The following is a 72,089-nucleotide window of genomic DNA, read 5'->3' on the forward strand; positions in this document are numbered from 1 at the left end:
GTAAGAATTAAATTAAGAAGTTTCTCACGAGATCTGTGGCGCCCTCTTGGTCGTTTGGTGGAAGGTGATCATGAAATTCAATCCAAACTGTTTTAAGGCAGTCTTTCTCGTATCTTGGGGTTGTAATGTAGAGTGTAGAAGTGTAGAGGAGAAAAAATTCTCACAAACCTCCAGCAAAAATAACTAGTCGTTCCTCAGATGTTTTTAACTGGCAAATTTTACCATGAATTCATTGTCATTACAAGGAAACTTTCTTGCAGTCGGTAGTGAAATAGATTACGACCTAAGGATTCATCTTAAGCTGGCCATAGACACAGGGAGAAAGTCTTGCATAATGCATCTCCTATAAAACAGTAAATATTCCAATAATGGCAAAAAAAAAAAGCCCTTTTGTAATTATTGGGGGACCTCGTGTGGGGTCTTTTAGTTTTGGACCTTTGTGCAAAATTGTCCAGCGCAATTGGATTTGACCAAAAAAATCTATTTGTATGTCAAAGTATGGCTGCATCATCGTTTTGATGGTGCTCCTCTGGTTTATTAGCTGAGACTTTCACCACCACCTAGTGAGTAGAGATTTTATTGGGCAAATGCTTTCAACAGGTGACCCCTGGATGATCGACAGTCTGAGGTCAGAGGTTAGAAAGGGCATGCAGAAGAGTCATCCAGGTGTGAGAGGGTCAAGGCTGAAGGCCAGAGATAAGGCCATCAGTGGGGACACCTGCAATGGTGTCATGATTACAGCATGGATAGCTTTGACATGAGGAAAATGTAACAGATTTGAGAGGGGAAATATGGTGTCTTCGCCCATATAGACTTCTTTTGAAGCCTAAAACCAGCCTGTTTAAGCATATGGTGTCAGAGAGTTCCATACTATAAAACAACAGGAGTTTAGTTTAATTAATTGTTCTTTTTTTTCTCATTCTCCTGATTTACGATGTACAGTCATGTAGTAAGGAAAGTAGTCCCTGAATAAAATCTAAGGTTTTACATAGTTTTCATTAAACATTCAATTTTACATTGAAAATCAAATTATTTTGACATGATTTTTTACTAATCAGATCAAACTTATGAGGGTTCAGCTGTGAGTTTGCCTGCAGCTTCCCTGATCTTCTACATTCTGAAAGTGTGGATTTGTTGATACTGCTTTGTCCAATTTTTGTTGAACCATTTTACTTTTTCAGAACTTGTAAGATGACTTTTAACTAATTATTCAACATAAATTTGCTTAATCTACTATGAGGGCATAAGGCAGCATTGGATGTTTTTAGCTTAAAAATGTTGATGTAATTCTGACGATTTAAATTAAAAAACAAAACAAATTAAAATTAAGTCCTGCAAGTGTGTATTCAGTTTGTAAATAGATTTGTGCCAGACGGATATTGCATAACTGGAGGATGTGCTTCCAGCTTTCCATCCATTTTCTTCACTCACTTTATCCTGTTCAGTTGACATTGGGTGAGAGGCGGGGTACACCCAGGTCAGGTCGCCAGTTCATTGCAGGCCTCAAAGCAGAGACGGGCAAATATCCACGCTCGGACGGACATCCAATTTAAAATAACCAGTTAACAAAACACACTTGTCTCTGAGCTGGCACAGAAAACATGCAAACTCCTCTCGGAAAGGCCAAAGCCACACTTCAAACAGGTAAATTTCAGTGAGGCGTCAGTGCTAATAACTTTATCATCGTGTTGCACACAAGGTTTCACACTATGGCTTAACTGCATTCATGTTGGCCAAGAGTTTTTGTTCATTAAGTGTTGAAGTTACTAAAAATACGTCTCTATGGGTTGGATTTTAAATGAATATGTAAAGATAATGGCTTTTTCCAAAAGCCTTTACTATTTCAAATCAATCAAAATGATGCTGTACAGGATTCGGACTGAAATGATTAAGAATTGTATTCAGATTTTGTGTGTGATGGAACTGGAGCCTGAGCCTGTTCTACACAAAGCTAAACAGCAGCACGAGATGCATATGATTAAGCAATGCAACCAAAAGTCATCTGCATAATACCAAAGAAGCAGCTTGGCCGCTGTGTACTCACATGACATGCAGAGCACATACTTTTCCTCCCACATGCCTGCAGGGGGAGCACAGAAATTCAGAATAAGGCGGCTTTAAAACATTATGTTTCCAATTCTTTAGTTTAAACAGTAATAGCCATTCAGATCATTGGTTAATTTTTCCGATGTATTTACAAAACATTACAGACAAATTTAACCAAACTGAAACATAAAAGGGTTGCACAAACCAGGCAATTTGTAATTTGGGTGGGCATTCCTCTCTACTTTTTATTTTGAGGTTAGATATTCAGTGTAAATGATCAGCATCTGCAGTGCTGAACAAAAAGGTGACCAAACCATCATGACTGGTCTGACTAAGATGACTAAAAGCTAAAAGATTCTTTATGCTGGGAAAGGGAAATTTATCATAATCAGCTTTCTCCAGATAAAAGTTAACATCTTCCATGACTTTCAAAAACCAATATACCTCAAATGAATTTATAATTGAGAAAACTAAAGAAAAAAATAGTTTAGATAATTGTGAGATTAAACCTTTAACTCTTTTCTTCCTCTCCAGTCTATTTGTGTAACAACCTCTTCCCGTCACCACTTTGTCATGTGTTAGGCTGCAGCTAAACTGAAGGTACACAGTGTACAGAGAGGCAATGCAGCCATTAGACACAGAGCTTTGGAGAGATTAGGATGCACACAGCACAGCACCACCACAGGCAGTCTATGTACCAAAACGAGGATTAAAGCTTTGGCAATGTTGAGACAGCGCCACCAAAAAACCCTTAGACATGCAAAAGACACCAGAGATTTGCCAAAAGAATATACACTCAATTTGTGTTTTTACCTTACGTGGCACTGGCAGACAATAATTGCTGATATTTTTTAAATAGGAATAGGCCATATTTCTTCTTCAGTGCAGTATTTCACCGACAAAAGTCCTTAATCCTCCATTGCTGGAATAACACTCACTTGATTTATTTATTTCATTTTGTAGAGTGTGTTCTGATGCTGGAGTTGGCATTATGGGAGTGCATTTGTGTGATTGTGTGTGGGTTTGACAGAGGCTGAGTACTGTTGCAATAGGCTCTGATTGCTGAGCAGTATTTTTTGTTTACCAAGCCTCTCTTTGCCTTTTTAATGGTACAATAAACGTTGATTCATTAGTCAAGTTACGAGATTTTTCTTTTCATTATTATTTTGAATGCTGATACATGAAAATGTTTTACTTTGATACATCAAACCATGAAAGAAAAGTTGGCCATTTTTGGGAATGATTATTTAATTTCATTTGAAGCGTGCCTCAGCAGTTTATCTGCAGAAAATACACAACTATATCAAAGCCTGCACAGTGTGCAACTGATTCAAACATTTCCTTTTCGTATACTGCACCCACTGTGTGGAAATTGTCTGAAGACTTTGAGAGATGAAGAGCATGCATTTTCCCAAAGACTGGAAAAGCTTGTGGATGAAAATACAGGTACCAGCATCCATACCATGCTTGCAATGTCTAAAAATACAATGCATCTTGTTTGTTTGATCTAGAAATGTAAAAACAGAAACAAGGTTTGTTGTTTTACAGGAAGTTAGGAGCTGGACTTCATGTTGAACAATGGCGAGATGCAATGAGTTCCTCGGTTCTTGCACACACCATGAAATTGACTGAGGAGTCTGTTGATACAAAGATGAAATGCACATTATTGACCAAATGTTTTGTTAGACATTAATGTCTGAGCATTGATCCAAACCTTCACCTTCATCCGAGCCAGAATTATATTAAAACTATCTAATTAACCTAAGTACTGCCAGCTGCATGACAATGCAGAGGTGTGCATTTGTATGCAAGATTTAATTTATTTTCTTACTCAACAAGCAACACGTAAATGTGTTTTTTGTGTGTGCGTTTGTGCAAGACCTCCACAAACGCACACACTTCCTCACAACGTGTGAAAAACTGTTTGGCACACGTAGCACACCAGAACGAGTCATGCCTGTTCAGATAATAAGGCGACAGGCATCTAGCGTAGTTCTCTGGCGTGGACTGACAAAAACACGGACAGGCTGATGCAAGCTGGTCTCACTGCTGCCACAGGAAACCACATCTTTGCAAGCACAAAGAGAAAATGCCCTCCTTTCTTTTCCTTTTGCTGTTCCCCTTTCTCAGTCTTGAGGGGAAGGGAATTTCTGGAGGGAGGTCAGTGTTTGAAGAGCAAATATGTGTGAACGCATGGCTACCAGGAAATGCATAGTGTTTACATATGGCGAGGAAACTGTTCCAGGCAATCTTCTTTGGGAGGTCGTGCTGCAGTGGTCAGGTGCCCGTGAACATCAGCAGATACTTTTAGCTAACTTGCTGACCTTTTTTGGCTCTGCTTGGTCTTTTTGGTTGAAACTCACTCAGACACATAGACTCAAACAAATAGTCACACACACACACACACACACACATACACGCCCACACAGAAACACACAGACCATTTGACCCCAGTGTTAGCTCTTGTGTTAGCAGTGAGACTGAGGCGGACGTCGCTCTGTTGACTCTTAGTGATGTAAGCTTGAGATGAGCGCTGCAGATTAAGACTGAAGACAAACAAAGGCTCCTGCCAAGATGAGCCACAGTGTATACAGATTAATATAACAATACAGCCACACGAGCGCTGTCGTAAACCATTTGCATAACTTCTGTTTATGTGTTTCGGAAAATTTCCCTGCTTTGCTTAGAGGATATACCCCCACATGGAAACTTATACTTAGGTGGTCCACTCCAGCCGACATCAGTTGTTTACCTTGCAGGACTGAGGATCAGAGAAGGGAAGCAGACCAAGAATGACATGTTGTCTTTCACAGCCACGCACATGTTCATATGGATCAGATGCATGCAAATGGAAATATGAATACAGACTTGTTCATGAGCACTATACAGATGTTGATGCTATTGCACATTGATTCACAGCAGCACATGTCACTGACATAATGTACATTATATCAAGGTAATATGAAGCAAAAAAAAATGTGTTTTGTGGTTTGCATTAATATTGATATTCAATATAGCAAAGTTTATTTAGAAAGCATAATGAAATACATTATGTATATGGAACCATTACAAACTGCATATAAAGCATATTGCAAAACAAGTCTCACCTGAGAGTGCTACTTTGGTTCGTTAGTATAAAATCATATATATACACACAATTGCCCCCCCCTCACACACACACACACTCACGCACATATCTATATATATCTTTGTAAAGTGCCCAAAAAAGTCTCATCCAATAATGAACTTTAAAAATAATGTTTTAAACTGTGTCCAGGAACCAGGAATCTACATATGATCAAAACTTTTCACCTTTCTCCAGCTGAGACAGTGCTACACCAACATAAAACACATTCACAAGCACACAGCTGTTGTTTTTCTCACAGACGCCTCTACTCTCAATGCAGCTTGGTATCACAGTTTCTTACGAATTTTCTCTGTAAAATTAGCAGTAAATACATATATATTACCAACACCCCTCCTCTTGGTGAGTCTTACCTGTCACCTCAACACTGGGCACTGCTCTTGGCATTCTGTGGTGGTTCAGCATGCGTTAACATGACAGATTGAGCCCCAGTAGGAACCTTAATTGCATCATTTCATGGATGCGAGTCAGTGCTGTGGTCTGGGAGAGTAAACAAGCTCTGAATCCAGGAGCAGAGAGGGAGGAAGGAGAAACAGAGAGCAGAAGCGATGGAATGAAGAAACATTTGAGGGGAGGGTGAAGATGAATATTTGAGCTGATGTAAAGAATGGGAAATTGGAGATAAGTAAGTTGGTCAAGGAAGAGTGAAATGTAATATGCATGAAAGCAAGATCAATAAAATGAAAAAAAAAACAAAAACAAACTCAGCATCTAAAAAGAACAAAGATCAAGATATTTACCCTGACCTCTTCCAAGGTATTTGGCAAGCGGTCTTTGTTGTATTATGTGATGAACGGAGCGTGTGATGGTGGAGTAGAAAAGGCAGCATCACACTGGTGAGGAAGCTTGTCTTCATTAGTAAATTTTCAGATTTCAGTTGCCACTGACATATGTCAGGTATCAGTGATACCAGAGTAAACACATGAAGTCAGTGAATACACTGCACAATTAGAGGTGTGAAAAAACAGATATACAACTGGGAAACTGACACGAAGCCCGATGAATGCATGCACATGCAGAAAACATTACAGCCACAAACATACAGGCGCTTAGCCATCATCAGATCCAATAAGCTAAGATCAATCAATTTGTTGGAACCAGGAGTCACAACAATTTATTTTCCCCAGTTACCCACGCACAGTGTGGACAAAATGTACTCCCCCTGCAAAGGAGCTTTCCTCAACAAGACATCATGACTTCATATGTTGACACATGACATCAAATTTAGCTAGATGTACAACACGCTGCACATTTACCAGAGATTTCCACTATTTTGTGGTATTGTGGTGAAGTGGTTTGGTTGAGTTACAGCACAGTGGAAATAGTTACTCATGCAGCAAGAAGAATCCAACAGGGCTTCAAGAACCCTCCTCTGGAGTCCTGCGCATGCTCAGCCATACGAGTGAATTTGCTGAACCTAATACATATTAACATATTTTAGTTGTTTTATTTTAGTAATCAACCACAGCTTCAAGCCCCTTTGATTTAAAACCTATGGAGGGTTGAGGGAGAAAAGATGGGAGAAAAGAGATTATAAACCCTCATTTCAAGAGCAGGAGAGTTAATCATATGACTTACCAACAGTAACCACAAAGCTAAGTCTGCATCTATCTGTTACTATCTGTTACTATTCTGTTACTCGTGTTGCACTGAGGACAGACTGGATGCTACAATGACTCACTATATAACATGTGGGCTTGGGCTTAAACCAGCTGATTAACATGCAAACATCCGTAGATAACTTTGTAACAGAATACAACGATGTCTGTGACATAATAAAGCAGACTTTTCCACATTTAGAAAAATGCGTTTGAAATTTATCATCAAAGTGCAAAATTCTGTGAGAAGAATATTGAAATGAGTCATGCAGACTTATGGTTATGACTGCGGTTGTTGCGGTGTGAAGATACACAGATATTGCTCAAAAGAGGAGAGTGTGGAGGAAAGATGTCTGCAGAAGTGACGCAGTGTCAGTATTCGCGATATAGCGTTAGCTTGAACCACTGTGAAATTTTCTAGGTCTGAGTTGTTTTAAATAATGAAAAGTTCTCTTTCTAACTTTAGCTTAGCCCATCAGGAAACCTTCTGATTCTCCAAACTGGGAGGTAAGACATCTATAATTCTTTAGACTTTGCACAACCCCAGGCTAAGACAGAAATAGACAGAGAATGGTTATCTGCTTTCACCATTCTAAATGAGAGGAGAGTGAAGAAAGGAAGAAGAATATAGGGGAAAAAAGTATTAATGACTAACATATGTTTATCCTGCCTCGATTTTTGAGTTCAGTGGCCGGTATGACCACATGAGGGTACCTTTGCGAAGGTTATAAAGCATTTTGATGCTCCAAACACATTGTAGAAATCCCTGTTATCACAAAACAAATTGAAATTACATTTTCAGTTAAATCATCACCTCCAAATATACACACAGCAACGTATAACATGCTCGCCTCAGGTGTGGGGAGAGAGTCTCCAGTGGAGAATGTCAGGAAGCTGAGCTGTAAGGCAAAGCTCTGAAACGATCAGTGGATCTATATCCTTACTCATACCACTGCCCATAAACTTTACTGATTAAAATGGTAAATAGTCTGTACTTACATGACACTTTTCTAGTCTAATTGAGCGCTCAAAGGTTGTTTTTTTTTACACTACAAGTCACATTCACCCACACAAACAGCACACAGTAAAGTGTTACAGGCAAGGAAGTGATTTTCTATCACACACATTTACACACATTGGGGTTCAGTTTTCTCTGTGTTTTGGTAATCAGGGCCTCAAAAAACTACAATCAGCATTCAATATCAGCTAAATTGATAAACTGGTTTAACTGTTAATCTGTTTCAAACAGCAAGCAGTAAAAGAGCAAACAGCTTACTCTCCGGCTGATTTGCAGGGGCTGTGCTGTTCCCCCACGTTTAAAGAAGCCAGTTGAAGTGATCTGTGCACCTGATAAGCTAACCTCCTGGGCACCTCCCCTCATAAATCTACCAGGGACAGCCAGCTAGGTTAAGGCCCCAGGGCTGACCCAGGACTTGTAGGGGGAGCTACATTTCTCAGCTGATTTGGGTGTGGCTAGGGATTCTCCACCTGGAGGAAGTTACTTGAGACAAAGAGGCTTAGGTGGCCCTGAAATTAACTGACCTGCTTGATGAATGAGTGGAAAAAGGACATGTGGACCATGGCTTTCCAGACAACTGCAATCAGGCTCCTCTGGCAGATTGGAAAGAAGCTAGATAAATACACACCAAGGCAGTATCTACACACCATGACAGGCTGAGCATTGGTTGTCACAGTAGACTAAAAGACAGCAATTAGCTCAGCAGTTCCAGTCTTATCTGTTAATATTTTTGATCTGAAACTCAGATTTTCTTCTGATTTAAAGTTGGATCAGTTATTTAATCCAACCGATGTTAAATACTGATTGTAGTTCCCAGAGGCTCTCATTACCAAAAAAATTGAAACACCGGTGAAAGCAGTAAAGTGATTGTTCACTGTGTTCTGCATGAGAAACCAATGTGTCTTGTTTTCATCACTGGGCTATTGTTTTCCTGCTCCGCAGTTCTCCTCCTGTTACCCTATAAGTATTGCTTGTGCTGACGCTCAGTCATGTATACAATATTATAGCATGCACTTCCAGTCATCTCAGTCCTACAAATATTTGGTATACAGACTTCTCATGTTTATGCAAAGTACTGAGTTACACTGTTTGGGAAAGATAGCCAGACAAAGGCCCTTTGGCGGGGGGGTGGGGTGGTGGGGGATCGGCTATTCCAAATGAAAAGTAATGATTCATGTCACTGATAGTGTATAAACTGAAATATATGCTGGACCTGGCAGTACTATTGGACAGTTCCACTTTATGCAATTTTGATTGGATCTGAACATTGCATAGACAACTTAGTATCACATTACTCTAAATATGGCAGTGTGCGCACTTTACTGTGAGTGTGTGCGTTTGTGTGACTGAGACCAGAGAGAGGTGGGTGGTCTCCACTCACTTATCATTATACAACCCAAAAGCCTCGTTGGTATTTTGAGAAGGAAATTAATATTGCCATCAGCATTGGGCTCTTGCACGTGTGCCTCCCTGTTCCTCTGTGCACCTCTGAAAAACAGAGGGAGGAATTTGAACCTGGAACGATGGCATGACGGCATCGCAGACCATCAATCGGCTCCCTCTTTGCGGTCGGTATTTCCATTTAAAGAAGGAATGACAAGAAAACTCTGGATGTGCAGCCACACTGGCTCTAGTTTAAATGAAAATATTTTCCCCAAATCCTTCTTGTTAGTCTGTTTACCCGGCAGGAGGACATAAACAATAAAGGAAATGCAGAAGCTAACTGAACAGATATTACTGACAACAAGGACGATTCCAAAATGAAAAAAAAAACAAACTGAATTCAATCATGAGCAAATCTTACAAACCAATATTTCATTCATGGAAAATGAAACACTGCATGGGCTCAGAGACACTTCCAGAGATGATTGCTTCCTAACACAGTTCACTGTGCCATGCACAAACGCAGGTTAAAGCTCAGTCATGCAAAGAAGAAGCCATATGTGAACGTGGTCCAGAAACGCTGCTGTGAGGCAAAGGGAAAAACTGTTCTGTGATGAGATGAATCAAAATTTAGACCTTTTTTTTGGGAAATCATTAACGCCAAAACTTCTGGATTAAAGCAGAGAGGCACCCTTTGGTTAATTATCATTGCTCAGTTCAAAAGCTTGCATCATGATGTGGGGGTTCAAAAGAGCTCATGATACTTTAAATAGTTGCTTTTAGAGCAACGCATATTTCCATCTCGGTGACATATGTTTCAGGGACAACCTTTTATATTTCAGCAAGGCAATGAAAGGCAACCTTTCACCAACTGAAAACATTTGGCAAATCAGGAAATGCAAAACAAACAAAACCCAGGACTGTTGAGCAGCTGGAATCCTATATCACACAATAACGGGACAACGATTCTCCCCTAAAGATCCAACAGCTGGTCTCCTCAGTTCACAGATTGTCCTTTAAAGCAGAGGGGATGCTGCACGGTGGTAAACACTGGCCACATCCCAACTTTCTTAAGACATGTTGCTGCTATCAAATTCAAGATGAGCTACCGTTTTCAACAAAATAGTAAAATGTCCTACTTTCAACATTCCATATGTTTTGTGCGTTCTACTGTGAATAGAGCATTGGTTTGAGATGCTGCAACTCATTGCTCTCTTATTTACGTTTTACACAGTTTCACAACTTTTTGGAATCGGGATAGAACACAGTTTCATCTGTAGTGCAGTATGGTGAAGTAAAATGGACAAACCTTAGTGTATTAAAAAGCTAGTGGTGACCAGACCTTTATGGCCAGTGATGAGCAGGTGCTGGTAACCGATAGGCTGCTGGAGGGAAATGAGAAGGTGACTTTACCTTAAACCTAAACGACAGCTTGTGTCTTACCCAGCAACCTTGTTCTGAAGCTCCTGTTGCTGCAGGTCGGCAGTGTGACTGCTTTTGAGTGTGTTATACTCACACCTTTATGGTGAACGCACTGAAATAGTGCAGTTCGGGGTCTGAGCCAAGTGACTTGGCACATTCTCATTTAACAGCGCCGGTTCAACATTGGCCAAATCAGTAGCTGGCTTGAAAAATTATGCAGAGTTCCTTTTGTCTTAAGGGGAATAAAATGTATGTTTTTTTTATTCAATAATTCAATAATGACTTGATAGTCACTACTAAATGTAGCTGTGGCTTTCCTTTTAGATATGTTTTATGTTAAAGTTCATATCCATTTACAGACTTTTCTTCTGAGTAACTACAGAAAGAAAATTGTTGCTGAAAAGAAACAGCAACACCAAAATCAAAGAGACGACTAATTCAGACATGCTATAAATTTTAATAGACATATTGATATTTTTGAAGAGAAACAAAGTTATCCCTAGTTTTATTTACAATACAGGCATAAAAAATGGTCACATACAGTACAATGGTAAAAACAACACAGAGAACTTAAATAATTATTTTATTTGTGTAACTACTTAAATAATGAAAATGGTTATTCTATTCACACCACGCCATCTCAGCAGCTACAATGCAACTTTCACATTAAGTGCTAAAAAAAAAATAGGATTTTTCATTTTACAGCATGAATTCCGTTTTGATGTAGTAAAACCAGGTAGAGTTCATCTATTTCAGCAAACACCAACGAAGCAGGAGATGAACGACAAACACATAACTTATGGATGCTGAACTTCAATTTACCAATGATACGTGAAACTTGCTTCCTGAAGTGAATGTAGGAGAGAAAATATTTGCCTTCCAAACTTTTAAGCAGGCTCTGTCGAGGCTCCTTTGGGGGTGGATTTAAAATGGAAAACAAGATGAGCTATTTGTTAATAGAATACGGGTGTGCATGCATGTGCGTTGTCTGTATGAACCTCAGTCTGGCACCTGAAAACACAGACACACACCAATGTGGTTTAAAGACAATCCCAGCATGTGTTTAACTGTTTTCTGACTGCGTATAGGAGTCAGATGCTCATTAGAGGGTTCAGTCTTGGCATTTTTCTCCTCAGGTTAATCTGAAATCTGCTCCCCATGGATAAGATCTGCCTCTGACTGTGAGCCGTTTCTACAGTGACTTTGAGGCCCCGACCGGATCTTTGATCATCTCACAATAAAGACACACTTTTGACAGTAGTAATACAACCATATGTCAGGGGGGGAAAGAGTTTAGATGGACTCAGCCAACTGCTCTGAATTACACTATGCAGGCACAGACCTGCATCGCTTTTACACCGACAGAAAAAAGAAGTAAAAAGAAGAAAGAAATCCTCACGTGTATTTCATAAAAGCTGCAATATGTATAAGTACGACATGAAATGACATGAGCTGACAAGCTTAGTGTAAAACTGCCTTCTATAAACATCATATTCTCCCATATATTATTACGCTTAAAAAAATAAACCCTCCTCTATGATAACAATAGTAATGCTATAGCTTTTTTTGCAATGCTAAGTAGTACTTAGGTAAGCTCTATTGGAAATATACATCACCGCGCTCTGTCTTCCCTTTGTAGTTTTGAGTTCAGGTTTCAGTTTCAGTGTGTAAAACAATGAAAACAGTTTGTTAGACCCCACCTGTGTGTGATGTGGTATGAGTGTGCGTGTGTGAGTGTTTCTGTGTGAACTACATCTTTGAATTCATTTTGAATAATAAAATGAATGACACAAAAATGAATACAGTGCATGAAAGCCAAAATTTCCATTCAGGTTGTATGAAATTGGATTTGACTTTGTTTCTCACTCAGTTTCTCCTACTTCTGTGTATCTAACCGTCCTCTGTTGAAGATGACCCACTCTCTACTCTGACAGCAAGTAAGTTTACGGCTTTAGTTTTTGTGACTAAATACAACATGACAGATGAGACAACACAGTCTTCCTTTTAGTGCTTTTAGAATGATACAGCACAAAGCACTGCAGGCTCTATGTGATCCGTGATTCTTGTTTCTTTAAAGTCTGTGACTGTAGACATATATTTTGCTGGATTTTTAATGGATCATAAGCACATATTAGCTCCTGCGCCATGCCACTCCTTATAGTTTTGATGAGCTCCTGAACAATCCACTGTCTCCACTGAGATGCCTCAAACTCCATTTTTTGGGGGGAGGGGGTCAACAGAAAAGATCCAGAGTCTTGGGTTCCTGTGGAGTTGCTGTTCCTGTGCAGCCAGCCGTGGGCAGGTGTGGAAATGTCTTAGTGGAGCTTCCATAACTTGGTCATGCTTGTCAATCAACTCACTGCTGTCTGCAGGCCTCTGAAATGTGAACACGGCTTGGATGCCAGGCCTGGTGCTCAAGAGCAAATAGCTTATATGTGAGAAAAGAGTTTGGTCTGGTGATGCGGATCCAAACAGTCTGATGGGGATCCCGTACATATTTGGGTGTAGGTGTGTGTGTGCATGCCTGTGTGGGGGTGAGGGAAATTAAGAGGCCACGTTAACGGCACCTCTTTAAGAGTCTGCTGGTGGTGATAGGTAGATTTGTGTCAACGTGAGGATGCAGTGGGTAGCAGCCCCCCTCTGCGCACCCCTATACGATGTAGCTGGTTAGGTCTAAGAGATACGAGGTCATGTCAATGATGTGGTCCAGTATGCCGTCTTTCTCCTGGTCGTTGGGCATACCCCGCTCACTCTTCTCACACTGAGCGCCAGAGTAGCCGCTCTTACAGAGGCACTTGTTAGGCTCTATACACACTCCTCCGTTGCGGCAGGCTGGTTCACATTTAGCTAGGAAGACAGAGTGGTGAAACACAAGAAGGTAAGTTCAATTCACAAAACACCAAACAGGTCTTTAATGATTTATTAGAAAACGTGGGACATTTCAGAACCTCTTTACACATCTGGAGTCATTTTGAATGAGACTCAAATGATACTGACCAATTCGACAGAGGGGTCCCTCCCAGCCTGGGCTGCAGCAGCACTTGCCAGTAGGAGTGCAGTATCCGTTCTTGCAGTGTCTGGAACAAGCTGTCATCAGCAGCTCTGGTGGCTCCACCTGACGCTGGCACTCCTTGGGGGCATAAGGCCTGCAACAGTTGTTAAGAAGAACGAGCGAAAGTCAGCATGTGGGAAATACAAGAGCCACATGGCATGGTAAGGAATCTTAGGGGGCAGAACTAGGCTCTCATTTGATATTATCAATGAATGTCTTCATTTGAACATGTCACTCAGCAATTCCCAGCACAAGTGAGTGTAACCCCCAATACCGGTATATTACTGAAAATATCTAGCTGTGAATGAATTAAAAAAAAGGGAACTTTGACTCCATGCTCATGAGTATTTCCAAAAATAATGACTTATATACAGACGTCTTACTGATTTCATCTGTAATCGCTGGTGGTCATGGCAGCTGTTTTGTACAGTAACGGTGTAGCTGGAGATGTTGTACTGTTTATGTCATTAATCTTTTAGAATAGAAAATCAAATATATCATTCATTGTAATTTGTCAAGGGGCTGCACACTGGTGTGGTGCTCAGCACTAACATCTCACAGCAAAAAGGGTTCTGCTTGCATGTCCTGCCCAAGCCAGTGTGACCTCGAACCGGGAACAATATCCACAATGGTCATGACTCAGCCAATCAGTCACAAGACATCTCGTAGATAAACTTCTGAGATAAAAAAATTAGGACGCCCATCCCTGCATATTTTGAATGTTACCGTGCTTATTTGAATCAGCTGTGTTGGAGCAGGGTAACATCTAAAACATGCAAGGCAGAAGGCTCCAAGGCCTGGTAATTTGAACCACTGCTGTAGGAAATACATTCCGATTCAACTCTTAACACTTAATTTCAACGTATTTTGAGTGCTGCATTTGTTTCCTGTTATGATGGTACGACCAAAGCGCCAACAAAAATCTGCAGTGCTATGTTGTGTCCATGATCGATGATTCTGTTGTACAATCTAGCACTTAAAAAGATGCACATAGATGTAGACTTTACATATATCTAGTTCAAATTGTTTCCCTGTCATATTCTAATATTCAATTAACTGTACAGCTGCCACAGCAACCAAGTCAAGGTGAGGTATTTTAATTGTTTGTATTATTTTAATTCTCTCCACGTGGGGAACAAAACAGTGTATTGGGTCAACACAAGGCTTCCACAAATATCAAACACGATTTGGAAAATGCACACAAACACAAACAGCTCCACACCATATGTGTCAAGTATGAACACCAAAGAGACATATTGTGATCATTCCATATTCAGACAAACATTCAGACACACGCACATTGGCAAATGGGAGGAAACTGATGTATTTCATATCACGCTCTACAAGTCTGGAATTAATACAGCAAGTGAGTAATCAAGTTCAAATGTGAAGCGTCTGTCAGTTCCTCTACACGCACACATACACCCATCAACGTGTGCGTTTGTGAAAGAGTGAGAGACAGAGGAAGAAAAATCAGTACAATAAGTAAACATTTTCTGTTGTACTGAGGCAAACACTGTAGGGCGACGCTAACACGTGCGCACGTATAGATACGTAGGCTGAATAACGGCACTCCTGTGGACCGATGCTGTTAAGAGAGCTGAGGAGCATTAGGAGTGAGGTCAATGTGAGTGTGTTTGTGTGTAATGTTTAGGCCATGAGAGAACAGGCCTCATCAATCATGGCCGAAGAGCAAATGGTCCTTCAACTGTAGAAGCCAAACCTAAATGCAATTCAGGACCAGTGTTGGAACTTTTTTTCCCAAGAGCCACTGGGCCTGGCGACCATTTTATAGTCTCACTTTCATTTGTTACGGCCTATTTTTTTGTGCGCTGTTGGCCTTGTTATGAGAAAGTAAAAGTTAAATCTTTCAACACCAAAGTTTAACACCCACAGACAACAAACACACACACACACACATCCTCTCTTACTCTATCAGCTCTCTTGTTACACCTACAAAGTAGTTTTGGGCAACTCAGATTCATCTTGGGTGCAAGCACCAACTGCATTGTGGCCACCTACAACAGATGAGTTCTAAAACACTGTGAATTACATCCATCTAAGCACATGCCATATGTGTAGAACCATATGCATTTTGGTGAAAAGAGCGCAAAATTTCAACATGACCATTTACCTCCCAGTGTGGAAAACTGCGCTCCAAAGGACACGGTGACTAAGGCAGTGACAATAATGTGACCGTACGCGTGTTAAAGTGGCTTTAAATCTGAAGGATGCAAGGTAGTGGGGGTTGATTCCCATGCTCCCATCAGCACCCAACTCCAGACTCCATCCCTGCTAGCTTTTGTTGTTGCAGGCTGCATGTAGTTAAAAAAAGAGCGAAAGAAGGAAGAAAACAGAAAGAGAAGGAAAGAGAGAAAGAGTAAGAGTCCCTGGAGAATTGGGGGGTCTGTAGCTAACACTGTTAATAGCAGGCAAGGGTCAGCAGCGCTACTAAACAGTCTGTACGACTGCCAGGGTGGCTGTGAAAACAGCACCTGCTGGTAGCGCCACTTGACAAAGGCAGCTGGGTCAACAGCCACTGTGGGAATTTATCAACTTTGGAAAGGGTGATGTATGTGAGAGAGTGAGGGAGTGGGAGAAGGCGACGGTGCTCGCTCATGACTTAGATACATGGACAGAGAAAGATGATGAGATCAAATGGTTTCATTGGAATTAGAATAGCGTATAATGTTCAGGACCGGCTGCACAGCTGATAAGACAAAGAAAAAAAGGAAGACAAACGCAGATGAGGACGATTATACTGCTTCAAAGGCCCTCCCTCTTCCCTTACGTCAACTAAATATTCACACGTTCAAACACTGTCATCCATACAAGTCTCCTGTGACAGAGTAGAGTGGATTCTCATGCTCAAATGTCTTCCTGATCTGTTAGGTTATAATATTTGTCAGTGTGTACGTGTGTTTAGCTTGTTAGCCTGCAATGCTAGTTTGATTGACATGAGGTATATGTGAGAAAAGGGCTGTCGAGAGGTGTACATTGTGCACCCTAACAATGGCATAATCAAACGGCCCAGTGTGGTCTCCTTTGCTGTTTTGTCATCTAACTCCATTGTTTGGGGGCTCCTTTTGTAGCTTCATTCCTTGTTTTAATTGTGCAAGAAATTTACTGTGCATTGTAGGAGCCAGGGCTATTCAGTGGGACTGGCAAGCAGCTTTGTCAGGGGGAGGACCACAGCAGAGATCTAGGAAGATTTAGGAGGGATAGGAAAATAAAGAAAAGCTTTTTTTTTTTTCCGGCAATGTGCTGGGAGCTAGTGCAACACACGCTCACACGGGCCCACAGATGTGAATGTGCGCGTGTACCCACCACCCACAAGGTTTATATCCGTACACACAACACACAGAGAAGCACAAATACAGATAAAAATATCCACAAACAAGCACCCGCGGTCTGCTTTCCAAGCTCATCCAGTGATTTGTGACTTCCATGGGTTATGCCGTTCATAAAGGCGGTCCCAGGACCCTACTTGAATTTAACTGTCTTTTTAAATTTTCTGCTCACTGAAATTCAATCAGTGCAGCCAGCAGCTGACAAAATGTAAACGTGTGAAAAGTCCCTCTTAATATTGCTTCGCCTTGTTCTCAAAGCAAGGGGCAGCGCCCAGTAGAAAAGGGAAATTGCATTTTACACCAGAAAGCATCGGGAGGTCTTGGTCTGTGCTTTATATAAGGCCCAAGGATCGACTGTAAGAGCAAGGCAGATTCCATCTGACTGTGAGGCGACATGGACCTTTTTATAATTTTTCCTGTGTTAGTATGATCTCTTATATAACACAAGGTATTTTCCTAGCAAAACTACAGTACTGTCACAGTATAAATAATAAAGTCATGCTGACTTAGTGGCTAAACTTGCCAGTGAATACCTGCCTCCTATACAATGTATTCACATAGTAAGGCACAGTCAAAACGCACTTTCAATCAGGTTGAGGACTACAGCTTTGCTCCGTTACTCTCTAATTTAGTCTACTACAGGAAGTAAAATTGATGAGCAAGAAAGCTATGAACTCACTAGTGGGACAAAAACAGCCCTGTGCTTGCATGTCTTCACTGACTCCCTGTGAGATTTCATACTGATTCAGAAGTCTCAGTCTGTCACACAGGAGAGGCAGGCTTTTGCTGTAAGAGCCCCAAATGTTTTTAATTCTCTGCCAACTGAGCACAGTGTCTACTGTTTAAATTTATGTTTAATAAGTTTAAAATTTGAGAGTGTCACACTCGTTGTCTGACCCTATCCCATCAAACAACTGCCTCTGGATTTGTTTCTTTACCCTTTTTTGTAACTCACCTTGTTTAAAACAGTACGAACATTTTTATAAATTCATATTGAGCATCGTACTTCTCAGTTAGAAACGACATAAGCAAAGAATTTAACTCTTGAAATTGTGTTTTAGTATGGCTGGTGTTCCTCCTCTGAAGCACTTTGATGCAACAAAACACTTTAATGCAAGGATGTCTGTTCTTAACCTTTTGATATAGTTCAGTGAATCTAAGCACTAATGGGCACTTATTAATAATTAAGAGATATCACTCGATCTTATGATCACCATATAAAGATTATATAATTCAAAATGTTTTTATCTCATTGCTCTACTTCAAATAAGCCCCCCCCCCACCCTGCATTCTGTCTCTCGCTCAAAATACGCCCTCAATCACACCACACACGTTCAGCATGTTTCAAAATGCATGGTGGCCTATTTATTATTGAAGGGGCACTCCAACTGACAAACAAATACCTAGAAATGAAGTAATCTGGCCAGGACATGTTTACACAAACACTTCTGAGCGATTTTATGGCAGATCTTTCCCTGTTAGCCTTTACCACGCTCCCTAACAGTTCCTCTTTCGCCCATTCTATGTTCCCAAACACACAACTGATCAAAACACACCACTAGATGCTATACTAGACCACAGAAACCGCGATACTCTAAAACAAACCTCTGCATGACAAAAGCTTTAGGGTCCAGATGTCCTTGCAGTGCGGAAGAGAAAAGAGGGGAGGACCACCAGACTTGATAACGTGCGGAGGTCAGACACGTTAGCTACCCCATTTACGCCCCCTGTCAAACACTCTACATCGTCCTTGTAATAAGATCCTAATAACGAAGCCAGAGTGTATTAAGAGTCAGGACTCCAACACCGCAGGGTCCACACAGACTAAACACGTCCAGTTGATGGTGGAAAGAATTGTTCTGTGGGAGAAATGCGTCAAGCGGCCATGCCAGAAAACATAAATACAAAGCAAGCCACCAGGGCCCCTTTGAAACATCTGTGGTATAATTAATTGTGCTAATGCCTGGGTGGCACTGGCGTCACCCAGGAATAATCAGCTACGGATATGTTTCTTTTGTGATTCTGAGGCATGCAAATTCTCTTTCTGAGAGTCTGCTTCTCTTTTTTTGATCCGTCTCTTGCGATCAAATCCGACATTGTGTATTCCATGCATCTAAACCTGGCACATTCAGTGATTTGCGCACCGAGGCCCAACCCTACAGGATCCGCTCATGCCTTTCTACAAAAATGGAGACAATAAGAGAACGATCAGAGAGGGTTTAGCTTGACACTTCATACGAAGCTGGTTTATATAACAAAGAGTGTTTATGTTTGAAGAGAATTTTCTTCGCTTCAAACATATCAGAAACAACTTCTTATGCACCCCTCCTGCATTGGGAGAGAGACAAACACTTTTCACATGCAGTTCACGGATCCCTCGTTATCAGAATCATTTCTAATATGAGAATGCATGTGGTAAGGATTATGATCTAGTGACACGTGCACTTATTTGAATTATGAACTTGCACTCTGGCATATTCTCCTCACGTTCCAGTCATTTAACATCAACTACTTGAGTATTAGACTGCACATACAGAGAGTGGATTTCATCACCCACACTTAAGGAGATGTGTGTGTGTGCTGAAGTCTACTTGAACTTCATCCACTTGATGATGAATAAAATGTGCCTCACATTATGTGTATAGACTTGTGCAAGTGTTTCTACGTAGGCTTATAAGAAGAGAAGGTTTCTCTGCTTGGCACCAGGTGAACACATGTCTTTTTTTTTCTTGAACTAAGCGAAATTAAACACATTGTCAAATGTTCTGCAAATAACCAGCAAGCAAGAGAAGACGAGTTGCACGCGGCCAACTAATTGGAGTTGCTACTAGCAATTCTTTATAATAACATTTTGTAATGTTATCCTCAAATTATTTCTCAGCATTTGTTTTGGCCGAGGCAGGTGGTCATGTGACAACTTGTTGAAGGGCATTAAAGTTCTAGTCACAGCAATGTGTGTCAGCAGTGAAGACTTGAGAGGGAAAGTGAGTGTGAAAATAGGTCTCTGTTGCTGAATGTGATTAACTATGATCCGTGGTTTCATGCGAGTCAGTTGCAGAAAAGAGTGCCAGATCTTAAATGATATACCACAAAACCAAGACAGCATGAAATCCGGAGGGTTGGGAGGCTAGTTTGCTGCTCTGTAACAGGAAGTTCTGAGGCGTCGCTTTCTCTCTGAACAAAGAGTCAGCGACATGAACCACAATTTGCAAAAGAATCTCTTGAACGTACCTTTTAGGATCTACCAGCTTGTAGAGTTTCCCGCTGTGTGACTGCGCGATGCTTTTACTGCTTGCTATTATATAGACTTCACCTGCAAAGGACGAACAGTCATACAGAAATGTGTGGTCAGCATCATTTGAATTGAATACTATTTAATTCAATAAGTAATTGAATTAAAAGAAATTAGAAATGACTAGACAAGCAGACAAGTGGATGAAAGGAGAGGATATGAGGGGATGAAAAGAATGAATGCAGCTGAAAGCTTCTGCAATGCTGCACTTGCCATGGGACTTCATCTGCCTGTTCCTCATGACTGGATAACAGGCAGATAATTTAATGAGGAACAAGCCTGCAAGAAAATTCCATAAGGAGACCAATTGTAAACATATGTCGGTGAGGCCCCCTCTTTGGGACATACAATTCTTGCACTGCTTGCAAATCATGATCAAATGCAGGAATCTTTAAATACCTCATCAAATAATAACTCCAAGACCTGGCAATAACTGTGATCAAACATTTCTAATGGCTGTATGAGTGATAAACATCATGTGCTCATTTTAATAAGAAACACCAGAGCTGACAGCGTATGGTGGAGGTCCAACTGGTAAAAACGTTGTGAATCATATCAATCCTTTCACCTCAGCTTACCCTAAATGCCTTTCCTTAAAGCTGTAGTTCCCCAGATAAATTGCAATCAATTCAACTATCAGTGCCGAGCACTGCCTCGTAGCTAGTTTACTACTATAAGTGCATCTTTTGTGGATCAGTGCTATACGATGGAAATAAAAATTAAACTAGAACCTATGCACCGTTTAATAAACTGTTGGGAATGCGGGACAGACCTCACATCCGTCCCAGATTAGTGTTAGTTTTGGAATTTGATAGGCCCTGATTATTAATTACAACCCCACCCCCCAAGATTTTCAAAGATAATGTTATAGCTCACCCTCTGTCACAGTAAAACTTTGCTCTCATACCCGTCATTTGAAATATTCCAACGTTTAAGGGTCCATATAGTGAAGCGCTTTAATAGCTTCAGGAAATAACGCTTACAAATGTTGATAAAGGATGAAATGGAACAAGGCAAGTGAGAGAATGCACAAAAAAGCTAAATTGGGTTTCTTACTAACTGCATACTAACCTAGTTCATCCTCTCCAAAGCCCAAGATGTGTCCATCAAGGATGGAGCTGCAGAAACCAGCTGTGCCCAGACTTAGAGATTTCTCCTGCCACTGTTCACCACTTGCTGATGGTGAAAACGCAGACTTCTGAAGGATCCGCAGGTTACTAAAGGTAAACAGACACACAGAGTAGGTCATTATGGTAACTGTCAACTAAACAGTATGATTCTATGTAGGTCGTACCGTAATGAACGTTTCACACAACATGGTGACTTTTTTGCACAAACAAATCATTGGGAAAGTGACAAATACAATATAATTGAACCGTAGCAGTACCACCCAAGTAACAGTTGATATCTGGAAACAAGGACAACTTCTACTTCTCATAATATGGTTCAATGACCCATCTTCCTTTTCCACTCCATGGCCCACATGGTGTTATTTAAGACCTCAGTTTTTAGTTTCAAAATAAACACCATGCCGGAGCCTTTAGTTAGCCACAACAATACGCTCCCAAATTGTAATGAGACACAGAATTTACCGACCACACATTGTTTCAAACACAGTGCCAACTCCTGATAGTGCGCCCCCGCACTATTTACTTCCTTTGCTTACTCAAGCGTCAGTGTTTGACATCAGCAAAGTAGGATGAATTACAAACCAAAGAAAAGTGTGAACAGCACAGGGCAGGATGTCTAATCTCCATTTACACTCAATGGGCCATGCTGTAGTGGTGACAGTAACACAAAACTTATTTTCCCCCACGTGGATGGAACTCTGTGTTTACAGTGGCATGTGTCCAGGCAAGGAACAAATTTTTCACTATGAGAAGATAAGGAAGAGCCATGTTGTGCGCAATAAGTCATAAATCAACTGTACATCATGCCAAGAGGATGAAGCCAATGGAATTTTTGGTCCTCCGAGATAATGTATGCAGAAACACTATTGAGATTTCACAACACCTTAGATTTAGGTTATCCCACAAAACAATCAATTAGTCATTCTTTATTTGCACTTACCCATTCCTGTCACCAAACACATAACTGCCATAGAGTCTCCTAGACTGGCAGCCCCTGTAGATGAAGCCCCCCACAGGTGGTGCTCCTCCACTGGACTGAAGGTCATACACAGAGGGCTCATTTTCTAGAAAGGGACAAGGAAGCGGAGGTCTTGCTTTAGGTGCCGCTGACTGTCATTCATCTCGAACACTATCGCTGTCAGCATGACCAGTGAAATGTTCAAGGGTTAAGACAGTCCATTCCATCTCAGCCAACATGTATTGAAGGGAATTTGCGTGTAATCTACAGTTTTACTGAAGCGTTTATCGTGATTTATTCGTGTAATAAGTGTTTTTGTCTGTTTTGGAATAAAAACATAAACAACGTTAACTCCATTTTCATCATGTTGAGCAATATGGCACATTATCTGGATTACAGTTGTACTGGCAAAGGCTAATATCAATGGAACTTGACTACACCTAAAATTTATGAACCAACATGTGGTGCGCTCATTTCCAACTGCAATCACTTTAGAGTTTGTGTAACAGAGGTAGTCAAGGGCGAGAAATTGTTTTGGAATGAGAGGTCGTGGTTGAAAATATCTGTCAATGCGTCAAAGATCACCTTCCTGGTGTAACATGGAACTAATAGCAGCTATTGACTTTTTGTGAAACGTAGTAAGTTGAGCACAGCAAAAGAACACTGCTGTTATTGATTATTTTCTCAATATGAGAAGAACTAGACTCTCTCAGCTGTGCTTTCAACAGCACTAACCCATCATCTAGACAGTTACTGTTGTTGACAGCTCTAAATCTTACGTGTGGACACAATCTCACATTCCCTTGGAAAATCTACACTCCACAAGGGGAGAATATTTCTGGATCGCATCATTTTTACATTTAACCTTCACTGTCTCGGCACTCAACCTGGTGTGTTTCTAAATTTGTTGCCAAAACACTGTGTTCTTTCAAAATGAAAGACATTAATAAAAACAGATGTCATTTTCAGAGGAATAAATATGAAAGGCTATCCAAGAGGTTAATGTCTTTTCATTTCGTACTCACGATGTAATGCCGTCAAACAAAACTCAGTCAGACCTTGTGCTAATTTATTGTTATCATGGGCTATATTAACATTGCAAAACAATGAACTCTCTCCAAACAGAAAAAAGGTAAATATTATGGCCACTTCCTTTTAAAAATCTCATGGAAATAATGACTCACCGTAATCCTTCCCCTTAGTAATTTCCAATATTCTTCCTGCCGATGTGTTTTTGCCACTGGCATCTGTACAGAGGATAACAAGACTCCCATTGTCTGTCTGAAGTCGATCCACTGCACACCTACAGAACACAGGAAGCCAGGAATTAATGTAAAAGAAGCAAGAAATGACTTTACACCAACCCACTACAAGACAGCATTTCTGAAACTCTTTTTCAAAAACACCAACAGTAAAAGCACATATGGTTTGTGTACAAGTGTAAAAATTGCAGTCAGTTGTAGTAGCCTCAGCTTAACTCTTCCTTAGGATCAATAAACACTCTGCTAAGTTACTTTGTGCGATGCCGTTCAAAATGTTCACTCAGATATCTTACTGACCTGCCTGGGTCATGTAATCCATGGGCAAAAATTTCAGGCGGTTGATTAGTGCTGTTGAAGTAGGGATTGTTCCGGGGTATGGAGTAGGGTGACGCGCACGAGTCCGTGTCCACGTCCACCCGTAGGACGGACCCTGTAAAATCACTGCATTCAAAAAAAAAAAAAAAAAAAAAAAAAACTATTGTAGAAGCTACGACAGGATTTAATCTTTGGTTAAGCAACAGTATCCAATCTTGACATTTAACCTCACCTGAGTCCGTCCATTTCCTCCATATCGTCAAGAGTGATCATGCCATCTCCCAGAATGATGTGCAACAGACCGTCGGGGCTGAACAGAAGTTGACCCCCGAGGTGTTTCCTGTGGAGCTCTGCCACTTCCATAAGCACACGGACTGTCCTGGTGTCTACCTGGTTTGGATTTTTCCTGAGGAAATCATCAATTGTTTTTATTATCACTGTGGAGCAAAAGGCACTTTATGGCTACTGCACAAAAAAAAGAAAAACATAACAATCTACAACATTTCTAAAGTCAAATGCTTTAGTACAGTCCCATATAAAGTACGGTCTTCCCACAGTTGGCCTGAAACTGTATTCTGTTCAGAAACGCAGCACGATGTTTTAGAATATGAGGACACAGCTCTTTAAATGAGGACACGCTCATTATGGTCTCCAGATACTTTAAAGAATAATTGCACTGGTTGGTGAAATTGCACTAAACCATGGATAAGAAATGCTGACAAACCAAACTAAATCAAACATCAAATAAGTTTAAATACTTTGTTGTCTGGAGATATTTAGTCTAAATCTAATGTAATGCCTCATCAGGGCAAAGATGGTGGGTGGAGATGTAACACAGGCTTTAAAGAGTTGCACAATTTCTTGTGAAAAATTCAAATTTGGATTCACAGTATCAGCAGCAAATATGTAATGATGTGTTATTTTGGGGAGTCTCGAAATTTTTAAAAAGCAGCTCGCTAGAGATTAAAAAATGTTAAAAAAAATCTCCGAAACTATCATGCAATACGTTTGACTGTCAGTTCTCTGTTGGATCCTCTAATTAAAGACTATGCTGCAGTCACTGAGACTGCATGCCAAGACTATAATTGAGATTAGCTCATTAAGAAAAAACATACTACTGTGATTATGTAAATTGAAATGTTAACACTTTAAAACACCTGCGTGAGAAAACATTGTTTTCTTAAACATAGGCCATATGAGAGGAGTCACCGACACGGGAAAAGTCAAAGCACTGCTATTATCTTAAGAGTGTTGCAAATACTCAGCTAACCGAGTCTTACATTAGTTTGCTTCAAGGTCCGACCCACATTCTAAATCCCCATAAGACAAAAATTCTTGTTTTATTTCTTTCTCTCACTGCACCACAAAGACAATTACTGCGTATGCCCCTGAAGTCTTTGTTGCCATGGTTGCTGGTGAGAATCAGGGTTCGTGGGGCAGAATTGTCAGTGATTAATACATGGATCCAAGGTTCTGTGTTCACAAAGTTTCGGTTTTTCTCCCAGCAACAAAGTAATAAATTAAAGTATGAATCAAAAATCTGATTTTCACCAGATTTTACTCATCACTGCTGATGACCAGTAACAGAACTGAAAATCTGCTTTGTGCTGTGTTCACATACTGAAGATTTTTAGTTAAATATAAGAAAGATTTACGTGTCCAGCTTATATCAGTCAAAAACTGATAACGAGTGACTGTGAGGCAGCTGAGCTTTTGGTTTTCTGTCAAGCAGCGGCGAACATTTAAAGGTAGATTTGGCACACACTTTTCTCATTACCTTGAAACGGTGTATTCAACCACACGGAGAATGTGGTCGTGTGGTCCAATGGCCCAGCGCTCTTGGTTGGTGGTGTAGGAGACATAGAGCTTGCCATTCTTCTTGTAATTGGGGTGGAATGCCAGGCTTAGTAGGCCCCTTTCATCTCCACCCTGCAGTCAGATGAGAAACACAAAAGATCCAGGAGTTAATCATGTCCCTGCTTGGCTTCTGCTCAGCTGTGTGAGGCTAGAATCACCCCCCTTGGTCATCTTCACCATCACTAACATGCAGCCTCTGCACACCCATCACCCCCTACCTTATTTTATTCTTCAACTTCTTTAATCCCCTTTCATATTTGTCTGTCACATTCCCTTTGACAGCCCTGCCACCTCAGTCCCTCTTTTCGTCCCCTCTGTTGTTTCTCACCTTCACCAGCCTTCTTGAATCTACCATCACAAGCCATTATAAAACATTTGACTCTGAGTAGAGCTGCACCTTCTCTAAAAAAAAAAAAACCCCAGCATTGCACAGCCTTTCCTGCGGCCTGGTTATGTGCGCTTGTCCTCAGGGTCGAGGGGCCCTGTGACGCCCAGACCTACCCGGTGGCCTCCATTGTGTGATGATTTGTGTGTGTGTAATCTTTGGGGGATATACGTGAATGCTACGCTGAGTGGTTGAAAGAATTTATTAGCTCACTCACAGTTCATAGAGAGCACAAAAGTGCAGAGTGCTTCAGTCCCTGCTTTTTGCTCCCTGTCCCCTCATCTTATCCTGATTAAATCCAAGCAAATTTCAAGGCTTGGATGAAAAGGGGGGTTGTTGGGAAGGTTGGGGGCAGATGGGGGGGGGCAGGATAGAGTCGAGTTAAAGGAGAAAAAAAAAAAAAAGAAAACCTAAACAAGGAGTGAGCTGCCAACTCCCACTGTCTTGGCAACATGTTTAGAAAACATCTAAATTGCTTGTGTAATATGTAAACCTTTGTCTCACCCCGGAGGCAGCTACATCAGTTGTCACTACCCTGGTGGTCTACCCATCATAGTTAGTTGTAATAATCAGCTATAGCATTTCATTCCCCAGGCAAGGCAAGCCAGGTCAACCCTTTTCTATGTTGTATTCTCCCTCACTATTTCTTCTTGACAAAAGAATGAACAGAATCCTAAGCTTAGGTGTGAGGAATGTTGACACAGTGGTCCCTGTGTGAGCGCGTCCCTTCAAAACAGCTCGATTCTTGTACCTCCACGAGTGATTTCATTTATTATTTTTTCTGCCATTGAGTAACACACAGGTACTGGTACAGCTGACTGAGCTTGGAGATATTCCCCATCACAACAATAAATAAAAAGCAAGTTTTTGGACAGCCTCTAAGCAGGTGTAGTCTCTGTCACAGGGCAAGAAACACATTAAAACAAACTGGTGTGCTGGATCTCCTTGTTCTCTTTGGACTACTTTAGGCTCTGCTCAAACACGGCAGTGACACAAGCCACATGTGAACAAAAAAAGGGAAGCACTGTACATACCAGTGAGCAACAACAGAAACAAGGGGCCTTGGGATGCTCCATCAGTACCAATATGTAGTAAAGTACTCATAAAGTTGACAATGAAAGCCACACCCCGAAGACAAAGCACCTGCAAAAATGTATGAATACTACTAAATATCAGATGAATTAAGTCAAATGACAACGTGGTATGTGGGAGTTGATGCAGCACAATGCACTACTGGAGGTTAGTTAGAGCCCCTTCAGCCAAAGAATGTCAAAAGGTTTTTATCTTGGTTGGAGAAAATTGGAAACTCACCTTGAAATGCTGGATCCTGAAATGGAAATGGATATGCAGTGACCTACATCTCCAAAATAAACGTCCGATAGGGAGTGGGCCAAAGAGGCCAAAGGCAGACCACCAGGATACAAAGTGGCTTTAATAGGCTGAAATATTAGCTACCTTGCTAATGAGTAACTCCTTCAGCAGCAGGCGAACAGCAGAGCTGGCACCAGCACCATGAGAAACAAACACTGCATCTGTGAGTCTTTACTGCAGAGCCAAACTGAGGAGACGGTTTGATTAAAAGAAGACAAGTGCTGACTGTTATGAGCACTGACTTTGTTAAAACTGCTCCCAAAGCTGCAGTAGGTAAGATTTTCTTGGCATGGCTCAAAAACTAACATGGTGTATCAACAAGCTCATTTCGAGAATGTACAAATATCTGGTTTCTCACAGGGACAGATGCAAAATTCATTTTCAGCAGTTTCAGGTTCTGGTCTGCTCTGTCATTTAAACGTTTTGTTTAGCCAAGTGTCATAGTACGTTTCAACAGCCACTACCATGTGTGCACCTGAGCGTGATGTTACCCCACAAATTTATACCGTTTCTCATCCACACGTTTGGAGTTAGCGTAAGAGTCTCTCCTTAATCATAAACACTGCAGCTGCACATAGCCCTATTGTCATGTTGACTACATTTTTTTTTTCAGCAGTAAATGTCAATGGAGGGAAAACCGCAGTCAAACTATACAAATAGCGAGGGAGTTTCATCTTTAAACACCCTTTTCCCCTTAAACATCTTTGTTTTACAGTATCATGACAGCCATCAGTCTTTCAGGCAGGGTGTTGTGATTGAATTTCTCACGAGGTATTATCTCTTCATTTTTTCCCAAACACTTGCCTCTACATTCTTCTATTCCCTCCGACTCTGTTCTCTGAGGCTACGGTTTTGGCTCCGTCAAACTTATGGCATTATTCCACAGAAAGATGAGAAGGTGAGCGCAGGGCTGAGGAGCGGTCGTTGTCTCACGGTATATCACAAGGAAGACTGACCATGTCAAAATGACAGTGATGCATACAACAAGGTCATTTCCACTTCTACAGGGGCTCTTGTGACACCTCTATTAGCGCACGCATTATTAACCTGGACCTCTCAGTTCTTCCCAACTGGCTCATAGGCATTACTCCACCAAAAGAAATTAGGCTGACAACAGCAAAACAATGTCTACACCCCAATTCTAAAACGACCTGAAGCATGTCGGCAAACACTTCCTTTAAACGCAGATAACGATCACTGCTTTAACGAGATTCAACTTTTTCTGGTGCACATGCAGTCACAGAGTGAAACCTGAACCGCAGTCATCAGTCTTGGTGATAGCCTACTTAAATATCTTGGACCAGTTAAAATCTCCCCACCATCTAAGAACAATGAGCAATTCACAATCTGAGCCATGACATTTATAGATGGACAAATGTTCTGCCTGCTCTGTTTATAGAAGGTCTTCAGCTTTCAGTAGCAGTTAACCCACCGTCAAAGTGAGATCAGCATGAGTATAACCCCACCCTGCTTCAAGGCAGAGTAAATAGTGAAGATGAGTAAGGACACTTATTTTGTTCCTGCAGCCTCGAGCTTCTGACAGCGCAGACAGAAAGAAAAACACGCTCCAACTTATTTGTTTGAACAGTGAAATACTTTATAGGAGGCCAACTCACCCCTATTACACGGGGTAATTTATGTGAGCACACTGTCAGCTCTGGGGTGCTGCTCGCAAATGTCATCATTTACAAATTTGTGTTTCTTTTACAGTATTTTTGTAAGGTGGATATGCTGCAGAGAATAGAGGGAAGAGCTGCATGTATATCAACATCAGTTCTTGGGTTGCTGTTTTGAAATAGTTGCCTTGAGATCAATTCCAAAACAACCTCAATGGCATTTGTAGATGCCACCATGTTTAACTGTGTTAGAGTGTTTCTTTATGTCCACTAATGTCTCCCTCAAATGAAATTAAAGTCTTTAATGCTGAGCTTTTTTTTGTGATAACATATATATATATATATATATATATATATATATATATATATATATATATATATATATGTGTGGAGAAAGAAAGGACAGAATTATGACCCAGTAGAAGTGGGTGGCAGTGTATTTATCTGCATCTACTTTCTCAGTTTCTTCTTATTTTGCTGACATGGAACAAAGCAAAAATGGGCAGTGGGTGCATAGACAGACACATGCCATTATCAGGCACAGGTGTGACTGAGAACTATAATAATGTAGCAATAAAATAACTTTTTTTTTTTCATTTGTCTTTGTACACATCCAAGTCTGACCGAGCCAGGCTAATCTGGTGGAAAGCACGTTCCTGTGGAGGTGTGCTGAGGTGTGGCTGTGTTTGTTTGGGCTCTAAAACATTCACACTCTGAAGCAGATGGTAAATAAGGTTTTATTTCTCAGATTTACTGCTCTGTTCTGCAAGCACAGCCTGTCTTGTGCTTTTATGTTGTCTCAGCCGTTTGATCACTGCTGCTTGCTACTTAGAACAGAATTTTAAAAAGTCTGTCCCGTGGGCATGTGCTGACTTTTTCTTTGTCATTTCTGCAACAATTAAGTAGATGGAAGCTGTTGCTGTGAACATACAACTTCTAAATAAAAAAGAGCTCTTAATGCAATTTAAACTGGCCATTCTTAGGCTGCAAAAACATAACAAATCCATCAGAAGTAGCAGGAAAACACCAGAAGTGGCCAGTTTGGTACATTCTGGGAAAAGAAGATGACAGGTGACCTCTGCCACATGAAATGGCTCGGATGTCCATGGAGGACCATAGTGGTGGATCGCCTCAGCCCTTCCATTTTAAAGCTAAGCCCCTTCGCAACATCCAACCCAGTGAGGACCACTCTGCAAGAGGTGCTTTTTTTACCAAAAGACAAAAATGCAGAGGGTTCATCAGTGTAAACCCTTCATAAGCGAGAACAGAAAGGCCAAGTTACACTTGCAAAAAAAACATCCCAAAAATCCATACCAGTACTGGAACATCTTTCCTTGTAGAGATAAAAGTATGATCATCCCAGACAAATATGATGGTCATAAAAAAGCATAGAGAAGATTTGGAGCAGTTTGTGATCCAAAGCATGCAACATTTGGCATACAGAAAGATTAAAATACTATCAAACCTGCAGATTTCATAAGATTCCTCAAACATGAAATTTTACTCTAGCATATTTACTCTTTATAGATACATGCAACCACGTTCCACTGAATTTGAACTGTTAATTTGTTGGAGACAGAAGTGTATGACTTCAATGTGTGATCGACTGTATTTTTGTGTGTTTATCAAACCAGCAAATGAACCGACTCACTGTGTGAACAACACTAAATGAATTACAAACTATCAGATAATTATCATCATTGTGATTGTTTTACTTTGATGTTAAAATAATTCGTTTTGATGTTTGGTTTAGAAACCCAGTTTCAGTCGGGCTCTAATAAAAACAGTGAAAAAAATGATACACTCACAAAATCTGACCAGTGTGATAACTTGGTGGGCAGTGTGGGTAGCATGTGAGAGAGAGAAGGTGGAGTGTTGTGACTGAATTTTAGGAGAACACCCACAATGCAGTCAGGAGCCCACACCACTTCAGCACAGTATTGTGTCTGTGCAGTTTGACTTAATTGGCACCGGGGGATCCATGGAAGGGGGGGGGGCGGATAGAAAAGCAAGCGGAAACACAGAACATTACAATCAAAGCATGTGCATGGTGCTGTTGATAAACCCCCTATCTGCCCCGTCTCTTGGGTGCCTGGGTTCCTCTCTCTGTATAAAGGCAGCTCCATCCTGTTGATGCTCCCAGTAAACACCTAAGCCCTCCCCTAGTTCTTTCCACCCTGAACGACAGGGAGCCCATTCCAGCAGCCAACATCACAAAATAGGACTCCTGGGGCCAGCAGGGGATTGAGCCACATTTAATAGTCACTTTTTCTACAACCAGCTTAGACTGAATTATGATAAGCGAGCTGAGAAGAGCAGGAAGTGCATCCCGTGAGGGGTAGTTGCATATTCAATGCTGTGCTCCGTTTGACTCCTTGTAAGCAAAACGTCTTGTCAGTGGAGGGGCACGGGGCATGCAAGATAGATAAACTTCCCGTCTAGGAGTGTGCCCCCCAAGCATCCCAACTATCCCATCTCCTCGTGCAATCTAAAACATCTCTGAACCATTTTCAAATTCAAATTCAAGATGCTTCCCTGAGGATTAATGACTTTGCATCTAAGACATCCATCGTGTATCATTTTTAAATAATGTACCTCTCTAGGAATAGCTGCATACCATAAGGCACATTTATTTTGTGACAAACAACACAACAATGATAATAATTTAGACAAAGATTGTTGAAGTTCCTCATCTTTTTTTTTTCAGGCTCTGTGCCCTATCAGTTCAAAAATAAAAACACAGGCAAATAGAACTCTAAAACAAGTTTGGTTGCCCTCTGACAATCCAGTAACCTATTATGCTCCATCTCTAGGCAGGTCAGCTTTCACAATGGAAGGTAGGTTGTAAATCCAACATAAGTGCTAAATCCTGTCAAAAACACAGATATATCAGTTGTCCATACTGCGTGTGTTACTAATCCTTCATTGCTATATTAAGCTAGCAGGAGAGACCAATATTGGCATCACAAACATCCAATAAAAAGAACTACAGGGACATATTAAGTAAAAATCACTTTGTCTGTACTTCAGAGGGACCATAAGGGTTTCTGAAGTCACCATCAACTCAACAACACAGAAAAACTATGAATCTTTGTTTTGGTAACCAACAATATCTGAAATGTCACATTTAGTGAGACATTCAGTTTTTAAGGGGAAATATATATGACTCTACAAGGTCAGCCAACCTCTTCCCTCCCTACTGCAGCTTAACTTCAGATGATGCAGTGTTTGTTGTACCTTGGAAGTGGGAACTTTTGCTCCAACGTTTTTGCTTGGCTAATAACGTCCAATCTCATGACAAGGTCTAAAGTTAATTTAACACAAGAAAAAGATTAGCTAATAATGCTCTACCAGTACTTTGTTTAATGTTCTATACCCCAACTATTTTTACCAGCTGATAGCTAGAAATACAGATTTTCCATTTTTCATTGAATGAACCATCAGCATCAGCACTTCTTAACACTAGCCACTAAAAAGTTAAACAAAACAGAGGAATGGACCAACGGTGAAGTTCATAGTTTATGGAGCCAATATGTGACAGAGGAATTACGACGCGAGTTCTCAGTGGTGTTATTAACAGGCCAGCGACCGTTAGGCTCAGCAGTGCCTGTTTTAACAACTTTGGGCCGGTTCAACACAAGATTTGTGACGAGATTGTAAAAGAGGGATCAGTAGCCTACCAGCTGTCCACACTCAAACTACTGACAAGGGTAATTTATGTATTTGAAAATAAAGTTGCCAGTCAAGTAATTTGGTGTGTGGTCTGAGCTCTCAGGCTATTTACCGTTTGCTCTCTCACACTATAATAATGTGCTCCAAGGCTTATTAAGTACTATAGGTCTCAGAAGAGGTAGAACCTGAGGAAGAGAGGGGCAGAGTGGAGTCGAGTGGGTCACTCCAGTCCCTTGCAGAGAGTTGTAAATTAACAGCTGAAAAAAGACATGCTGTACTGTATGTCTCTGTGTTATTTTCACCAAAGCATTTCAATAGAACATCAGCAAATTGTGTCAGCTTGTGAAAAAAAAGGACGTAACATGTCTCCTTCAAGTCAACGTTACTATTAAAACCTTACAGACAGTTCTGTTGTCACATAGGATGTGTTATGTTATGTTAACTATCAGGTGAGATGCTAGTACGTGACGAGAATTTGCACTTTGCTCTATGTGTATATGTGCTCTATGGTATGTATAGTTAAATAGCGAGTAATAGTGTGACTACATGTTTAGTCTAACAGAACGAAATACTAATAGTGAGCAGGCATCCGTTTCAAGGGATTTATCTCGGCTGGACACATCTGCGTTTTATAAACTTACATTAAGGCTTTACCACATCTCTTAATTCACCTTCAGTGTTCAAAGTTTATTTTCATTTTCTATTGTTCACATCTGTGTTGAAATTACACCCATGCTCACACATTACAGTAAATCTCCGAGCAGACTTGACACCCTGAAGGCTAACGTTTTCTTACCTTCAGGCCGCTTTGCACCAGTTTGTGGATGTCCAAGAAGGGCTCCTTGATTAGCTCGAGGTTATGGGTGAGTATCCTGACAGTTCCCTCCCTCTCCAGAACAAAAAGCCGCTGAGAGCCATCGCCGCAGTGCACCACAGCAACCGGGTGCCTCAGACCGCTCAAAACCTCCTGAGCACAGTAGCAATTGTGTTTGTGTTTCCTGGGTAACAAAGAAATACAAAAGGTCAAAGAATGATAGTGGCACTCAATGAGTGAGGTAGACTTTCAGGTAGTAGAATTTGAAAGGAGACATAAATAATAAGCAATGAAACCTTTTATGAATATACACTATGGTTCTCCCTGAGGAGCTATCGGATTCATTCATAAATCTGGAATCCTTTGATAGCCCTTTACCAAAACGTGATCTCTGCAGCATTGCCTGAGAAACTCTTTAAACGACGCCAGTGTTTCTGCTATCAGAGTCCCTTTGATTTACCGAGGAGCAAAACAGGGTAAATATGAGATGCACGTGAGTAAACCATGAGAATGATCTCCAAGAACGAGAAAAAGCTATGAACGTACATTTGAGCATTTATACGTTTTTGCCAAAAACCTCAGAGTCAAACAAAAAAGAAAAACTTTGGGAAGAAGTGGAAGATGTGAAAGGCAGAAGTAAGAGGAGCCGATATAATTAAGTTGATCAATTCTCTCTGAAGCCATCTGTGACCAGAGTACAATGATTTTAATTTGGTGTGCCTAGTTTGTATGAACAAGTCTGAGCATGTGTCAACACAGTGACTGAAATTTGTACAATGGTTTCTACTTTTGCACTATACAGACAGATTTTATACAATATTATAGGAAAACTGAACTCTCTGCTTTATATTGCTGATCTCAATCACGACCACCTCTTTCCTCCTGCTCTCCATCTCCGTATTTCTTTTAAATGCCTCTAACACAACAGAATAACATCAGCTGTGCATTTTCTCCCAGCCCTGCTCACTGTCATTTTTGTAAGTACAACTCTCAGAGGCTAAAAAGCAGGGGAAATAAATGTGCTCCTGTCTCTAAATGTCGGAAGTTATTTGAGCAAATGCTGGTTGCTGCTATTCAGGTGTACGTGCTTCCTGGCCTTTTTGCCTCGGGGCAACCGGAGATGAAAGGCATCCCCCAATGACAAAAAGGGCAGGGACCTCTGTGATGTATAGACCTTTGCAATGAGTGAGACAAACAGAATGATGCAGGGTACTGCATCGTTATTTTAGCAAAACTGAGCAAAAGCAGTCTGAACAAACTTTAGGATTAGAAGAAAAATGGCAGAGCATTTCTTGTGAAAGTACTGACCAGCTCAAAATGGACCAGTAAACCTAGAACATATTGCAGAATCGACATCTGCTTCAATAATGGCATAATAAAATCACAGTTTAAGGTCTTGAACCTGAACTTACAGTTACTCATGAAACCTTAAACATCCAGTTGATCAAAACACATCAAGTGAACATATGAAGCTAAAGTTTGTCTAAAATTGTACAATCATCTTTCACAGAGAAAAAAAATCCATTCTCAGATGGAATAAAACATGATGAAAGTCAGACAACAAACCTGCTCATATCTTTCAAAGAGTTGGAATCTTGCCCAAAAGGCTGCCTTCGTTGAAAATCTGGAAAGCATAAACTGGCACTTCTTCTCCCATAGTATTGGCAGAACTCATCCACGTCGGCTTGGAACAGTTCTAGCAAACACAACAGACACAGACTCAGACTCTTACTGTTGATGCTGTATAGTTAAATAACTTCATACACTTGGCTCATGTTGCTGGCTCAATCAAGAACATCCAATGAATGTAAAATCATTTATATGGTACTTATTTGTGCATGCCTCCAGTGTATTGTGGCTGGACTACTTGCATGTGCAAGAACAGACATACAGGCAGAGGAAGAGAAAAATAATGTGAAATGATGTGATTTGCTTGTGTGGGGAAACCAATCCTAAGCAGAAGAGGCTGAAAAGAATAAGTGAAGGGAAAGTGGGCCAAACCAAATGGATCACAGATTAGACAGGGATCTGCGATACGCTAGGAATCTTCCAGGGAGCAAAACAACTGCATTCACAATTCAAATTTACCTGCTCGTCATTTTGATTTAAGACATAGTGCTTGTGCAGAAGCCTTCGTGGATCTTTATGGACAAGACTCTGATCTTGGTTCTGGAGAATATCTTTATTCATGTTAACTTTCAATGGTTAAATCAGTGCATTATGTGCAGGATCAAGTCATTTCCTCAGTTTGGCATCGAAAGGATTGTACAGAAAGTGTTTAATTTTAGGACTGACAAAGGTGATAGACCCAGCAGAATTCTTAAGAAAGCACACAAATATACAGGGAGATGAAACCATGTCAAGACATCAGAGCACTGTAGCCTCTTCTTTCAGTTCTGCAAAACTGCATAAACATAACAGGTTTATCTGCCATTGGTGGAATATTATAAAATAACTTACTTTTAACACTACACTTCCACACCATTTACCACAATTAACTCTCAAAATCAGCTCCTCAAAAATGTGGTGTTGCTCCCAAAACTGCAATCTTTCAATCTATGTCAAATAAGAAATATCATTCTCTTTATCAGTGAATATTATTGATATTTTGCAATTTCTTTGCATCCACAGATTGAGTTAAGCTGCTCGCACACAAAAAAAAAAACCTTTGCTGTTTTGCATCAATGAGTCGCAAAAGTGTGAAATCGAGTAATCCACCTCCTGCGTATGTCTCGTCATTCTGAAGCAACAAAACTGTTTTCAGTGTAAGATGTACTCACTACTTAACCTGTTAAACAAAGACAAGATGTTTCCAAAATGCTGACAAAGGGTGATCCACATGAACACGGCTACACCTCCGGCCTACACAGTCACAACATTATTCCAAATAAAAAAAAAAATTAAAAAAAGAGTAAAGAAACAAGAAAAGAAAAGCGTTCAGCGGGTCTCAGAGGCACTTTGCGACCTAAAAACAAACTCGACAATATTGTTTCCTCAAGTTAATCCCTCAGTGGACAGAGGAGAGCAAATACGCCAGAGATAAAAACACAAACAGGACTCTCCCTGTCCAGCCTTTCATCTCTCTTCTCCTACCACACACCACAAGGGCTGACCACACCAAATACTAGAGGTGATAGGATATCCCCTCAAACATCTAAACACAACATGAAGATCAAACACTTGTAGAAACACACACATAGCTCTGGCTATACCACCCACACTCATGTGTCTGCAGTTATCTTAACCATGCTGGTTGGGGACCTTGATGCATGATGAGCGACGGAGTGAAGGAAGATATGAGAGGAGCACGGAGAAGGTGGGAGGCCCCCTTGGTAGAAGTGAGAGTCAAGGTAGTAAATATCTTTATGGAGAAACAGGGGCCAAGTACACGGCCTAATCAAGGGGCAGCGGGAACTTTCATGGGAGTGGAGCGACAGTTATGGATGCAGTAAAGGCTACTGTTTCAATTAAAAACCTTTGGCCAGAGCTTTTGAGTTAGCAAAGGTTAAACAATTGTCAAGCTGTCTGTTGATGTTTGGGGTCATTTCACTGTTACTGCCTCCCAGGACAACATTCAAACACTCAAATTTGAAAAAATTCTAACAGAAACGGTGCATACAACTCTAAAAGAGATTCGGTACACAACTGGGAGATTCAGTCAAACTAATCTGTATGTAGTCTGTATGACATGGCTTTTAAAAAAATGCCCCACCCTTATTGTGATATGTGCGCAAACAAAAAAGATAGGAGAAAAGTAGCATGTAAAAGAAAAAAGAAAAAGAAAAAGACAGCAGACAAAGAGAGAGGGCAGAGAATGGGTGTAAGAGAAACAGAGACAGAACTCTGTCCATATTTCTGGCTCCACGGTGCTAAAGTTATACTTCCATCTGGTTATCTTCCAAGGCAACCTGGGTGGCCCACCCAAAGTACTTGACATCTTGATGCACTTCAGCAGTTTTACATACACACAACCTTTGTAGAAAAATAAATGTGTCATTCGTCACCACATATGCTGATCTGTGGTGGGCTGAGGGGGGTGAGCAAGAAGGAGCATATCAGGGAACAGAGGTGGGGGGCGGGGGATCCTACTCTGGATTCCTCTCTTGAGCGTTTTTGGTTCGACTCTCTGAGCGCATATGTCCGTCAGTTCACGAGAAAGTAATGGAACTTCAGAAAAATCTTCTGCTTCCACCCGCCTCCTCGAATCTGTGGCGTCCCAGTTGCCACGCTCAATTGTAGTTTACGTGTTGTACATTTTATGCGAGCGGGCTATTAGATGCAGGCGAGGATGTACTTGTATGGAATGTATGTGATTGATATTTGACTTTGATTTGCAGCACACCATGTGGGTGGGTTGCAGACAAGTGTGTTTGAAACTGTTCTCTTTGCAAATCTCAGCAGATCTTATCAGCTTGTGGTGACAGAGATTGGAAGACTCGGCTAGAAGAGAAAATGCAGCCAGAGAGTGTTTGATCGTGCTTGGTATGCACACTAAAGATACAGGTACCTGTGATCTCACATCCCGTCAAAGGAAATTCTTCTCGAGACCAAATGCTTTCAGGGTTGCAACAACAGTTCCTATGTAAGAGGAAAACGGATGCGTCGCTAACTTTTTCCCCTCTTCAGTGGATGGAGTCATCTCAGTGTGGAACTCTTCAACTACAGCATGCTTACAATTTGTTTTCACACCTTCTTGTGCAAATCCAATCATTTTCATTCACATCTCAGGATATGTCAATGTTACCATCCTCGTGGTTTTCATAACAAGCTGAATTGTAGCCACTTTTGATCATTAAGAGAGACTTGAAAAATCTACAACAAAACGGAATACTGTGTAATAAGAAGAACAAATATCCCTCTGCTCTTTGCTAGATAAAAATGTGCTGTCAGTCTGCAGTCTAATCAGAAGCTGCGTCTGCATAGGCGAAGTGTTTCAGATGATTGAACCAATGTACTAAAATGCAACAGTGAGTTATGGGGCTAAGGCAATGAGTGAGAAGTAAGACAGGCTCAGCAACAAATGGAGGTGAGGTCAGATGAGGTAAGAGCTGGATAAATAAATATTCACAGACTAGACTACTGACGCACCACTTCTTGCATAAGTTCAGAGCTCTGCCAAGTTTACATGTTCAAGCTGAGTCTCAATAAAAAATTAGGCCTGCTGTGAATTTCTACTAATCATAATCAGACACGTTACTGTCATTTCAAATGCGTCACAAGAGTAAAATACAGTGCTTAGTTTCACTTACTCTGTTCCTGTGTATATATTTGCTTGCATACCACCAGGTAACCACACAGGCAACGGTTAAAGTTACATTTACCACAATTATTATGGGTGTAATTACCTGGTATGTGCCCCCTGCAGGTGTAATAGAACTCGCGGCAGAAGTCCTGGCAGAGCCGTGGCAGGTCTGGCTCCCTGTGTGGCATCCTATCCATGTCCAAGGAGTGGAACAACACCTGGGCATTGGGGGAGCAGTGAGCACACTTGATCTCCTCCAGGAGAAGTCCACATTCTGTATTGTTGGTGGAGAAAATCTGGAGACCACACGCAAAAAAAAGGACCAATGCCTTATTAAAATCGCAGACTGTCAACTTTAACTCCTTACTTCACGTTGTTTATGTAAACCAACGAGTTGTTCGGGATTAACAGACATTTGGTGACGTGACTATCAGAGGTGGATGCTGTGACATGAGGGAGGCGTATATTCTAAGCTCAAGTTTTAAACGTTAGCCTCATAAATACCTGGCAGTTTAAAACACTGCTTGATGAATAAAGCTATGAAAACAGAGCTCCTCCAAAATTTTCCATGCAAAATCGAAATACCTTTTAAAAACAACTAATAATAAAAAGTCTAATAACTGTATTAGACTTGTATATACCAGCCTGTGAAATGTGTCAAATAAATAGTTTAGTTGCATACCTAAATTGTTTCATTGATAAAACACAGAGATGCCTGAGATGCCTCCCCAAACTTGTCCATCAGAAAGCTACTGATCTCTATCTTCAAATACAACAGCGTGTTCATGTAGCACCTATGTGCCGACAAACCCCGACTCTCACGAGGCACATGCAAAGAGAGATACCCTCTCGATGATTCATAGATGTGTTTTACGTTTGGATAATCATAGTTAGGCTTGGTATTGTGATGAAGACTTGTCAGAACTATGAAAAATAAAAGACAGTTTAAATGTCACTTTCTTATCATAACAAAGTGATGCGATTTACATTTTGTGGCTTTAATACTCTGACATTTTCACACTTTCTATGGAATTTCTAACGGCATTCCCCACTCTTCATCCTTTGATACCAACTGTATATGTACTGAGGTCGGACCTCCCTTTATGTTGGGTGAAATACACGAAGAAATATTCTCATTAGCTGACAACTCACTCGAGTTCATAAACGGTTGAAAAAGAAATGACAAACCCTGTGTCTGACAGAACTCAGAGCATGAAATAAATTAAGTCAAATACAGGCCTGGTTCTCTAACTCGGGGTCATTACGCAAAAGTACACATAGAGTTAATCCAAAAGAAATTAGCAGGATTATTTATATAACAAATTAGCTATAGTAAAACACAATGTAATCTGTTTCAGGTCAAGAGCGGTGCTGCTTGGGCAGGCCAACAGGCAGGCTGGTAGTGTTTTGCTCTGTGTGAGGTCCATGTGTAAACACCAATTTAGAGATAGACAGGCACATCATTCCCACTCTGGTATCAACAAATTAGCAGTCTGTCGAAGTCAATTAAGCTGGGGGACCCAAGGCTAACATATGGACACTTTACACTCTGGTTGCAGAACAAACTGAAACCGAGGAAAATACTTTCTGTTTGGAAGTGGGATGGAGCTGTGTTTATCCAACAGGTGGCAGAGCCCCTGACAAAAACCTGACGTTCTACCTGAAAAACATACTGACATACACAGAGTAAATCTCTCAGACCGGGAAGTCTGAAGGACTAAAAGAGGAGGGACAAGTGCATATGAGTTTCCACATACAAACGCAGTCTGAATGACGTGTTTGCGATTAAGATTTACCAAACCGTCAATGTTTTACTCAAGACTGGAGCTCCATGCTGGCTATGAACCTGTATGTGTGGTATGTCCCCCTGTCTCGGTGCCCTCTGCTCTGATTCCATGTAGTGCCGTGGGCATGCCTGCTCTCCTGCTCTAAATTGCCCATTGATTCTCGGTGCCATGGGCTGGCACAGGGTCCACAGAGAGTAGCATTTGTGTGCTCTCAGCCATGCCCTGTGTCCATATGTTGCTGGGATGGGTTCCAACATTGCCATCATCCAAATAGAACAAGTGGACCTTTGTATGTTGTGCTTTACTGAATCTCTCTGGGCATGTTCCCCAAAAGCAGAGACAACACAGTAGTGAGGCTTAAAAATTGTCATTCACTTACATTCAGGCTTTTGGAGACGATTACAGTGAATTTCATCAAACAGGATCAGCAATAAAAATGCTAAGCTTTAAGTGGGAGAACAGCTGTTACAAGATTGATCCCATCTGTATAACGGCTTCACAGCAAAATTGCCAGTTCAGAGGTATCAGAGGCATCCATTTAAGCCAAGCTGTGGTTTTTACTAAACCTAACCATGTTGCTTAGATGGCCGAACCTAAGTGACTGTGACAATAAAGAGTGAACGAAAACAAAAGCAAGTGTGAAGTTTAAAGGATGATGATCCCTAACATGAAAAACTGAGGTCGTCATCATATCTTCAGCTCCCCAGTATTGACTTTAATGTTCCTTAAAAGTGTAGACAGTGTAACACATTTGTACACAAGTTGTTTTCATGTTAATGTGCATTAACAGTCCGCTCTAGAGCACAAATCAAAGGATTCCATGTTGTGACTTTTTGAAAAGATTGCGCTGTAATACTTCCCAATGAAAATAACTTTAGAAAAGGAGAAGAAGAAAAAAAGTGCTTGTCATTTAGATGCAAACGATCTGCAACAATTTATAACCCTCACATGATCAGAGAGAGAGGAAGAGAGGGGGTGGGGGGCACTGAGGTAGGAAACACTAAGCTTTAACAAAACACTTGTCCTCGGGGAATAGGTGTAAGTTTGCTGGCAGGGGGATGTAGTGAAGAACACACACCCTCTCAAAGGCATTAACACTTGGACAGGGCTGATGACTGGGGGGGGGAGTGATGTTCTCCAGCTTCTCCTATTAGTGAAACTAACAAACACAATGGTGTTGTTGTTATTCTTTTGCCATAATCAGAAAGGGCTCCGTGTGTGGGCAGTGTAGTGGGGAGGAGGAGAAGTCGAGTTCGTCTTATTCACTTCTCCCCCTCTTATTTGCATGACTTGAGCAAATTAAATGATGCAATATGGCTTTTTGTCGCAGCACAAAGTGAGATACCACCCAGTCACTGAATTATTCCAGGAGTGCTTTACATGAGAATGGTCCGGTGAGGTTTCAACGGAATCCGTCACAGGTTTAGCGCATACAGTTGTGTCTTTTTGTATTTCCGCAAAGAGGTTTAAAACCCCAGGCTTGTGACATGACGTCTTACAATAATTCCTTTATTATTTCTGTAGATGATAAACGTCAAAACTGTTTTCGCAAGAGCGCGAGCCCCGTTCTTTATACGAGACACATATCCTTCAACGTTATAAAACAGAGCATTTTCACCCTAGAAGTCATCAAGAATGGATTTTTTTAAGGAACTGACAACAAAAACATGACAAAGCTCCCAGCGGCGATAAGAAAAAAAATAAAAATCGACGACAGGACTCCTAACTTTCTGAGTAAAACGGCTCAATGGTTTAGCTAGTAGCCCTCTCCCCTGACAGTTGTAACCGACAGTAGCTGAACGTAACGTAAATCGGCGATTGATTGCCATGGTAACGCTGAAGCGCATTGGACACGCTGAATTAGAGTTGCACCAGTTTGTGCAGAGCACCTGGTAAACAAAATGTAGATTCACCCAGCAACCCTCTAAGTCCTTTCAATTCCATGCTAGGTAAATCCAAAACAAATATGTTAACCTTTTCGGGGAAAAAAACACAGGAAAACCGTATACGAGCCAAGTTGGTCTCATCATAAGTGAATATTACAGCTGTAGCTACCAAACAAACACAGAAACACAAACTATGTTAACCTGTGTAGACTTATTGTAGCTTATATGTCACAAATGGATATCTGTCAAAGGCGATCATGCATATTATGGTAAAACAAGTTCTCCAAGAAAGACTATTTACGATTAACAGTATGAACGTCAGAATTTTTGCAAATTGGGAGCATAGCCCGGGGTAACTTCCCCATCCCCAAATTTAGCTGTCGGTAATAATAAGCACAACGACAATACGCAAAGATTGAGCGGCGCCTGGGGCGCCTCAAGTGTAAAACCCATTCCCTTCATTGAAGAAAGTACAACGGGGTGGATGGACGTCAACCTACCCTGGCATCCCTGCGGTGCAGGATCTGATAGGCGGCTCTCCTGGTGGGACAGCAGGACACACGAGGGTACAACCTGTGGCAAACCTCCCCGCTGCTGCTGCCGTCAAGTAACACTTTTCGTTCCCTCTTCTTCAGCCGCTTGGGCAAGCTTCCGTCGTAACATCTTCTCCTCCTGGGGCTTATTTCTCCCCTCTCTCCGAACTTTGCGTCCCCACATTCCCACACGTTGACCGCGATGGCAAGGACGAGTACAAATTGCAAATGCTTCATAGTTTAAAAAATACTCAGTCAGAAAATCAGAAGAAGAAATGAGGAAAACAAAGCGCAGGAAAAAAGAAAAAAAAAGAAAAAAAAAGAAAAACAAAACAAAAAAATAAACACAAGGCAAGCCTCCCTTCTCGAAAAACAACTGTCAACCTGCAGTGCAGTTTGTATATTTATTGAGCTATATTTCTCCAAGCAGCTGAAACCGTTTAGGAAAATTACAAATATATTGTTTGTAAACGCAGGTGTCCTCAATTTACATCTGCTGCTATGAGGACAAGTGTTGGGATAAATTAAGCTAATGTTTCTCCTGGTTATATGGTTGAACTTGAAAGTAAAAAAATAAAATAAAATGAAAAAAGAATAGAAAAGGAAAACAATACAATTTATCCTGATGAAAACAAAAAGTTAAAACCCAAAGAGCCTGACGTTCCTTTCCAATGTTATTCCTTTTGAGCGCAGCAAGGCAGTTTGTTCATGCTCGGGACAAAACAACATAAGAAAATAAAAGTTGTCTCTCACTAAAGTCCTCAGAGCGCTCACATGTTTTCCCGTGCGCATTCCTCCTTCTTTTTAACCAGCGCGCGAGAAGAGGGGCGAGCGCGGTGACGTATGACTTCGCGGGAACGCGCCTGTGGCCGCAGTCGCGTCCACGTCGAGGTAAGTGGTTACCTGACAGAGCTGTGGGCAGAGACGGGAGGCAGTGGTTGTACCGCCACCGATAACTCATTCGACTGGAAGAGCAAATAAAATGAATATTGCCCACTGTGGCTAAATGCTCTACCAACGTGTGACGTAGGCAGCATATCATGACATATCAGACTAATGGCACAGAGGGAAATAAGATTACTAGGATTCCTCTCGCTCCGGGTTAACAGGCATCGAAACATCGCCAAATTCCTCCTTGTTTATCTCTGTGGCATTTCAAAATGTCATCCATATTAGAAGGATGGAATTTGACTTGGCTTGTTTTAAAAACTGTTCCTCAGCACAACACTGGGTACATTATACGCTTATATGAAATATTCAACATAGTTTCACTTTTAATGAAAGGCTAGAAGTTTTCATGCGCTCCTACTATACTATGCTTAACATGTGAATAATTCCAACAAGTGTAGAGTTCTGAAATATATTTCGTAACTTATGCTATATTAGATCAACTTCTGAGCTTTGTTCTCATCTTAAATTTTGAATACATTGTAGTATTTTTACATTGTGCTAAAGGTACTTTTACCAAATTAAAGAACTGCCTAATGGTAAGGTATGTGAGCCAAGTCTATTGAATATATAATGTACACACTATATGTATAAATACAAATATATAAAGAAACAAATACAGGCTTATGTCTTAGTTCAAGAGGGACTACACTCTGGACATTCTGGAAATCAGGGAACATCGTGTTACGAGCTTTTTTCTCAATCTTGTCTGCAAGGTTTATTCTGGCAGAAGAATTGCATGTGCTGCAGGCAATGGAAAACTGGCCACAATGCTAATCAGTCACTGATCACCTGATGCCAAGCCATTTGTTGCCATACATAACATTTTGAAAGGCATCTTAATTCGCCTAGTTTCTTGATAATACCAAATGTGGAGCAATTCTTTTTTCATTCCGTTCTTCAGAGGAGTTACATGATAGCAATCCAAATGAGAATGTCCAAGCATGGCAATTACCGGAGAAACAACAGTCTGCCCCTTTTTTTGGACACACTGAGAACCTGAAATCAGTTACATTAGCGGCACCTGTTCTTACTTGGGGGTCCACGGCACTCACTAGATTCCCGGCTCAGCTTATCTCTAGGAATCTGGAGCGGTTGGAATCCAGGAGGGGCTGGTTTGATTGTGGGCAATTATGGAAATGACTCTGTGTGTGCTATGAAGCTGTGGCAGACCCTGCCAGATCTGACCCCCCACCCTCCACATTCTTTACGTTACCCAACTGGAGACATTTCAGGACCAAGTATAGCCAAAATGCTGCTGCTGTATTTTGTATATTTAAAGGAGGGAAGGACCAGATCCCTATGAAGCGAGGGAATCTGCCACCAACACCACGAAGATTAGAGCTCCCAAGTACAGAAAAGAAGACAACTGCATTGTCGAACAGTGTGAAAACATATGGAATGCAGCTGTGGACCAGAGAGGGGTACATCTGCTGAGAGAGATAGAGCAAGAGAATCATAGTTCGACAGGCTGCTGCTCTAATCTGATGTAGTGAGGCACCAACTCAGAACAGACTTCGGCACACACATGCTTGCATACATTAAGAAATAATCAGACATCTTTATAAAATGTCTCACCCAGCAATTGCAGTCTTTTTACATTATATCTTTATTGCAATTTGGATATGAAGATGGGCCTTTTTTGTATTGATTTGGCTAATTAAAATTCAAAATTGATGAATAAGTAAAAATATTGGTGAACGAAGAGTTGAGACATTCCTGACTAGATACCACCTGTTTTGCCCTTTTATACTTGCAGGGTCAGTGGGGGAATTCTCATGCACTCAGAGTCTAAGCCTCTGAAAGAATATCCCCAGGGATGATGGTTTGGTTTGCCTACGACCACATAAGCATCAACAATATGACTATGGAGCTCCATAAGCTCTGGTCGCTGCCTCTGCTATTTCCTAGACTCAAAAAATGTTGAAAGTTTCCTCTGTCTTCTCTGCCCATTCTGTCACTGCATTGTTTGCTTCATAACTCAACATCATAATCATAAGCACATTTAACAGCAGTAATAACAAAGCTTATTCTGTGAGTTCCATGCCAGGCAATAAATGGATGGATTCTTATGAATATTAGGTGAGATATCTATGGTATTCACCGGACCAACCTCAATGAAGCTGAAGCACTGGCTCTTTTCTAATTGTACCTGACCAACCAGTATGGCACAAAGACGTTATTTTACTAATTTACAGACATTGTTAGACACTGACACTCACAGATGTAAGAAGGGGGGTATACTTACAGATAAATACTGTACTTATCTGTAAGTATCACAAGATACTCCATAAATTCACTTCATGGTCTACAGGGCTGAAATCGCATCTCATTTATCAATTTTGCTCAACTCCACCTCTAACATGAAATCATTAATGTCAGCCCACTGCTAACAGTCCTTAAACCATGTGTGTACTTTTCTTTCATGGCAGCCATCCCTCACCTTGCAACACACAGCAGCATTGTATTACTCTCACACCTTCTTTAACGGCCAGGCTTTGGCAGTCGTATGCAATAAGGCATACAGACCTCTGAAAGTGTTCACAATGTCATTAATAGTCCTGACAACAGCTTAATGAGCCTCTGCCATCTGTTTGTGAAGGCTTCAGGGAACAGCAAGAGAGAAACAAGGAAATCAGATCCAGTAGCCATTTCCAGCTGTGTGAGTGCGGCTGATTTCCACTTGAACAAATCTAAACCCATGAGGACATTTTAAGTGTAGTGACTTATGCAGCGTCATCCACGGTGAGTCAGTGACTGAGCTTGGTTTGTCTGCCCGATATCAACAGCCTCTAAATCACATGCTTCAGCCATCAGACCACACCACCTCGCCTTTAGCTTCCTTACCCTTCCTTACTCTGAACCACCCTGAAGTGTCCTTGGGCCTTCTTTGACTTAGGTGTACACATGGCATAAGTAATTAAAGCTCCTTCGTGTGGTGGCATGAGAGACAGGGTTGCACAAGGCGGAGTGTCCTCTAACTGTTGAAGCCTGATGCCTGGTGTGTACATTGAGATAAGTACAGCATTGTTGTCTTCCACTGCTTCACCCTAGAAATATAGAGATCAGTCACAAAGAGGTGAATTTGCAGATGTTTCAGTGCAGTGACTTTTAGATTTAAACTTAGGGAGCTTTGAAGGAGTCACTGTACCTCCCACAGATTTCAAATCTTTAACTTGACTTTGATCAATTCTTTTTTTATGTTTTGCTTTTAAACCGTAAAGCAGAAGGGACACAATGATTGGACTGACCATAGCACCGTCCTGTTAGTACTTGGCTAATTGCCCCTCTACTTGGCTTTGAAAGCAACTCTTTCCATTTCCTCCCTGTTTGAGTTTCTTTGGTCCTCTCTGAACCCTATAATAGAGAATAGCACAATCCCCTAAAGGCAAGTAAGAGGTCAACGTGCAGATTGATGACTCTTTGTGGTCACTTGTTTGTAAATGGTTCCATCATGGTTAAACAGATTGCAAAGTAGTACCGTGTTTGGCACCATACATATGTGTGCAAATTGCAGATTTATTACAGTCAAGAATCACTGCACTGAAAATGATTTTGGTGAGATGAGATGGGGGCGGGCAGCTGGTGGTAAATGTAGTCTGCTGCGGGCAACAGGGATGGTGGTCTCTGACTGTCGATGTTCTCCCTCTCTTCTCTCCCTCCCTTTACTCCCTTGTTCCCAGTACCCCACTGTCCTCAACCCATCTGTTCCTGCTTGGCCTCTCAAGCTCCCGCTCAGGTAGGCCTGAGCAACTGAGAGCTCCTTCAACTCATGGCATCTGAGCAAGTCTGGCAGAGGAGAGTGTACAAGTATGTCTGCGCTTGTGCACCTACAGTTATTTTTAATGTATATTTTGATTAATCAATGTCATTAGCAAGCAATCACCTTGCAAATCCATTCAAAAGAAAATATTCAGCAGTGTGTTTTACAGCCTATTCTTTTAGATAAAAACAGATAAGTTCACGGGATATCAAATGACATGACACATTTTTTCAGTTACATATTTTCTCAGTAAGAGCTATCTTTATTGTAGCAGACCGGCCAACCATATTGATCAGTTCCAACATTACTTTGATTAATGAAGCCGTGAAGCTGGTTTTCAGCATGGGTTTGATTGGTCTGATGTAAAACATTACATAAGTGGACAAGACCCGGTTTCAGGGCTCAAAATGAATTGGGAATTCTTTGTCTGTACTATTCTCTTTGCATAACTGGGATCATTTTACAACATAAAGGGGAAGAGGTGACTGGAACAGTCATTCCAAAGAAGGTCGTTAGGTGTGGAATCAGTTTGAGATATTTTTCCTTTCATCCCCCCAATACAAAGGTCACTGTTTGGGAACTTAGTGTGATTTATTACCCAAGGGAATTGTTTTGAGGTCTCATTTCAGAGTAATGTTTCCTTGACTGGTCCTTTTTCTTTTATATCAAAAAGCTGAAGTGAAAACTTCCCCATTGTCTGGGATCTGATTACCAGCCATGAGTCATTTTTAAAAAGTGGTAGCTTCTCTTGTCAGGTTGTTTTTGTTCTAATTCTATTCAGTAAGTCCACGGTATGTCTGCTTGAGAACACTGGCCAGTTGTTACAGTATATATTTTCATACTTTCCTATTTTGGCTCATACTAACCAGAACATATTTGATGGTAGCTTTGAAGCACTGTCTACAATACTGTAAAGAGCTAGATTTGCCGCCTCTTTTGTTAGCCTCAGTTGCTCTAAACTCAGTGTGACATTAATATGTTTTGTTATTTATGTCCAGGTGCATTACCACCCTGCCCCTGCTACTTTTCTTTATTTATCACCCAATACTTTAATAGCTACAAAGTCTCTGAATTGGTCATGCACAACTGCATGTTAGTCAGATGTGTTTTACCTCTTCATGGCCTTAAGGTTTTCATTAGCAGCTGCGTGAGCTTCATGTCAGAAGGTGGTCTCCATGCTGGCCTCAATCATGGCAGTTTTGAGTCAGTCACCACAAGCACGAAAAAATTAATTACTTGGAAATATAAAATTCAATAGATATGAACATAAATTCCCTTCAGTAAATCTGGTGAAGTAAAAAACAGATGTGTTAATCGCAACTTTTCATACCATAGAAAAACAGTAAGTGAGAACAAAAGTTGAAAAAAGAAAGTGGTCTCACTTTGGTCTCAGCAGAGAAAGAAAGTGTAATATCAACAGCAAAGCATAGTGGAAACAAACCAATAAAAAAAAGCAGTGTTCACAAAGTTGAGTTTCACTATGTGTCCAGGACAACCTGTACTTTAGTACTCTTTGAGCCTCTCATAGTAGGCTTGGCTGCTGATTTAAGAAGCATTTGTCTCTTTGGTTGTCTTCCGTTTGCTTTAAGAAATGTTGACAAAAATATGATAAAAACAGTGTTTTACTCTACCAAGTAGATGATAGATGAGGGGATTGCAATTAAACATGGAATCTGACATGTTTAGACTCATCTGTTTTGGTGTTAACTTCAGTTTTTGTTGGATTTAATTGTTTTATTGGCGATAAGGATGTGCAGTCTTTGGAAACAACTGCTGAGGTGTCACATAATGATCAACATAATGATCTCATTCACGTCAGCATGTATGAAAACCTGATTATACACACAAATAGATGTGCACGCAAACCGAGTAATCCATTGCATTTCTTTTGTGGGACTTGCCATTTTATCCACAAGAACAAAATCCTCATTTGGCATGACTTTAAAAAAAAAAAAATCTTATCTTTATGCAGAAATGTGACAATAACCCAGTAATGAAAGCGCACGTAAACACACTGAGTGTGATTGAGCACTAGTGTCCCATCCTCAGACTTCTCTCAGCAGGGTTCATCTCAGACTAATGGGGTCACTGCCCTGTCTGCCACTGTATGCCCCCTGCCATTCTTCAAACCCTCCATCCCACTGACACATGCACAGACAGGCTGTCTCATATGGTGTCAACCTCACAGATGTCTTCCATACATGTGCAAAGACCAATCTACACAAGAAAACAAAATACGCAAGCAGTTGCAGTTGCAGACCTATTACCACTAAGAACTCAAAAACATAAACATTGCTTCATTATCATGCTCTTATGTTCTCACAGTCATTTAAAGCAGACATGAAATTAACACAAGTCAGTGACCATAAACACAGGCTAGATGTTTGTACTTTCTTGTGGGAAAGATCGGTTTGTGAATAATTCAAGAAACAAAGGGTGGATCAGGACAGTGTAAAACCCAGATTTATCTTCAGCTAATTGCAAAGATACAGAGCAGAACTTTTTGGGTGCAGTCCCCACTGTGTTACATTCCAGATGCTGATAGCAGCGTTGGACCACCAAGGATTTTAAGCATACTTACTCGAGTTTATATGTACAAAGTCTCCGATAAAACATTTGCCTCTGCTACATATCCATCCTCTCCTCATCATACATGCAGTGATGCGTCTGTCAGATGGCTCATATTACTTATATGACCAGTATGATCAGTTTGAGTCTGAGGGCCTTCTTTTCTGAAATATTTCACAGAACAAGCAAACAATTATCTTAAACTAAAAAGAACTGAACGTTTGACAAACAAGGTGTCAGATGCTTAGACATGCAAGAACCAGCTACAACGTCCATATTTGGAGGTTGGTGAGGGTGGAATAAGTTGCAGGAACTTCATTATAATGACAACATTTTGACTGTTGAAGCTGATAGGTTGAATTTCAGTCACAAATGAGACCAATATGTGTTTGGAGGTTCTTATTTATGCACCGTTTGGCGTGGTTTTGGCACCAGAAAATTTGGTTAGAGTTTGGAAAAGATCATAGTTTGGCTTTGGCTTTCAGCCTTTCAGGGTGCTGCATGTTCCTGATAAAGCATGGGATTATGAAGAGTTGGGGAGTAAGAACAATTGTAAGAGCAGGCTCTTTCACATCAGAAACATTCAGACATGTACAAAGAAGAGTTAAGCTTAGTCAGTTTTTCATCAACACCTGCCGACAAAATGCAAAAACTTTTGATACTTTGGAGGAAAAATTCAACAGCAGTTTACAAATTCAATTCAATTCACCTTTTGTATGTTCACCTATATTATGACATCTGTCAAACAGCACAAATAAGACCAAAACTATCTTAATGCTAAACACCACCAAGGGTGAGGGAGCAAAATCTTTTCTTTTTTTGTTTTTCATTTTGGTGAGCCATTACTCTGATTTAAGGATTTGAAAAAAAAATGAAATGCTACATAATTGTGAACAGCAGTTTTGTTACATGAATTGTGGCCAGCATGAGCAGGTGTTTAACGTTGGAGCTCACAGGCCTTAAGCGTTTGTGGTATATGCCGTAAATTGCTGTCTTTTTATTCACCCTTTGGAAGAAGAGTATAAAAAAGTAAATGGGGGGCCCTGCCAACATCAGGCCACAACTGGAATCTGTATTTCTTTGACAAAATGTCTTTGATTAGTAAGGTTGTTATGATTTTACAGGCCAAGACATAGAAGCCATGTGGCATGTTTTATATTACGATACTAAATGAACTGAGCCTTTATGTTCTTGTGGTGCACTCAGCCCACCAAAAGCGCTCTGTGAATTCTGATATCCACGGACCAAGCTCAGCAGAGCTGATGAGATAAACCAGCAAGCAAATTAGAGGATGGATTGATCATAAATCATTTGTGCACCACAGTGCAAAATTCTGATGAATTTCAACACTTGTCTTTCCTTGGGAAAGTGGATTTTTTTTTTCTCCTACCAGTCTTTCACAACCTGTGGCTTACATACTGTTTCAAAGAGGAGAAGACTGCCAAGTATCACTGTGTACTCCAAATATTTGTGTGGTCATCTGGATAGCACTATGCAGTTGGATCACATCAGTAATGTTCAAGCACTCTTGAACTCCTGTTGCTTCAAGTTTTATACTGTAGTGCAAAAAAATGAAGCAGCTATTCAAATACGATTGATTAAGCAGTTATTCAAAGGAGACTTCTGTCTATCGTCTGTTGGTTTCTGTTGTCCGCTACACTAACTATGCATCTTAAACATTTGGTACAAATTTGGGAACATAATAGAACATTAAATCTGAGTTGAGTTGCTTAACGAATATGATAAGGATCGTGCTCTATATCTCACTAGAACTGATAAATGCCACTCACTGAGTGATAACTGTGGAAAGTGTTGAGATTTAAACTGTTAAGAGTCACTTTTAAATATGTACCTTGCTGCTTTTCTCTCATTTTCTACTTTAGTTAATTGTGAATTTTATTCTACATTACTCACAGAGGAGAAACATCCAAAGAAGTAGACAGAGCTGCCCAGCAGGTAGGAAGAAAAACCTTTACATATGTTTGTCCATGGTACTGCTGTTTGTAGGCTGTATGAAGTTTTGGAATTAACTTTGACAATCAAAGTAAATTTTGTTTACATTTTTCACCAGATGCACCAAAATGTATGTGTCCTGGCAGATTTAGTCTGACTGCATTTCAATCAGGGACATTTTGAGCCTGTGTGTATGTGTGTGTGTGGTCTTGTTTTTCTGTATTGATGGGGTCCGAAAACTGGGAGGCCACTAAGGGATCTGGACGCTTTGTGTGGGCTAAAATGGTGGACCCCACAAGTCTAATGTTTTTTTTTCAGTGTCTAAACTTGGTTTCATGGTTAAGGGTGGAATAGAGTTAAGATTAGGGTTAGGCATTCAGTTGATGATTAGAGTAAGGGTAGGAGGCAATGAAATGATTCAGATTCAGACTCAGGCTCTGTTGACCCCAAAAAGGCAATTCAATCGCAGCTTACCTCGTCCATAGTCACATAACAACACTATAATGATGTGTGTTAAAAACATATGTGCTCTTTAAATTGATTCTTTCAGATGTCAGTTAAGAGAAACAAATCCCAGTGACATCGCCTGTAGATTTGTGGGCGAATGTTTTGAAGCTTTAAGTTCTGACCGTTGTCATCCTGATTTTTAGTAAATTACCATATTTGCATGAGAGGAAAGAATACAAAGTAATCAGATAAGGCTTGCACCGACTTAGTAAACAAGGAGCATCTGTAATTCATGTTACCAATCATGTTACCTTGATCAAAACAAGAAAAAATGACACCAGGCAAAAGTCATCTTAAGCCTGTTTGTATGTCTGCCTTTCTGTCTTCAGTATGATTTTTCCAACATTAAAGCATGAGGATAGAAGAAATTGGTTCCTGTCCAATCTACAGTTTCTGTGTGAGGGGAGCCAAAGGCACATGGCTCCTCTCAACCTTGTCGTACATTGATTTAATTTGCACTGTGTTTGTAACTTTCCACATAGGGTACCTGTGTCTGGCGAATAACATTATATTATATTACTTTCTTGACAGATGTAGTCCAAGATATTCAGTGATGTCATCAACTGGTGTGATCACATGGCAAGATGGTCTTGTTTTTTCTGCAGTGATGAAATTAACTTCTTCTTGTCTTTTTATAATGTTTTCCTATCCCCTGCTGCTTTTTGCACCTCTTGTTGGATAGTGTAGTGGTATGACTGCCACCTTTCGTGTGGGAGACCTGGTTTCAAATCCCCTGCATGAAAGGTACTATCTCCAGTAGGGGTCCTTAGGCAAGACCCCTCACTCTATCTACCTACCTGTAAGTCGCTTTGGATAAAAGCGTCTGCCAAATGCATAAACATAAATGTCTTTCCAGCTCCCTAACATTGATCATTGACACCCCCTTTGCATGCATACCAGGCAACTTTGCCCTTTGTTATTCATTACTGCAATTTTGACTGATTATTTCAAATTCAGTCACAAATTCCAACATTTTACTTAGTCTCATTCCAAATCTTGTGCTCTGAGTGGCCATCAAAACAACACAGTGAGATCCACAGACATTAGATTGCTAGATTTTTTTGTTCACCTCTAGTAACAAAATGTAACTTGAGAGAGTGACACAACTTTTGAACACATAAAAAACTGGGAGGGAAAAATCCATGTATTGAAAACAGCGGAATCTCCAAGATCAACTCTACCATTCTAGACATCCTTAAATCACTGTTCCCGCAGCCTCATTAGTGAGTGGCAGAGGATATGAAGCCATAGTTTAGCAAATGTTTGCATACTGAAGTGTGAAAATTTAATTGGTGGCCAAACAGGGACGTGTTGTGTCTTTTTCTATCTGTCGTTCTTGAATGCTTAGCAACCAGTGGTTTAGACATTTATTATTCTTGTAAATCCACATGCATAAATCATTTTTCATCACAGCGGATCTCACTGACACTTTAAACTGTCAATGGAAGACAATTTTCCTTTTTGGTAGTTAAGTGCGTGACCAGCCTCGATGTGAAATGTGTTATATAATGTGCGATACAACAGGCCCACAAACAAATTAGAGGGAATGAACACATGTGCTGCCGTCACAGTTTTAAAGAAAGTGACCTGGATCATATTACCTGATTTTTGTTTGTTGGGTCAGTCATTGACCTTTGATCTACCTCTCCATCAAGTTTTTTTACATTTAGATGGTTCTTTCACATTTAGATAATTCACTCATGTCTGCTAAACTGTTGACTGACTTTTGTGTCAATCATGTGTCCAAGAAGATTTTTTCCTGAAGATTTGATGGGTTTGTAATTTCATAAAAATTATGCCTGACAGTTTTCCCAGTGAAGCTGCAATGCTGTACCATCAAAATGACCAACCTGGCTATTTGCTTTTGAGGCTGAGAATTTAGTGTATATTTTGTTTTAATTAGTCGATTTTCATATTCAAAGTGCTATTGGGCTTGTGAGAACTGCTGAGAGCCGAAACACATTAAGCCCAGCAACTGGATGCTGTTTATAGCCTTGACTTTACAACGAAATGGATGTTTTCTTGTTCGGCGGAGTCATAATGATAGTCAATATACAGTCAGCACAGTTTGACATTTCAAGCTAACAAAATATCACACAGCATTTTAAAACCAAATACCAAACTGGCACTGCCTCCTTCATGTATCCATGGAAGAGGCAGTGCAGTACACAGATGATGCCAGTGATAATTGCTTAGCAGGTTGTTTGGACTGGATGTGTGTCACAGTCTGGAGTCCTGACTAAATATTTACTGGGTGCTGGGAGGGGGTTAGAAGGCATACTTGGCCATGCGTGTGTCTCTGGTTCAGGAGCAAAGAGATGAAAGAAGACTACGATGGTGAAGTCATCGACTAATGTTGTTAGCGAGCCACTGACGTTCACTCCTGACCCTTTTACCATTTAGGGGTCCCTGGACTGATAGGAGTGTTATTGACCCAGAGGCCATGTGTGGCATGTTTGGGGTCTGCAGAATATATCCCAAGCTTTAACCTATACAACGGAGCCAATTATAGCTGCGAAAGGCCAAACAATACAATCCATCAGTCAGGTTTCTTGGGTAAACAGGAGTGAGCGGCCCATGTCCGGGTGTAAACTCCAAATCCCAGAGAAGCTAAGGGTCAGAAGAGCTGTTTGATTGTCTAATTGGTGGTTGGCTGGACTCTGTGTGTGTGAGAATGAGCGATAAAAAGAAAGAACGTAATGGAGAGCGCACATGTTATTGTGTGTATGTATATCTATATCTGTGTGTGTGTGTCTGGGTGAGTGTGTTTGAATGTGTGTCTGTATGGCTGCTCAAACACCACAGGTCTAGAGGCGCAGAGACACCTAATGAATGTGTGTTTGTTCTTCAGACCCCACACACATCTGTTTATTTGAACATGGGATAGTGTTCCTGAGCTGTTTTATCCTCCCCGTGTTTGCCACTTAACACGTGCACCGCAATGTTGGCCTGTGTGGCAGTCTTCTCAACTTTTCTTTTAAAGAAGAAAAATATAAATCAGCTTGACAATAATAATAGACAAACAAACTTTATCTTGTAGTTTGTGGACACAGTGTTCCCCTTCATTATTGTTCAGGCTTCATTATGAAGCTGAGTTATAATCCAAACAGCTCCAGAGCAGTCTGTGCCAAAGGCAACGGGCCAACGGAAGATTGGCGGTCGGTTTAGTGTCAATGATGTGGTGATGTGGGTCAGGGATAGCAGCGGCAGCGGTCATTGCACAGTGGCTAAGAGCCCAGGCAGACCACCGGGGAGGAGGCCTTCACCTTTTTCCTCAGCCATCAATCACTCACATAGACATAAAGATGATACAAGCAAACAAACGAGACGCTCATCCTCACACCTTGCCATTATGATTTACACTAACTTTAAGACAGTGTTTACTTCAGTAAAATGTATTGTAATTTACACTTCAGTATATAGTCTTAATAAGTCTTAATAAACATCAATAGATGCAGCACGCTCTATTTTTCATAATCTTCTGCACATCATTTTGCTCATTTGGACAGCTGGTTCTTTCACAGTCCCTCAAACCTTTCATGGCTTTAACTTGAGGCTAGAGTATGCTTGAAATAGACTAGATGTTGTCTGTTAGTTGCTTGTGTCTCCAGCTGGGACAGAAACCTAGTCAATGAATATCTGTTATTATGAAACCTGTACTTCATGTCTTTTAAAATCACCAGGAGCTTGTTTTTTTTTTTTACTTTGGCTTTGGTTTACTCACATTGTCGTGCCAGTGTGAAACTTTGCCTGTTATATAACAGTTATGTTGATCTATATCTTATCTCTGGATGTTTCATTTTACCATTCTGTTATTTCCTAATCTGGCTTAATGGTGAATTGCATCTTTGATTTTTAAGATCTCAGTATGTCAGTATCAGTATTTCAGTATCTTTTTGTAGAGTTTGGCTACTTTATGCAGGTATCATGACACAGTTCTCTGCTGAGAATTCACTTTAAAATGGTGATTTGAAGAAGGAAATGAGTGTTATGGATGGGTTGAAGACTTAGTGTATATTTTATATTCATTGTATGTTGTCTACAATTTCTGCTTCATTCTCATGAACATGTGTTGTTCGTGTAATTAATATGATTTTAGCATAATGCATAGTATAATTCCATAGTTCAATAAACATTATTAATTCTATGTAGGTGAACATGTAACAAGCCACACACTATTATGCGAACACACACAGAGGCTGCCCTAATGCAGCATATCTCTAATTCACACCAACACTTGTTATTCTTTGCTGGTGATGTGATAGCGTTTGCTGGGAGTCATTCCTCCCGAGGCTTTCAGTTGCCTGAAACACTCTACTTCAGCGCAGGGCCTTATTGCCCACCCAAAGAGGTTATAGGGATTCTCCACTGCCCTCTCTCTGCCTAAGTGGGTGGTCCTCTGGGGTATGGCTGAGGCACAGGTGGAGCATTGTAGGGGTGCTCACAAAAATAACCCCCCTCACTCTTCACCAACAACCCCTCTCACCACTTTTTTTTTCCAAGCATGCTCTACAAGAAAAAAAAGTGCTTCACATATTCCACAACCACTCATTAGATCATTAAGACACCAATGTTGGCATACCAAAACATGTGTGTTGCCTATATTGGGGAAAGCTGAGTACATTAATCATTCATGTCAACTGTTTGGTTCCTCAACTACAACCAATCTAAAGAGCTATCCAATGAGCCATATGAAGTTGTATTATTTCCATAAATAGATAAATAAATAAATATAATCCCACCCTTCTATACTAAGAACGTTCCCATGCTCTGGTTTTCTAAATAATTATAGTTCTGCTGAACGTGTTTTATAAAGTTTACATGGTAAGTTCAGTGCACCCTATCTGTTGTTTGGAGCCCTGCAAACCACCAGCAAGATGTTGACATCTTGCTGCTCTGGTGCAATGCACAAGGCATGGATTAGTTGGGACCATAATAAACAGGAGCATAAAGAGAGATCTGTGCAGAGTGCGTGCCCTGTTAGGGTTGACTCTCCTTGGGCCTCCTTGTCTTAATATCACTGTGTCTGTCTCCAGCTTTCCGAAACCGTTCAACTCAATGGGTGAGTAGTGATGCAGGATGCGATCATGGTCATCTCGTACAAATGCACTATGTGACTTTATTTGGGGGTAGCTGCCAGCCACCTGCTCGCATGTGTTGACAGAGTGGTTTACTGTTAAATGTCTGGACCACATCTATGAAGGTAGACAAAGATCACGTGTCTTGATAACTTCATAATCCTTGGAATGAAGAAATATCTTTCTGTACCTTTGACACATTTTATTTCTCTGTAAGAGTTGTGTTTGTGCAGCAATACAGCAGGTGCTCCCCACAGAGAAAATGCATGCAATAGTGCACAAAGGACTTAGCTGTGTGGTTCATCCACCTGTTTGTTAGTTCAAGAGAAGCCAGAATTTCTTATTCGATGAACCATTTATCCAAGGTTTAGTGACATCAAAGTTTCACCATGTATACCAATGCAGACTTATTTGTACTAGGAGACATGAAAAGCTTTTTAACTTTGTTGTTGTTTTCTTACAGCAGTAAAGTTCTCTAAAGACCGACAGCCTTAGTGATGCAGCCAGACACTCAGTCAAAGGTATTTCAGGCAATGATTGGAATGCTGAAAAATCAGCCAACTTCATGTGAGGCTATCAGAGTTCCTATCCTCTGACGTCTCACATAACTTCCTGCTCAGATCTTTGCAAGGGCCAGATGGTTACATTGGCCACTGGGGAGAGCAAGAAGCCCAGAGAGACAGTTTTACAATGTGCAATTAAGGGACAGATAAACTAAACGCTCAACAAAGCAAGGCATTTCCAGATCCCTTGCTTCTAGACTTTGATAAGACAACAAGCTGCATTCCTTGGCCAATTTACTGTCTTGAAAACTGGAATACCAGTGCTAATGGACACCCTTATTGTGGCTTGAAGGGGAGATTTTTGTCTCATTTAATGAGGGCAGAGCGCTATAGATATACAGTAAAGCATGCTTTACTGATCCAGCTGGGGGAACCATCAATGTGAGCTTAAGAAGCAAAACACTCAAAGCTGACTGATATGTTTTTGCTTGGTCACATGCCAACTGATGCAAGAGGGGATAGAGTTTCTTAACCAGTGAGCCTGGCTCCATGTATTGCCACACTCCAGAGTTCAGCCTGTTTTGTTCCACATTAACATTTCACAGAAGATCAGGCGCCTGCCCTCTGTGCTTTACCCCAGGGAGTAAGAATCCCCCACAAACTGACACTGATACAATCTCCAGGTAATAGCTGCCTGACTACAAGCCAGAGGGTGTGTCATGATATACTCTTTGTGTGTATGTATGTGCATGTTTGACTTGAAGAGCTACCCAGCTCGACCTGTGTGGTCATAGGGCCAAAGTTCACTCAGAAATGTGTGGCCAGAGGTCGAGAGGTGCTACAGCCTCCGTTAACGGTGAGGGTAGAGTTTCAACCTCCACCCTCACCCTCACCTCTTTCTCTAGACTGCTCCGCCACTTACACTTCTCACCATAACACATGTGACAACCCCCACCTTTTAGTCAGGTGACACAGGCTTGATAAGAGTGTGGAAAAGTACAGACAACAAAGGAGAACAGAAGGTGTAAAAAAATCTAAATAGATGACAGTGAATTTGTAGTATATGTAAATGAGTGTGTTTTATTTCCAACATCTAGAGTAAAGCTAAAATAAATCCTCATTCTGAGTTTGTCACATCAGAGATAAATATGTTATTCTCCACCAGACAAACATACATTTTAAAAACAATAACCAAAGTAATTCATTAAAATCATGACAGAATAGACATTGCTCTCAGATGACAACCTTTTTTAAAGATCAGCTCAAATAAACCATACTAATTGTCAATCAGAGTTTCTTTGAACCAATCAAAACACTTTGATGTGAAATCAAAATGCTCACTGCAGACTTTTAATATTTCAGTAACCTTCTTGTATTGGACTAGGTTGCCAAGGTTACTAAACTGTGCAACCTACATCCACGTGCTGGGTGTGTCCTGCTTGGGATTCCACAGTGATACCAACGCAACGTGATCACACCAGCGGGGGAGGAAGACAGTCAGGCTTAGTACATACAATTATGGGTATTTTTTTTTATTTTTATAAAAATATGTTTTTGTCTTTGATTTTCAAAAGAAAATCCCTTCCACACAGCATCATTCACAAAAAAATCTCACACTGTGCATGTCTGTTATGAGAGGGGATCTTATAACAGTTTCCTGTCCTTCAGTTTAGGGGCAGAGCAACTTGGTCAAATGCAATGGCAATCTCCTGGACATGTGAAAATTCTCTTGCCGTTCCTGAGTGAAAACCACCTTGTTCCCAAAGCTGTCTCTCCAACTTGAGGTCCAACTTGAGCCTGGTCCAAAACCGGCAATGTGGGTCACGATAGTTATGTTTTTAGACTGGTTTTATCCTGCATTATACTCCATAACATATCCTGATCCCTACATTCCTTGTGCAAAAATGTAAAACGTCCCGTCTGCAAAGCCAGTTTCAGCGCTATCTTGGTTAAGTCTGCCGTTACCATTTAAACAAAGGGGAAATCTGTACATATTTTGATGTGAAACCAAGGGAATAGCAGCATAGTATCTGGTGACAAAAGCCAAAAACTCAGGTTTTCCAGTCCACACATAAACATTACAACTGTAGTATGTAAAAAAATATATTTTGGATTCAGTGTCCAAAACTGTGAAAAACTCCATCACGACAATGGGTGCAAATGCACAGAAAAATATACAGTTTTTAAAATATCCATGTTCACTTGAACTGGCAGAATCAATCCAAAACTTTGTGAAATTCAATCTATTGATTCAATTTTACAGAAAAAGTTTCTGTTTGGCAAGATAGACCTTCACTCCTATCTCAGTTTATGAATTACTTTACATTGTTCATACTGTTGAGGCACCAGCGTGGGAGAGAGGCACTGTTAATATGAGCTGTCAGAGTTGATCATTTTTATTAGCATGTAGCCACATAAAAAAGTCAGCAGTAAATACAGTATGTTCTGTCTTTAGCATTTGGGTTTAAACTGGATTTTACAGTGTTTGGCAAAAAAGGACCTGAATATGACTAATTCAAGATGCAGGGTTTGCAAAATGAAAATGAAGTAGTGTTGGGATAAAAGAGACCTTTATGCCATTTTTCTGTCACTTGATACAGCTCTACTTGCCGCTTCTCAACTTCTTTTTTTCTTTCTTTCTCTTCTCTTTAGACATGCGAAAGATCAGCTGTGCCACATTGAGAAGCTGGAGTGACACACATACAGAACACACAACTTCCACATACAGATGTGTACTGTCATTGTACTGTGTGACTTACAACCAGGTTTTTGTGGAGTGGTAGTATTTATATTTTAGTCAGTTGATATAAATGTTCAGATATTTTAAAAAAAAGTCAACTTTTGTATACTTGACTCTGCTTTAACCTTACTTACTTGTCTGCACAAATCATCTTGAATACATTCTGAATTTAGTGCTTCTTTGTACCCAGTCAACAATCATTTTATTGAGAATATATGGTGAGTTGTATTGTGAGCCTAAGAATTGGGATGTCATATCTAAAGACTTGCACCCAAAACTTCCTCCATTCTGATTGGATAATCTGGAGTTGAACCCATCAGCTATCATCTGATGACTGGGCACTCATGGGGCAACAGCCAATATTAAAGCACTTCTAACGTAATAAATAGATATGTGAATGATGGATTTTTAATGTAAGAACTGCATCTGAATACAGATACATATAAATAAGGTGATAGAAAAACTTAATTATCCTGAGATGATGAGCAATAGTGTCAACCTTGTGTTTTGGACACGACTTTTCATGTCTCTGGTTCTCCTGGCTGTGTACATTTCAAAATACAAATGGAAATCAGAAAGAATTCACTTCCAGGATCTTGTTCCTTGTTTGCAGGGAATTGTATTTCACCTGGCAACTAAAAGACTAAATTCATTTTGATTTCAATTTTGTTTTGATGTCTACCAGCTCCAGGAGGATGCACCTGACTCTTTAGCTGCTAAATTCCCCGCTATATTTAGCATGTTGCAATCATCACTATATTTGTGTAACCATAATCACTTTTGCATTCATAATACTGTCAAAAGCTCTCTTAGAACAGCTTTAGATAATTATTTGTCTTCAGCCACTTGAACAAAGACATCCAGCCCTGTTTCTCTTTTGTATGACCTAACATGAAAATGTGGCTCTGATACGTTTTTTAAAAGAACAGCCTCCACTCCTGTTTTAGTCATGATCTGTCCGAATAATGTATGGTATTTATTGGTGCATCCTGCAAATATGTACCCAGACAGTAAGTGATCCTCAGACAGAGCTGTGTTTCCTCCTCTTGTAGAGAAATCTTGTCTGAAGGATCAGTCTGGCGAGGTCATTCAGACACAGAATGGGAGGGAATATCTCTTCTTTATGATGCTTCTGAGCACAGCTGAAAAAAACCCAATTTTTTTTGTTTCAGTATTTTTCATCAACTAAACTCAGTCTATCCCTTTTAATCCTTTTGGCTTTCGTGTTTTAGAAAAAAAAACTTTTGCCTAGTAATTTCTGACGTCATAAGATAATTTTAACATTATTTCCATTTAAATATTCTGTCTGTTTTTTGTGCTTTTACTGGTTTGCCTCCTCCACTTTCTTTCTCACTTCCTGTGTCTCACTGCCGGGGTTTTTCTGAAAAATAACAAGGTCTGGGGCTGTGCGTGTGCATGTGTTTTGCGCTGGCTGCACAGGCTGGATGCTCTGCCTTCACTGGGCTGGCTTCTTGTGTGGTCTCCCGGCAAACTTTATGATTTATTCAGCTAAAGGCAGAGGAGCACGACCCCCAGTGACCACAGAGAGAGAGCTGCACGTGGGTTTAATGATTTCACCACAAAAATGTCTGCTATGGCTGGGCCTGTGTGGAGCTCAGAGCCCCCCCCCCCCCTCATTGGATGGATGGGGGGGGTGGAGGGATAGAAAAGAGGGCTTGGCTGACCAGCCTGAGTCAATACAAACGCTTACCGCTACACGTTTAGATGCAGGGATTACGAGAGACGAAGAGGACACAAAGAAAGTTAAATTCTTTGGCCATGTTGCAAATGTTTTAGATTTTTCTCTTTCAACATATCCTCAGTGACTCCTCCGTATGTGTTGTTTTTCTTTATCATGCATTCTCGATATTATTCTTTATCCATCCCAGTCCCCCAACACCCGCGTCTTCTTGCCAGTGGGAGATTTCAGAGGCATTATTGAAATGTGGACACTGAAGATGATGTAACCAAGCTTTCAAGAGCAGAGAGAGGGGCAAAAAATAATGAGGGGGTGGGAGTGGGGGGCGAGAGCTGGGTTGGGGAGATGGTTGGAGGGGATGGAGGGTTATTTGGCATATTTTTCCTCTGCTGTTGTCCAGGTCTGCTGGCTCAAGGGAGTGACTGCTGAGGGCTTGGATTTGGATGCACTGCTTGGTGCTGCCTCTCTCTGTGTCTGCTTGGCTACAACTCACCAGAATAAGATGATGTCATTCACAGGGATTTGTGATCATTCTTGATAGAGAGACAAAATCAGGGGGGCAAGCCTGATGAGGTTGTCTGAGTGTGAACAGGTCAAATAACTATACTGCTTCACTTTCTGACTCAGTATAAATCGTCTTTGTGGATCACGTGATATACTTGGAGTTTAGAATATTGATGGCTGAATTCCATTCAGCTGCTTCAGTATGATGGCGCTGGTACCTCAGATCCCAGGGAGCACAAGAGGTACACTTTAGAGGCTAATGGAACAGGCAACCTAAAGATCTAATGCCACCTGCTTGTATGTGTTTGACAGAGGGTCAGCAAAGTCCTGGATCACATCTATGAAGATAGACAATGCCTTGATAACCTCACAATTCTTGGAATCAAAAGAGATATAATCTAAGTCCTTATGACTGCAAAAATGAGCTTCTCCTGTGGTTGTTTTATGGCTTTTTTGAAAAATTGTTGTGGTATTTAAAGGCAGATGGAAACACTTGATACTAATCAGTTCTGACGTACCAATCGTGTTACTCTCCTGACATAGACAACAACTTTCAATCATTTATACGTTAATGTTCAAGACCAATGGAGTTACGTGCAGTCAATAACACGACAGCACTTTACTGAAAAATGTATAATTTCCTGGTTGGGTTAGGAATACCATTAATTGCTTAGTGTCGAGAAACTATCAAGGTTAGGGCTAAAATACATTATTTTCACATAGCAACTGTCACCCACATGGAAGTCATTTTTACAAATATCATGACAGCCTTAATATTGCCTTTAAGTCTGTATTCGAGTAGTTGTATTTAGAATATAGAATTTAGTCAGCTTTTCTCATAATGTACAGACCTACTTACTGTCTTAATCATACCCTTGATCTTTTGCTAACAATTGACATTTAGAATGTTCACTTAACAGTATACTCTAATAATCATGTCTTGTCTGACCTTTTTTTGATCATCTGTGTGTTTATATTGCTTGACTACACAGCATCTCGGAAGAAATTTCCTTGTTGTAGGTGTCTATCAGAGAATGCTGTCACCAAAGAATTGGTTCCATTATCATTTTCTTCTGTGCTTTGTGTTTATACAACAGAGGACAGCTACCTAAACTTTACTCCTATATGACTTGATGATCTTAATGATAGAGCTACAGCTTCAGCCCATACAATATTGGACAATGTTGCCCCTATGGGAAATAATGTCAGTCAGAAGAGGCTGATTCCTTGATTTAATTCACAGCAGTGGGCTTTAAAGCAGTCAGGATTCAGAATGAATCATAGCTCAGAAATAGCACTGGTAAAAGTTACCAATGATCTCCTCTTAGCCTCTAATAGCGGACTTGTTTCTGTGCTTGTTCTGTTGGAGCTCAGTGCTGCATTTGATATGATTGATCTCATTCTATTACAGAGACTTGAACATGTTATTGGGATTAAAGGAACTACATTACGCTAGTTTAAGTCATATTTATCTGATAGATTCCAGTTTGTTCTTGTAAATGAAGAATCTTCCCCCGCACACTAGAGTAAGTTATGGAGTTTCACAGGGTTCTATGCTTGGACCGATTCTTGTCACTTTATACACGATGCTTCCATTAGGTAATCTTATTAGACAGCATGGCAAATATTTCTATTGTGATACTGATGATATTCAGCCATACTTATTTGTGAAACCAGATTAAACCAGTCAGTTGCCAAGTCTACATGCATGTTTTAAAGAAGCATGTTCTGCTTCCAAATTCAGACAAAACTGAATTTGTTGTCTTTGCATCAGAGCACTTCAGAAAGAAACTATCTAGTTATATACTTACTCTAGAGGGCATTTCCTTGTCTTCCAGTACAACATAGAGGAACCATGGAATTATTTTTTCACCAGGATCTGTTCTTTGACACATATAAAACAGGTTTCTAGCACTGCATTCTTTAACCTTTGTAATAGTGCCAAAATGAGTGATGCAAAAACAATGGTCCAGGCATTTGTTACTTCAAAATTGGACTACTGTAATTCTTTACAGTCTCAAGCTGATCCAAAATGCTGCAGTTAAGAGTAGCAGAAGAGAGCATATGTCTTCAGTTTTAGCTTCTCCTCATTGGCTCCCTGTTAAATTCCGGATAGAAATGAAAATTCTGCTTCTCACATATAAAGGTCTTAATGACCAAGTGCCATCATATCTTGAAGATGTTGAATAATTTTCCAAACTGAGACAGCAGGTTTACTTGTGGTTCCTAGAGTTTCTAAAAGTAGAATGGGAGGCAGACACTTCAGTTATCAGGCCCCTCTCTGTGGAACCAGCTGCCAGTTTGGGTTCAGGAAACAGAAATAAAACAGAAACCCTTTTATTACTAGATCAGGCTAGATACTTTACTTTTTGATAAAGCTTATATCGTTAGGGGTGGCTCAGGTGACTCTGAAACATTGCACAGTTATGCTTCTATAGACCTATAGACTGCTGGTGGACCTCCCATGATGCACCTCTCCTCAATCTGCTCTCTTAACTCTCTTTGTACATATAACATTATTGTTGTCATTAACTAGTGTTTCTCTTTCTCAGCAGGCATCCCCTTTGCTGGTGTTATGGTGTTTGTTGTCCCCTCCTGTCCTCTTAAACCCCATCTTGCCGAAGCAGATGGTCACCCTTTTTTTAACAGGTTTTTTCCTGTTAAAAGGTCATTTTTCTTTCCACCGTTACTTCATGCATATCCAGGATGGGGGATTGAATCTAAGAGAAGTTTCAATGCAATCTGTTGGTTTCCGTAGCCTTTTAAAAAAAAATTAAAATTGGCAATGTATAAACTGGACTAATTTGGATTTTAATTAATGTGACTTGACTGGAATTGATGATTGGGGTTGCACAGTTATGCAGCAAGTAGCACTGTTGCCTCACAATAATCGAATCCCAGCTGTGTGGAGTTTGCATGTTCTCCCTATGCAAGCATGAGTTCTCTCCTGGTACTCAGGCTTTCTCCCACCCACCATGCCTGTTTTTAGATGTCAGGTTAATTTAAGATTCAAAATTAACCCAAGGAGAGAGTTCGAGAGTGCGTGGTTGCCTATCTCATTTGTCTCTGTGTTGGCCCTGTGATGGGCCATACCTGTCCAGGGTGTAAGCTCTTGCCCAGTGGCAGCTGGGATAGGCTCCAGCCTCCCCACTGCACTGACCTGAATTGAGCGGATATTTTGAGCATTATTAGGTGGATAGATATTAATAGGGTTACGAGTTAGATTATAATTGGCTTGAATTGGACTGTGTCTTTGAAGGGATTTGATGCTACATGAAAAAAAACTGCACTGAACTGAACAAACATGAAAGAATAAACACATGTGAAGACTTCTCTAGATTTTCCATACATTATATATGGCCAAGACAACATTTATTTTATCGGTCTTCTTCCTTAAAGTAATGTTTCCAAAGAGCGACTTTTCCACCGTTTATTACAACCATGTGCAACATGGTCCGCCTCATCATCTGCTGACCACACAGTGCAGTCATGTTTGCTGCTCTGAGCTAAATAATGGAAACAAGTCTAATACATATTTTCTACTGAACAAATGTTCAAAGGTTTGCTTCAAATCCACTTAGCTATTGGATGGAAACCTAATGGCAAACTTTGGAACAGTTTTCGTTTTATTTTCTGTCCTTTGACATTGAGAAATAAAAGTTAAAATGCTGCTCCTAACTGTCTCGCACTTTTATGCTTGAAAAACAAAATGGTTTCTGTGGCTTTTCCAGTGTTTCAGCAAGCTTTTAACCTAGTAGAAACACACTGAGCCACTGCTGTGCAGCCTCTGACATTTTCCTTCACCAGTGAGAGGAGCTCCACCGCAAACTGTGACTAAAAGACTTGTTTCACAGAACACTTTCAATAACAGGAGAAGCAGTGAAGTAATTAGAAACATAAACATTAAGTACATTTCATTAGCTGTTTCTGTTAGCTTTCTTGATGACTGTTGTGGTTTACTGGGACACATGAAGGAACAGCACCATTATTCAAAATCATTAGAACTGCAGTTTTCCTAATGTGACAAGTTGGGATGTCTTTTTGGTCAGTGATACCATCTACACACAGATGTGGTAATACATCAATTGTTTGTTTGATAAAAACTGAAAACTTAAGAAGGCAGTTTTCTGATAACTGTGATCCCAAACGAATGCTGTACATAACAAATGGATAAATCAAGTGAGTCACCCACTGTAGACTTCTGTTCTGAAGCCTTAAACTTATAATTTTGATGGTTGCCATCTTGCTTTATTTGCCACTATATACAACCATACAATAGCAACTAAAAAAATGATGAGGTAGCAGTGCCATCAAACTTTATCATCATTTTTACTTTAAATGGAATCATGATATACAAACCTGTGATTGAGGCCATAAAGTCAATGGGAAAATCTTTGACGATACATTTGGTATTTATCTTTTCTCATAGATTTTTGTACAGTTGTACTTCTATTTGTAACTAGATAAGTTCCCACTTCCTGGCAATTTCAAAGGATGCAGGGTTACGGTTTCTTGGCATTGGCGGAGTCACATATGAGCAAAATAATTGTATTGGGGCCACATTTGACATGCAGTTTAAGCGTAGCCATTGTTCATTCGAAAGATGTAATGCATTTGTATCATGACGTTCTGTCTCATAACTGTCTATAAACCAGTTCATTTTGTGGAAATAAACAATCAAAAAATTGTTCTAAGCAATAGCAGTTTTCTCCATACTGAGGCTCGGTTGTTACTGGTACAGCTAGGGAGCTTTATTTCAACTCTGCACTGATGTTTAAGTTTTAAAAAAACCTCAAAGATTAGTTTCTACTTAGTGCCCCCTGCTATGGACAGGAGCTCTTGTGGGGTAGTATCACTTACATCACAGCAGGTCTTTGTCTGTGTCTGCGTGAATGTCTCCTGAGTGTCTCTGCATGTGTGTCAGAGAGTGAAACCATATCAAACCAGTCATCATTACAAGCTCATTCCACAACCCCAGGAGGGATTACACAACGGTCAGTGCACAGTGGGTGTGACACAAACTTCTCCATCAACCCTAGGCTCAGGGCTCACAGTGAGTAATGAGTCCACCCAGCAGAACCTAAGCATACGCCTTGGGCCCAAGAAAATGTATGTGCTCACCGTGTCTGGTATGACAACCCCCCTCCTCCACTGGCCAGGAACAGAAACTCATATCTGCTTCTCTGTCTTTGATCCCCAACAATCCCTCACACAAAACATACTATATGGTGAACTATGTAAGATGTAATGGTCTATAGCATTGTATAGCTCCATGGTAAACACACAGCTGTTTACATAGGCATCCATATTCTGTGTCTGTCTGCGTGTCTACCTCTTTTTTTCTCTATATACCTGTTTCTGTCCCCCCCCCCCCCCCCCCCCCCCCCCCCCACACACACACACACACACACACACACACACAGGCTCAGACATAAGTCAATATGACTCAAAATGCAAAGAAAACACTGACCCAAAACATACTCCAATGATGAAGGCATTTATTTGCTCAGCGGGGTCTACACTCATATGTGAATGAACAATTTTGTTTGTGGTGAAAATGGAGGTGAATTAAATGATGTGCAAGCAGTGTAATGTAATGTTCAGGGGCCTCCTGGGCCCAGGTGAGTTACATTTTCAGCCTGTTTATAATTGGAAAACTCAGGGGAAAATGTGGTACAGATGTACAGTACATTCAGGAAATGAGACAGCTTTTGTTTTTCTTTTCTGTCTTTTTTCTCTGTCTCACATCTTGTAATTCTGGTTTCTTCTACCCCTCTTGCTTCCTCCTGCTTCTTGGAAGGATTTTGTAATACCAGTCGGTTCCAAGTGTGACATATCCTCCCGCTCCTGGTCTCTTACTCTCCCTTTCTAACCTCCCTTCCCTGCCACCCAGTCCCTCTTTAAGGAGCGTTTGTTTTGGGTCCTGTCACCACAACGCTGTGTGATTCCAGCCACGATGGTGGCAAACCTTCTCTTCCTAATTACCACACTCGAGATGAGTCACAGAGGGAAAGAAACAGCGAAAGAGGCGTTCTCCGCTATTTTTGGCCCCTGACATCGGGCCCATAAGAGACTTTCCCCTCCTCACCCACCCTTCTCTGTCCCTCTGATCTCTGGACCTCCTCAACGGATGAAACAGGCACTTTGAGGAGGGCCTGAGTCACTGGACTTGCTCCTCTGTTCGCTGGCCTGGTGTGAACAGCTGCCTGTTTTGATTTGTGTCACACACACAAACATTCATACACAGTGTTTTGGTTTTGAAACCTCTCTCAGCAGGTCCTTTGTGTCCTGTGAGTTATGACAAGCGTTACTATGCTCCTTAACACATTATTCTAGCACATGCTGCCAGAATAGATTGCTGTGTTTTCCTAGAGCATGGGTCACTTGACTACTCTTTGTTTGAACAGCTGTAATAGGCACTCAACATTATTTATGTGACTTTGGAGACAGAGAGATTGGTTATAGATGGAGTCTTTATTAATGGAAAAAAGAACTGAAATGGTATTACTTGCTCAGTCGATACACATTATTCTATGTGGTGTGGGTAATTTTGATATCCATCACAGATATTTACTTTTTCGGGCAATACAAACACCACTGAAAGTTAGTATCATAATTACTTTAAGCAATGCTCAGAGAGTCAACTATTTTCATTAAAAATATTCACTTTCACCAGGAGCAATCTGATTGGTGGGAGTTCTTTGTTACTTCATGTATACTGGTTAGAGAATAGAAAATCATCCTTAGGGATGCTATGCTGGCTACCACAGATTTTCATCTGTCATTGCCGGAAATATGCACACTTGTTTCATTTTTACCAAGACACGTTGGAAACAGTAAGAACTGTACTCACACTGCTTTTAAGCCACCACAGTATGACCCAAATTAGACTATGTGCCACTGTTTTAATGACTAGTTACGGCCCCAATTTTACCCTTGACAAGTTTTAAATAGGGACCCATTTGCTCTGGCATCAGTGGTGTAGGTAGCAAAGCAACAGGCCGGACGTGTGCATTCAGCCAGAGCAATCTATCATTACCAGTGTAATGAGGGGACTGACTTTTTTCTGTCTTACAATTGAGAGCAAAATGAATGCTTCCACACAAAGTGATAATCATGAAGGCTTGCCAAAGGAGAGGTTGCCAGAAATCCAATGCTGCCTTCTTTTTCTGTGCTTTATTCCAGTGGCTTAGAAGGGCTCATTGTTGGCTGATTGCAGTCTAATTTAGTGCCTAAGTAGACAACTACAAAGTCCTCCAAGGTCAGGTATCTGCTACTATATTTGTAGTTTTTAATGAAAGGAATAAGATTGTGGTTACAAAGTGGTTTAAATTAGGGTGGCACCATAGAAGACGTGGTAAGGAGCTCAAACATTAGGAAGGAGCAAAGCTGAGGTGTTTCAGCCAACTGATCAGAAGGCCTTCAGACCCCAGAAGACACTTAGAGTATATTGTTCAAGCATATATGTGGCATTTGTATGGCCTTGAGATTGCCCCAAGATAAGATAGAAAATTCAGGAGAGGAGCAGCTTAAGTGAAATGCTTTTCCTGCTTTTACTATTCAAATGAGACATTTAAGGACAGAGGCCATCAGATGCTGATCTGTTAGAGCTGCAGCACTACACTGTTTGAGATAAAGAACCTCAATCTCAATCACACAATGTTATTTCAGTCAGAATTATATGCCAAAACAGTTTAAAAAGTAAGCCTTTTTGACATTTTTAGCAGTGGTCAGGGTTACTAGGCTCTATAAGTCAAAGTGAAAATGTTCATGAAAAGGTTGGTTAGCATTTTGCTCATTTTACAGAATAGACAGCTATTGCAAACATATTTTATAACAGATATGTCTCAGCAGCTCAATCCAGGACATTAGTAAATTAAAATGGAAGCTTTGGTGTAACAGCTAATTACCGATGGCACATCCTATTCACTCCTATTCCACTTGTAAAGTTTGTTCATCCCATCTTAAAGTTCGTTCATCTGACTGGTTAAGATCATTTGTGGCCTTGATACACAAATTCTTCATCCAGTCACCTGCTACCTTTTCCAAACAGTTTCTACAACGAACTTTGCAGATGGTTCTGTTAAAGAAACCATCTGGCACGTCTGGTTAAGCATTTTCATTGCTTGATATATACACAAATCTCATTGAGAGGCCCAATGTTTATACAAAGTAATATCTACACGCATACAAATCCTTAGGTGGATGAAATTATATTATTTGTGGCCAAGTCGCTACACGAGATCAAGTTTTATGTCATAGGATCAGAGTTTTGCATTTTGAGACTGGAAGTGGGTGGCTTTTTGCTTTTGAGATACTTCCTGTAAGACCATAACAGCCCCTTTCGACACATTTACTGGCCCAGATTCTGATTCTGATCCTGGTAAATTCATGAGAATCGGACTACTGGCGATTTTACAGCCACCTTTGTGGAGATGACTGCAGTTAATTACACTACCGATCCTTGACATCTCCACGATGAGTACTGCTTTCTGACATCACAGAGGTGAGCACACATTTCCATGTTGATGTTTTATACATAAATCCATCCATACAACCTCATTGTCAAATGTCTATGTATTACTAACATTAAATGAATTTGTGAAATTATTCATAATAAAGTCTGTTTCAGTACAAATATATATCCAAATATATAGATATAAACAAACAAATTCATTTTCAATTGCTTTTC

At 40.6% G+C, this 72,089-nt stretch overlaps 1 protein-coding gene across 1 annotated transcript; it reads right to left on the minus strand.

Moving 5' to 3' along the window:
- Positions 1 to 11,049: 11,049 nt before the first annotated feature.
- hhip (hedgehog interacting protein) lies at positions 11,050 to 44,073 on the minus strand. The gene is made up of 13 exons (XM_072384904.1): positions 43,102 to 44,073; positions 39,032 to 39,224; positions 35,253 to 35,382; positions 33,669 to 33,870; positions 25,749 to 25,900; positions 24,204 to 24,377; positions 23,954 to 24,097; positions 23,579 to 23,697; positions 22,377 to 22,500; positions 21,378 to 21,523; positions 20,246 to 20,327; positions 13,610 to 13,758; positions 11,050 to 13,459 (listed from the first exon to the last, which is right to left on the minus strand). Exons 1-13 carry the CDS (start codon positions 43,369 to 43,371, stop codon positions 13,263 to 13,265), a joined length of 2,082 nt encoding a protein of 693 aa, XP_072241005.1. The 5' UTR covers positions 43,372 to 44,073; the 3' UTR covers positions 11,050 to 13,262.
- Positions 44,074 to 72,089: the final 28,016 nt, after the last annotated feature.

This window comes from Leuresthes tenuis, unplaced genomic scaffold (assembly GCF_036924035.1).
Source record: "Leuresthes tenuis unplaced genomic scaffold, fLeuTen1.0.hap1 SCAF_4, whole genome shotgun sequence".
Classification (NCBI taxonomy): Eukaryota; Metazoa; Chordata; class Actinopteri; order Atheriniformes; family Atherinopsidae; genus Leuresthes; species Leuresthes tenuis.

Excerpts from the sequence above, each read along its gene's own strand:
- hhip (XM_072384904.1), bottom strand. The coding sequence starts at position 43,371 with ATGAAGCATTTGCAATTTGTACTCGTCCTTGCCATCGCGGTCAACGTG. Across the intron at positions 35,383-39,031 it reads CTGCAGGGGGCACATACCAG|AACTGTTCCAAGCCGACGTG; the intron begins GTAATTACACCC and ends TGTGTTTGCTAG. Across the intron at positions 13,460-13,609 it reads GGGACCCCTCTGTCGAATTG|CTAAATGTGAACCAGCCTGC; the intron begins GTCAGTATCATT and ends CTGTCTTCCTAG.